Raw genomic sequence first — 72,089 nt, forward strand, 5'->3', positions numbered from 1 at the left:
GAATTTTCTTCTAGACAGAAAGAGGAAAGACCCAACTCCACAGGAACCAATGGAAAGCAGAAAAAGGTCTGCCAACCTGATGAGTCAGAGACAGGGCGCTCCACTGTCCTCCACATCAATAAATGATTCATGTTCTGAAGTCTGAAACTTAAAAGATGAAAAACTTGAAGGATAAGAAGTCGTCATAAAAGTATGAAGATGATACAAGCATTTCATTTTTAAAGATCTGCTAAAAATGATTTCAGTGACTGTATTTCCTCCCATTGCTCAAGAATAGTGCCCACAATGTGTACCTAGGGTTATTAGGATTTAATTATCTCCCATAATTTTCTGGAGAGTGATTGCATCTAGAAGAAACTTTATTTTTCAGGCCATCAAGTGCAACTTGGCAGGAGAGGCATAGGGCAGGGTTAGCACAGAAAGTGTCCAAAGTGAAAAGCTAAATTCTGTTCCTTGTACAGCAGGCAATACTTTGAAAGTTTATTTAGTTTTGGAGAGGAGACACATAGGAAACAAGGTACTTGGACCAGAAAATAACTGTGTACTATTCTGATTAATTAATACAGGTTTATTTAAGTGAAAGGAAAAAAATAAAGCCCTGATTTTCAATTGGAATATGTAAAGGTATAGACCTTTAAATTGCTACAGTTTCCTTAGAATGAAGGTATATGTGTAGTTTATCATAGTTTTTTTCTCAACTCTTTTTCAGGCTGTTTTGAAATGATTAAGAAAATTCTACTGTTTGTGTTTTCAGAATAAGACACATTAATGTTAATCTTGAAAGTAATTGTTCATACTTCTCTAATGAATTATCCTGAGAAAATCCCAAATAAATATTTGTAAAAGAATATAAGTTTGAAAGAAAAAAAAGGAAGGAAAGACAGGATGAGAGAATATTAATAGATATTAGGAAACTTTTAAGGAGTTTGCTTTGATGGATACCTCTCTTACCATTTTTTCATTTCTTTACAATATCTAAAAAGGAATTATTTCTTATTTCATGATAAGGTTATGACTTGAGTACAGATACATTATTCTCATTTCCTTGATTATAATTGAAATAAACATAGAACTCTGGAAACAGAGGTAGACATACACTACCATTATAAAACAGGAAGAAAGGTGTTTTTGGAAGCGAGTGAAAATCAACTTTAAAACTCCATCTGAGAAAATGACAAAGTTACTGGAAATAGGTAAAACGGATCAAACTGGTAGATGCCAATGAAGAGCTCCAACTTGTAAAAGTGAGGATGGAGGAGATCACAGCCCTGTGATTGACAAGGCATGTATCTTTTCTTTTCTTTAAATATTTATTTATTTATTTATTTATACAAGCACTGGGTACTGTCAGAAGCGCGGGGAGAGTGAGAGAATTCACCAGAGCCAGAGCGGGGAGCAGAGCAGGCAGAAGGACCGAAGTACACTGCTGAGGGGAGCAGCGGGCGGCAGGAGAGGTCTGCGCGCCATGTGGGACCCTCCTCTGGTGGCTGGGGAGCAGCCGGGGATCGAACCGGCGCTGCAGAGGCTGCGGGCAGCTTCACAACCCAGCACTCAACCACTGCGCCACGGGGGAGGCCCAAGGCATGTATCTTTTCTATTTGCTTTTATCCAGTTGTCAACAATTCTTGAAAGCACTTCTGTTATGTGACCCTAGGATTCGGTAGCAGTGAGGGGGAAGAAGTGTCAGCCTTGAGGCATATCTTTTCCTTGATGAAGAGATACAGAATTTAGAGAAAAGACTCAATAAAAAGCATGATTTTAAAATGATCACAAAGGAAAAATGTACCTAACTACTGCCTGCAAAAAAATCACAGAATAAAATCTTGTGCTCTTACTGATGAGTAACATTTTTCCTTCTGCTCCAATGTTGCACTTTCTAAATGAGGAAACCTTAGTAGTTTTCAATTAAAAAATAGGATAGAAATCATACATTGTACAAAAATAAAGTATAATGTAATAAATATATTAAAAAAATAGGATAGAACACTTTCTTACCAGAATTAAAAGAACAAAAGAAAATCACTAGTCCTTTGTTTATATGACTCTTCTCCACATTGGATAGGGGCTATTTCCCTAGTGTCCATAATAGCATAATTCCTAATCTTTGAAAAGCAATTCACCATGTAATTGATTAGGATTTCTACATATGAATTTTGGGGAAACACATTACTGCAATAGCTAAAAATGATTTATTTATTGTTATCATATCTCAGTATTTTATAGGTCAAGAATTCAGAACTGCAATATATAGAGAGGATGCCTTGTTTCTAATTCATGATATTAAGAACATAGCGAGGACACTCAAATGATGGCTACAACTCTCAAGACTAGGGTAACACTCTCTCTCTCTCTCTCTCTCTCTCTCTCTCCCCCCCCCCCATGTAGCTGGATACCTTAAGTTTCTTCTTATTATGATGACCTCGGTTTAAATCAGACATTTTTCATGGTAGTTTAAATTTTCAAGAAGAAGAAATGGAAAACTGCATGTTCCCTTAACAGCTATGTCTGTCAACATATATCATCACTTCATCATATACTATAGATCAAAACTATCGGAAGACAGCCTGGATTCAAAGGGATGATGCATAAACCCAGCTTCCAAGAGAAAAAGTGTTATGCAAGTAGCACCAATACAAATTTCACCAGAATCTACCCATTGGCCACAAGTTATTTAACTTTTCTTAAATTAAAAAATAGAACGAAAAAGGAAAAACAAGAGAAAAAAAACCTCACCATAGCATTCAGCTCAATCTCAAGTTCCAGTGTTTCATTTTCTAAATCATATCCAAGTGTGGATAAGTATCTTTGGTTACTTTTCTATTGCTGCAACTCTTCAATTATACAGTCCTCAATCTGAAGACCAGTAATTAGAGAAACGTGGCTACTTTGGATAGTTCTTAGAAACTTGAAGGACTGCTATTGCTTAAAAAAAAAATACATGAGATACATTCTAAAGGAATTTAGAGGTAGTTAAGGAGTATTTTAATAGTTATTGCACAGAATAGCATGAAAATAATGTACAAAAAACATACAGTAAAAAGTGAGTATGTCCTACTATTTTTCAGCAATGTACAAAACAGAAAGAACAGACAATGAACTAAAATACTAAGGATGAATAGCTGATATGAAGTTTCATTCTTATATTTCTTATTTTTTGCCTATTAAAAGGGAATATATGATATCAAATACATCTGCAAGCTTTTTGAAATTTGCTTAATAATAAGAGTCACTTGAAAGATTTATTACACATAAAAATTGCCAATACTTTCTTCAAAGTGATTGGAAAAAACTTGTATAGGGAGATGCTAAGAAAAAAAAAGCATTATTAAATGATTCAGATAATGCTTATCGTCAAAATTTTTCAAACCTGGAGTGGGTATTTTTTTCTTCACTCCTGTTATCTGCAACCAAATTCTACCCAGTTTTTAGCTGTTGATACAATAGGGACATGTGGCCGGTGCGAAATATATATCCGGTGAATGAAGGTTTGGTGACTATGAAAGTTATTCCTGTCCCCATTGGTTTTTTTCTGCATCTAGAGTTTGTTAACATTCCCAGCTCTGATCTCATCTACATTCTTTTTTTATTAGTATTTTTTTTATTTTTTATAGATTTTTTTACACCATGATTCATTTTTTTTTAAAGTTTTATTTATATATGTATATAAGAACTGCGGTACAGGTCAGAGATGCGGGGGGTGAGAGGATTCACCAGAGACAGAGTGGGGAACAGAACAGGCAGACTGACTGAAATACACTACTGAGGGGGGCATTAGGGCAAGGCAGGAGAGGTCTGCTGCGCCATGTGGGTAGCTCCCTGGCCAGGGATAGAACTCATGCTGCAGAGGCTGAGCATAGCTTCATAGTGCAGTGATTAACCCCTTGCACCACCAGGGAGGCCCCATTATTTATTTTTAAACATTTGTTTCCCCCCACCTCAGGCATAGTCCCCATAGAATTTCCTTCACTGATGCACCCGTGCACCATCACTCAGTCCCTTGTGCTCCTCCCTCCCTCCCTCTGATCCCTCTCTCCCTCCTCCTTCCCTGCAGGATGTCTCTGGTTTACAATTGTCTGTTTGTTTTTGTTTTGTTATTATTATTTTCTTCTGATGGGGAACCAAATAAGCCATCTACATTCTTATAGTTCAACCTCTGTTAAGCATTCCTTACTGTAGAAGAGCTGTAGGATTATTCAATTACTTTTTGAAGAGGTTCAGTAAAGAAAAATAAGCCATTAGGCCTCTTTTTCCCAAGATATTCACCGCTAGCAGTATGTTAAGACATCCTTATGGGAAATGTTTATTTACATGTCCTGATACTAAGCAACAATATTTATGCTAGAATTCAAAATCAAATATAAATCCTCAAATCCATTATTTATTTGAAATAAGAAAAACATTTTGTCTTATTCTTTTCTTCCTACTGGCAATAATCTAGTTATGAAAAATCACATTTTCAAAAGGAACAAAGAATTTAATCAAAATAATTATGGCTCACTGGAATATAAATCATTTAATTGCATAGTAGCAAGTATAACACAACTTTATTTTATTTTAAAATCAAGAGAAACGAAACAATCCATTCATCTTGTGACCTTCCCTGAAAGACTTTGAAAAATAAAAAAAAGAAAAGGAGAAACAGTTTCTGCTAAAACTATCATTCTAGTCATGTCAGTCAAACTTCTGATATTATTGTTTTCAAGACAGTTTTACATACAGTCCCAGTCTTAGTAAATTGGGGCTGCTCTATCAAAATACTGTACTATCAGCCTTCAACAACAAATATTCATTTCTCATACTTCTGGAGGCAGTTAACAATCATGAGAGAACAAAGGGAGGTAGGGTTTAATTGCACTTATTCCTAGTTTTCAGTCTAGGAATTTTTTGCCACAAAATGAAGGGGTTATAACATGAGTAACATCCAACTCTGACACATCACATGATTTTTTTTTTTTTTTTTTTTGCCCAAGAAGGTAAAGTTGCAAATCTGAATTATTTTGAGGACTTTTGAAACCCTTTTATCTGAACAGTAGATTATCACCTACCTCTTATGGGAATCACAGCCTCTTTAAAGAATGGAATGTCAACATAGCCTTATCAAATGACTATACATCCTTCAAGTGTTACTCTAAAATGTTCCTCTTGATTTGTCTGCTATTACTTCTTTTACTTACCCACTGCTAATCAGGTCTCTCCTCTTAAAGAAGATCCTGAAAACTTTTTAAATATAACATTTTTATCTCCTCCTTCCAAGACCTTACTAAGCATCTGTCAAGGCAGTGGTTTCAAACTATAATTAGCAATAAGCTTGGTTTTCCTTGAAAAATAGGCTTTCTTCAGTCAGGGGTGCTTCTATACAAGGAAATAACAATCCAGAGGAGATCCACTGAAAACATCTTTGGCATCATAGACTAAGAACTTCACCTTAGAAGCACCACATTTTCTTTGGTTTCAGAGCCTATCACTGAGGAGTGACCCCAATTATAGCAGGGAAGTGACTTGCATTTGGCACTGGTTTCTAATTTATTTTTGCTACATTTTTGAGTGTCATCAACTTGAAGTTCATTTCTATTTCTTGAAATGAGGAATACTTTTTTTAAAGTATTCTTGGATTAGACATATTTGAAATGTTTGATTCTTAGTGGAAATCTACTTCATTACTTAACAATCCTAATTTTGTGCTTATTTGCGCTATTTTTGCTATGAATCTTTAAGAATATGTTCACAGGAAGTAGAATGGGAAGAGGCAAAAAAATTCGTCTTCAACACATTTCCAAGGTTTGTCCAGTGTGTTCAGGAGATCTCATACCAGCGTCTATCACTAATTATTTTCTTCTGATGGGGAACCAAATAAGCCATTTTTCTTTGAATCCACTATCAAAAGCCTATGAGACCATACCTAGATCTTATATTGTTAGGTTGCAGATAGTAAGGTTCTGAGAGGGAACTCTTCTGTAGATTTTACATCTCCTGGGGGTCACAGACTATTTTATTGGGGATTTAAGACAAACTTTCTTTTTTTTTAAGATTTATTTATGTGTATAAGAACTGGAGTACGGGCCAGAGGTGCAGGTGCAGTGTGGGGAACAGAACAAGCAGACTGACTGAAATACACTGCTGAGGGGAGCAGCAGGGGAGACAGGAGATATCTGCTGAGCCATGTGGGTGACTTCCGGCCGGCTGGGGATCAAACTCATGCTACAGAGGCCTCAGATTGCCTCACAGCGCAGTGCTTAACCCCTTGTGCCACCAGGGAGGTTCTTAAGGCAATCTTGAGCAAAACTTTAAAAGTTATCTATTGCCAAACTCTTTGAGGCTTTATTCAGTTGAAATGTACATGACATATTGACTAGACTTGTGTGCATTAAATATATTCACATTATAAATCACATTTGTATGCATCTTCTATATATCATAATTTCATGGAGGATTTTTTTTTATTCTTAGCTGCCACTTTGAGAAATTTTTGATATGATTTTTTGTGTGTGTGTGGGAGCTGAATATCCAATTGTCCCTGTGTCTTGGCATGAGATAGTTTTTTAAAAAATGCATGTTCCATAATTGTTTTCATAAGAGATTCATTACCAAAACAAATTTTAAAAATGTGAAAAACTTATAGCTTTCATTTTGCATTCTTATTTCCCTCTGGTATCATTCTTTATTTTGGCTTGCTTCCATTTCCTCTTGGATGCCCAGAAAACCCCACATCTTAATTATGTGTTGAAGAAAAACCCAGCCAGTAAGGGAAAACTCCATCAGAAATCATTATTAACTCTGGTATTAAATAATAGTCATTGTGAAAGACTTTCTAAAACCTAAGATAGATATTTAGAATATATCTAGAAATATAGTACTAGGTTTATTTGTGTATCGGTGGGGACATCCGATGCAAAGAATAAATGGGAAAGACAAGAACAACAGAACCTGACTATGTATTAAAAAACCTCAAACTGTAGTGTAGAATAAACCAGAAGAGCTTAGAACATGTGCAGATGTCAAACAGTGTTTTCTCAGAGGCTATCCCTGAAGTCTTTTTCTGGGAAACTAGATTAGTCTATAACTTTGTTCAACACATCAGCATCACCAAACATTTCATCTGTGAATTTTCAGATAGTAAATAGTTTAGAATTTGTGGGCCATATGGTCTCTGTAACAACCACTAAATTCTGCTATTGCAGAGAAAGGCAAACACAGACAAAACATAAATGAATGGGCATGATAGTATCCCAATAAAATTTTGTTTACAAAAAAAAAAAAAAAAGACAGCAAGTGTAATTATAAGACCCTTAGGCTAAGCAAACTTGGTACAACTGGAGACTTCAGGGATTGGCTACATAAACAGCTTCAGGAAAATATTATGATGTAGATATGATGTGCTCTCCTATTGTTTTGGACTTTATATACCAACAGGGCATTTAACAGGCAAGAAAGTACTGGAATGAAAACAGCTTCACTGTGGGATTTCCAACCTCTGGCTGAATATTTTGAATAAACCTGAGAAGAGGAAGACTAGATATAAAACAAATTGATGGCCTTACAGAAAAATAATGAGATATTTCTGCTTAGTCTTTGAATACCTGGATAGGGAATATATTGATGAAAAACACTAGATATTGTAAATTTAAAGGATAGTAAAACAGTTATATTAGTCAAAAATAAGAAAAATCGATTTAAAAATGAAAGTGTTCTGAGTAGAAAGAAACCAATTTCCCATTCTACCCACAAACTTACAAAGAACATTTCTTTTCCCCAAATATTTATTTATTAATATTATTATTAATTTTTTACACCATTGCTCATTGTTAAACAATATTTGCTTCCCCCCACTCCCCTCAGGTGTAGTCCCCATAGAGTTTCCTTCACCAATGCACCCATGCACCATCACCTCAGTCCCCTGTGCTCCTCCCTCCTTCCCTCTGATCCTTTTCCCTCCTCCTCCCCTGCAGGATGTCTCTGGTTTATGATTGTCTGTTTTTGCTTTGCTGTGTTTTGTACTGTTATTATTTTTTTACACTGATGTCTTATTTATTTGGTTCCCCTATATTCCTGCTATAAGTGAAACCATGCGATATTTTTCTTTTTTCCTTCTGGCTTATTTCACTGAGCATAATTCCTTCTAGCTCCATGCATGTTGCTGCGAATGGCATGAGTTTATCTTTTTTGATTGCTGAATACCACCTTACACCAGTAAGAAGGGCACATATCAAAAAAAACAAGCAACCACAAATGTTGGCGAGGATGTGGTGAAAAAGGAACTCTCCTACATTGCTGGAGGGAGTGAAAACTGGTCCAACCACTATGGAAAGCTGTCTGGAGGTTCCTCAGTCTACTAAAAATGGAGCTATCATATGACCCAGCAATTCCACTCCAAGGAATCTACCCAAAGGACACAAAAACTTTGATTCAAAAGAACACCTGTACCCCTGTTTATTACAGCGCTATTTACAATAGGTAAAACCTGGAGACAACCCAAATGCCCAAAAATACATGACTGGATCAAGAAGATGTGGCATATACACAATGGAATATTATTCAGCAATATTTTTCCTAAATATTTAAAGACAATCTTGAAAACATTTACTGATGTAGTCACACTTAGTATTATTAATCTTCCACACTGTTAAAACTTCTTGCTTGGAATCAACAAATTAATCCAATCATGAGAATCTCCAAAGATGCAAAGTATTCCTTATCTCCCTGCTCATCTTTCAGACCTTTACCAAAGGACCACTCTTTTTCCTTTGTGACAACACAAGGGCTGATTTATTAAAAAGGAATTTACTAAACAACTGTGCAGAGAAAATTCTTATATTAAATCTCCACTAATAAACTCTTTCTTAAAATCTCTAAGGAATCCATATTCAAAATAAGATCATAGCCAATTGAAATACTGACTTACTGATGCCTCTTTCCTAAATCTTGCTGAAAATAAAGGTTTTAAGAGTTCCTGGTTCATGTCCATAAAAGTTCTAGTGATGTTGGTAGAATTTTGGGAGTTACACCTATAAAGTTTCTGACATTTACAAACATACATGTTATTTTCTTAAATCTCATAGTGTCTATTAGATAAAGGAAATATCAGGACTTGAACGAACTTTGAAATATTCATTTCTTTTCAGTATTTTGTGAGACTACATGTTTTACAGTATTTATATAGCATATATACCTACCCTCTTTTATGTCCCTCAAATCAAATTTACTCAATACTGGCTTATCTTTTCCTGGGAAAACATTAACAATATGTATTTGGATAGTTATGCCTAAAGGGTTAGCTGAGGGACCCTCCTAACTTATATAATCTCCATCATAAATTAAGAACCAAATGATTTGATTTAGGTCAAAAGTGTTGGATTAATCAAGAGATCTGTTTACCTTAAATTATATTTATTGATAAAACCATTCCGATGAGAGCTAGAAAAATTTATTTTTTATAAGCCCCTTTCATTGAGGAGTAGACTAGTATATTCCTGGACACCATATTTCTTGGGAAGCATTATGTCACAATGATGTTGCTTACAGTAAACTGTGAATGCACACAATGTCAGAAAGGATTGAGTTTTGCATGGGCAAAGTGTGGAACCAGTTGGGTGTGTTAGTATTACTAAAGTAGCCATGGAAGATGCCCCACAGTCTAGGGAATTCTGCATCTGAGACACAGAAATCAGACATTAAAGTGGCAGCAGTGGGGGAGAGCAAATTATTTCACCTGAAAAATGATAATTGCCCTTCACCAATGATTCAGACTTCAAAGAGAGATTGGCAGCAGACCTTGGGCTATACAAGGGAGGGGTTTCCTCCTGATTCTGAAATTAAGGCAATTTTGGGCCCTGGCCATTGTTGCTCTGTGGGGTTTAGTGGATCCTTCAGAAGATGAGGTTCTGCAAGAGGCTCTGACCGATATCAGTTGTGGGCAATAGCTCTAATGATAAATTCTTTATTATTCCCTTTAAAAAATGCTTTATATTTCTAGTTTGTTTTGCTTTTTGGCTATTTGTTGATTTTTTTTTTAAATTAGAAACTAGTGCTGTTGGAGTTGTCAGGTTAAGGAATGGGAGAAGTGGTTAATATCTAGACTTGGAGAAAATGTCACAGACGTGAGAACTTAAGGCATAGCCATCTGTGATCGATAGTGTGGAGTAGACAGCTGTGCAGTTCATATGAACCAATAAAGATCATATATTAAATGCATAAACATAAACATCCTTTTAGGAATCCAAGGTATCAATGTAGAAGTAAATGTGACAATAAAACATTTTCCAGAATTGATGGGTTTTTGCTACTCAGTGGTTCCTCAAGCATCCCAAATTTTTATATATGACTTATTATAAATAAAAGAAATGTGATTTAAAAATTCAAAAATATTTGGGAAACATCATTCAGAATTAGTTTTAATAACAAAATTAAGAAATTGGTTTCATTTGAACAGAAGTTATTACCGTTTTTTCCCATCCATTTAGATAATATGAATGTTGAATGGTCCCAAATGGCATAATTATAGGTTTAATTTTTTAATTTTCAGAAAGTTTGGAATTATATGAAGTATATAGTGAAATGTTGAATAATATACATATCAGAGGTATTGTTCAAGGATATCAGTATAACTAATGCATTATGTAATGTATGTCCACTTTCTTTTTGCATGTATATAAACAGATCTACACATTTAAGCAGTTACAATATGGACATTTAAATACAACTACTTAAGTGTGCAAAACAGAATTTCAAACAATGATTAGGACTTTATGGACAGAAATTATTTAAATAGCAATTTTCTCTGAAATACCATGTTAGTGAGCTTCTGTCATAATGAACTGCAGTGATAATGCACATTTCTTGGTTTATTGAATTTTGTTGCAGTTTTCACTGTATTTCAGGACTTTATTTTTCTATGAAGCATTTTATTCTAATTATATTTTGGTACTTGTATTCTCAGATGATTGATTTGGCCTATATTTCAGCGAATCATTTTTCAAATAAGTTTAGGTCTTCTGCATAGAGTAAAATATTTTGACTAAGGAAAAGTAGTCTGTGCCATAATCAAAATGCTTTTACCTAGTTTTTGATATACTTTAATATTGTGAGTTTGCTTTAACTTTTCCTTCAGAACTTTCACTTCACTAGAATTAATATTCCATTAAAGGTACTACAATTTTATAACATTTAACTACATGTGGGTTTTCTCTTACTCCTAAGAGGTGGTCCTTTGTGGTTCAAACTAAAAGCCAGTGATATTTAACAGGATTGTTTTTTCTCTAGGTGTCTGCTTTTCAGTATTTTTACCCCAACTCTTCCAGATGACTAAACTATCTACTTAGTATTTTTATTTTCTCAGCTGTTCCTTTTGATGAGAGTAATTAGTTACATTGAAAATGATGCCAAATATTGAATTCAACTCTCTGGAAATTTCTTCTCTTTTCTTGGTCCTACAGATCTTTGATGCCTTGAGATTTCTCCAATGCTTTCAAAATCAATACCTTGATTTCAGCCTGTGAGGATCCCAGAAACAGAAGACCCAGATAAGCCATACACAGTTTCTTGACACACAGAAACTGGGAGAACATGCAAAAGTGATATTTTTAGGTAATAAACTGCATAGTAATTTGCCAAGCAGCAAAGGAAAAATAATATGCTGATACGCAATGTTTGAAGGGAAATCCAAAGAACTGCAAAATTTCCCTCTCTCTCATAATTGGTTAAATCTAGTTCAAGAGTTTGCTCTCCCCATGTCTGAGTTATTCTGCACTTGAAACTGTTTGCTGATTAGCTAATTATTTAAACACTAGCTAATAATAATAATATGGTTCATGTTTTTATCCCCTTTACTCCAGAATTTTTTGGACATCATTCAGTTGTCTTGGGACTTGAAAACTGCCAAGAATAAATCTAAGGCCACCTTTTTATATGTCTCTTATCAACCATAAATTTACAAAAAAACTTTCATTTTTTTTATCTGTGTTGGGGTAGCTCATTAAGAAGCATGACTGGGTTTCCCTTGTGGTACAAGGGGTAAAGCACAGCACTGTGAAGTGATCAGCAAGCAGCCTCTGCAGCACGAGTTTGATCCCTGGCTGGCCAGGGAACTACCCACATGGTGCAGCAGACCTTTCCTGTCTTGCCTGCTGATCCCCTCAGCAGTGTATTTCAGTCAGTCTGTCCGTTCTGTTTCCCGCTCTGTCTTTGTTGAATCCTCACACTCCCCAAACACACCTCTGGCCTGTACCCCAGTTCTTGTATGCATAAATAAATAAATCTTTACCAAAAAAAAAGAAACATGACTGCCTATTGAATTGTAAACAGGACCCAGGAAATTAGACTCCACATACCCTCTCCTTGGAACATTCATTCTGATTTTCTTCCACATTCTCAGAAGCTGTTCCAAGAATATATAGAATATGTTGGTTCTCTCTGGACAGTATACACAAAGGAACATGGGTAAGACCCCTGTTCCTTTATGATCTTTAATTTACTAAACTTTAAAGATTTGGAGGACTGTGTGAAAAAATACTTAGTTTTCTTGGAGTCAGACAATTTTTGTAATATCATATTTATTATATAATTAAAAATCATTATTATATCATCACATTTCAATAAATTGTGTCATTTAATGTAACTTATACTCTCATTTTGCAGTTTTAGTTTTCTGTTCACATTTATGTAGTCTGAGGGTGATGAGAAACTCAGCTGAATTTGTGTCAATCTTTCCCGAAATATTTTGGAGTATTTTGCTTCTGTTATTTCTCTGATGATTTGATAAATTACCTGCACAAAATTTATTTTTTCCCCCTAGATAATAAAGAAGGGTTTAGATCCTTCCCTTTGGTCTCATATTTTTCCTGACTATGTGAAGTCCTGTTGTTTTTGCTTTTTACTTAGTCAGTCCAGCCAAATATTAACTTGTTCTGGTTTCTGTTTTGGCAGTTGTTTGTTCTACCCATTTATCAAGAGAGGAAAAAGATATAAGAAAATGCTCCCAGCTGTTGACAAGAGATTTAAGCATAGTAGTATAAGCCTGAAAACTTTTCAAGTCAACACTACTTTTAAATTTAATGTCATATGGTTTAGTCTTTGGTAATAGCATTCAGAATTTTTTCTTCTTGTAGTCAGTTTTTTAAATTTTATTTATATGAACTTCTTAGTTGTTTTTTTTCTTTTAAATGTGTTTGCGCTCCTTCATATGACTCTAATTGAAAATACATATATAACTTTTGAGATTAAGAAAAGAAACTAAAATACTACAATATAATTGGAATAAACTACCTACTTTTATGAAAAATACGTAAAAATTTTAGTTCTCATCATTAAGTTTGTCTACCATAAGGACAGAGATTTTATAGAAAAACTAAAATAAAAACATCATTTTTAATTTATTGAAAATTCTGTATACTAGACTTTGTATTTAAAGGTCAATTCTCATCACAGGAACTCTGGAATCAAAAACAGTACATACAAATTGAAATTTTCTAATATCTGCCATTATGAAAATATGCCTATACAATGCATACATAAATCATTAATTTGACATAAAATTGTCATTCCAGAACATAGTTGTAAAATTTCTTTTATTAAAGTTTCATGATTGATTACTATAATTAGATGGGTATTCAAGAAAAGCTACTTGAACAAATTACAGAAGAAAATAATAAGTCAGAGTTAACTTGAGAAAAAATTAAAAAAGAAAACACCTTTTAATTTAAGTTTGGCAATACTGGATCCTTTCCATTAATTATGACAGCACAAATTTATAATAGAAAGATCCAGTGTGCCTTCAAAGATTTACTAACAGTGACTTATTCAAATGACAATTTACAAAGGTATTTCTAGGGCAAAATACATTTTCCATTGATCATTTTCATAATAACTTGAAAAAAGTTTAAGTCCATAATCATACTTCATTATCCTGAATCACAATTGATAGATTAAATAATGATATAATAATTAATGCAATATATCTGCACTTCAAACACTTAATATTAAAATGATATTTGGGCTACAAATACTTTCTCAATTAAAATATTCAATTAATAGAACATATACTTATTGAGGTATTGCAGAGAAAATGAACAGAGAGCAGTTGTAGTTTAGATCCATTACCTACAGACTTTGTAATTGTAGTAGCAAACTGACTCTGACAAATGATTGAATTCTAAGTAACAAACATAAAAGTCAGAAGTTAATAAATGTAGCAGCCATGTATTATACATTTATTATATTCTGAATTGAACATTTATGTGAATTCTAGATGTATGTACATACCTATTCTATAACCATATTCTATTTATGATTTACATTCTCTCAGCAACCCCAAAAGAAGATTTTTATAATCAATGTTTTTTTATTTTTTTAATTAATTTTTTTTAAAAGATTTATTTATTGATTGATTGATTTATACATACATACAAGCACTGGGTACAGTCAGAAGCGCGGGAGGGTGAGAGAATTCACCAGAGCCAGAGCGGGGAGCAGAGCAGGCAGAAGGACCGAAGTACACTGCTGAGGGGAGCAGCGGGCGGCAGGAGAGGTCTGCGTGCCATGTGGGACCCTCCTCTGGTGGCCGGGGAGCAGCCGGGGATCGAACCGGCGCTGCAGAGGCTGCAGGCAGCTTCGCAACCCAGCGCTCAACTGCTGCGCCACCGGGGAGGCCCTTTTTAATTAATTTTTTAAAGATTTTTTATTTATGCATTTTATTTATGCATACAAGAACTGGGGTACAGGCCAGAGGTATGGGGAGGGTAAGAGGACTCACCAGAGACAGAGTGGGGTAAAGAACAGGCAGACTGACGAAATACACTGCTGAGGGGAGCAGCAGGTGAGTCAGGAGAGGTCTGCTGCGCCATGTGGGTCAGCTCCCTGGCCAGGGATCTAACTCATGCTGCAGTGGTTGCAGATAGCTTAATAGCTTCATAATGCTGAGATTTAAATCTTTGCGCCACCAGGGAGGCACCATAATCAATATTTTTAAACAAAGAAACTGAGACACCTGGAACTTAAGTTACTCATATATAATTGCACATTTATACATATCAGAATCAGGACTCTAACTCCTATATCTCTTTGATCTGAAAGAATTTTTATTTTGTCTACTGTTTTGTATTTATTTCCAATTATTTTCTCTTTCTTAGATTATTAATTGAGCTTATTCTTACTACTCACACTTTTTAGTCAATGACACAGTTACTTTTAATTATCTGATAATTATAATAAGGAATCCAATTTCTGATGTAAGTAAAATATAAACACACACACATTGGATATGAAGTGAAATTCAACTTTGTGGTTCCAATCTCAAGTGCAATGCATTTTAGTACAACATGCTATGTTGAAACTGATGTTATTGAATTTTAGGCAACTCATCTTGATGGTATTCACAGTAACTTGCTTGTTATTGAACAAGTGCATACTCATTAAGATTTATATTCAGTTGGAAAAAAAAAAATCTCCCATGCTGGCCATTAGATTCCAATTTATGATTAAATTCTAAAACATTTTAATAGAAAAATAGTTAACAGCGGGGAACAGAACAGGTAGACCAAAGAAATACACTGCTGAGGGGAGCAGTGGGTGCAGCAGGAGAGGTCTGCACGCCATGTGGGATCCTTATCAGCAGCTGGGGATAGAACCGGCGCAGCAGAGGCTGCGGACAGTTTCGCAGCCCAGCGCTCAACTGCTGCACCACCAGGGGAGGCCCAAATAGTACATTTTTTATAATGAATACTTTTGTTATATGGAAGAATTTGATGGAAATTGTTAAATGTCAAATACTGGGGGCTTCCTGTATTTCAGTTCTTCCTATCTGAATTGCCATCTTAGATAATGATTAAAATGTACAGCAAACTTGAACTTCTTGACACTAATTCTGCATTTTTGCATCACCATATAGCTTAACAATTATCATAGGCATAAAAACAATTACAAAGGATTAGATACAATTTCTAAAAATGTATAGTTTGATTAAATAAGAGATATTACTCATATTTTCCTTGTGGTCTGCAGGTGAAGTGAGACAACAAAATGAAATGATATCTTTATCCCATTTCCTACAAACTTTACAAACTTCATTTTCAGCATAACTGAATACATCTGCTTGGACACTGTCCAAAGAAGTATGAGACAGGGTTGAATCCACAGGAAATAAATGAGAGAAAAGAGAGAGAAAGTGAATTTAGTGGACAGGAAAGTGTACACAGCATTCCAAAGCGCTTTTTTTTTTTTTTAAAAAGCTCTCTTTGAAAAACTGGAAGGAAATAAAGCCTTCCACAAAAGAACTGTTTTTGCCCCATATTCCACTCTACATCAAACCCTGATTTCATTCTCTTTGTCCACTGTTACCCAGCCAGCTGCTGCTTTCACTCAGAAGCAGAATTCTAAGTCTGTGACTTTCAGATATCCAGCCAGCTCTATAATATTTTCAGCAGCACATGGATGTCAACTCTTCATTTTATTTGTTCTTCCCCTTTTATCATCAGTACAGCTCAGATGTCGACTTTACTAGCAGAAAAGCACAGACCATGTGTTTAGTCCTGATAATCATTATCAATGTTTAATTATATTTTAAATTCATAATGGAAAGAAATTACTAATGAATTGTGATAAACATACTATATGAAATCTGTAGCAATTTGGTGTTGACAATGTTGTTGAATTTTTGACAAAGTTACCAGATTGAAAATCAGTCATGCATGCCTAGAAAATTTACACAGCTCTTTTCCCAACACACAAAAAAAGGTTAGCATATTTTTAGCATTTGCATATGATTCCTTGCTTTGCTCTGGATTAGCTTACTGACTTTAGGTAAATCACTTATCTCTTTTAAACACATAAGTTTTTTTTTTTCTCTGTTTATAAAATTAACTTGAGAGGACTAGATGGTATGATTTCTAAAATTACTTACGAGTTTATTATCCTAATTCTAAGGCTGGATAAAGACACATTTTTTCAGAAAGGTATTATAAAATAGACATAAAATAGATATGTATATGCATGTTAATATTTGACATGAATATATTTGCTTTACTAGCTAATTATTTAGAGGCAAAGCTTGTAAAATTGAAAATTTTGAGAATTACAGATAATACTCATATGGAATTTTTATGCAAGGCACACCATGTGATAAAATAACCATTTTTATTACCAATAGGTATATTTTCAATAAAGAATGAGAAAATATGTCCTAGCTTATTGTTTCTTCATATTTTTATTTTAATTGAAAAAAAAATAGTCTCAGGAGTTCTCTTATTGTTTTGTCACTAATTAAGTTTTAAGATCTGATTTATCTCTGATAGCAAAGAGTAGAACATTTAATATTCCATACATATTGCTATTTAATTTTTCATATCTGTAATATACTAAATAAAATTAAAAGTTCCCACTCCATGATGATTCCTTCTTTTGTCAAATTGAGGTTTATAAGTTTGTGATGTTATAAGTGTATTATAAGTGTATAATAATGGGGTTTTCCCCTGAAAACTCTGCTTCCATCTTCCACCATAAAATTGAGTCCATTTACCTGATTTATTTATTTATTCCTTCCTGTTTCCATTCGGTAACCAACATTTTATTATTATCTAAAAGTATGTTTTTGTTCAGTTTGGCTTGTTTATATGTATCAATCATCTATCACATATCTATCATTTATCTATCTATAACTTTATCTTCCACATGAATGAAATCATACAGTATTTGAGTTTCACCATCTGACTTATTTCACTTATCCCTCAAGGTGCAACAGGTTCTTTAAAATTTTAACATTTTACCTTTTCATTATATATATTCCACATTTTCTTTATCCATGTTCCTTTGTAGGCATTTAGGTTGTTTCCAAATCTTGGTTATTGTAAATAATGATTCAATAAATATGGGTTCATATATCTTATTAATTTTGTGTTTGTGCAACCTTAGACGAGTACTCAGAAGCAGAGTAGTGGATAATATTCTGCTGGATGTTATGATTTTTTTATTCTTAGTTTTTAAAAGAATTTCCATACTGCTTTCCACAGAGACTGAACTAATTTACAATCTCACCAATAGTGTATAAATGTTCCCTTTTCTCCAAATCCTTTAAAACAAGTTTCTTGTCTTCTGAACAATGGCTATTCCAATGGGTGGGATGTGATATCTCATTGTTATTTTGATTCACATTTTCCTGACTAATAAGTAATAAATATTTTTTAATGTGCCTTTTGCCATCTGTATGTTTTGGTCTTCTGCCCATTTTTATTTCCCCTCTGACATAAATATTTGTTTTTGATTCCCCCATCTATGAACTTAATTCAAATATCCCAATTGTTCTCATTTCAATTCTCATAAATATTTATTGTGTTATTGTACTATTGCATTTCAGTATTATATTTTATGTTTGACTCAATAATGTCTACACATCATCATTATTTCCCCCCACCATAATTGCTTATATCCCTTTGACTCTTCCCTTCCTGTTCCTCCTCAATTCAGAAACCTCAATTCCTTTATCTTTGTCCATATATTTGCGAGTACTCGCTTTGCCAAATTGTCAGCTATATAAACATTTAATATTTGTCTTTGGCATTTGAAGTGGCCTTACTACACATAACTCAAACTCCTTCCATTTCAATATATATGGCATCATTTCATCTTTCCTTATGACTGAATAGTATTTCACTCTGTGGCTAGATAACATCACATCTACTTGAAACAATCCTCAATTAATAGGCACATATGTTACTTCCTTGTCATTGTTATGTAAATAATACTGCACCAAACACTGTAGTGCATATTTTTTTTTTGAGTGGAGGACTTCATGTTTTTAATGTATTATTACACATTCATATCAACTTACCTAAATGCTTTCTAAATATCTCAACAATTTCTTCCATCTATTTTACTCATCTCTATCAGTTCATTTTATGCTACAGTTCATCTTCTTATATATTTCTCTAATAAGATTCCAAGAATTTAACTTTAATTTCAGTAAATTAAAAAATATATATATATATCTTTACCAGAAGAAGAATTTTCAAATTCTCCAGACCTTTAGATTTTAAGTTGAATAACATATTTTTCTATGTTTTCACATTCAATTACTTTTGAATTTTAAATCCCTTTGCATTATATTTATGATTGTTCATTTAGGAATTTCAATATGCCTCTGTAGTTCTCTATTCAAGAGAATTTTATTATTTCATGATTACTTTAAGAACTTGATGATAGTCTAACACTGATTATTGACTTTCTATGCTTTGTGTCTTATTTTTATATATTTTAGCTCTATAAAATGATAAAATGCATATTTCTTTGCTTTAAATAACTAACTGATCTTGAAGATTTATTTATATATAGTTCATGGTTTCTCAATCTCAACACTATTGATGTTCTGCACTGAATGATTTGGGGAGGGGGCAGGGTACCCTGTACATTGTAGAAAATATGGCATCTTTCCTCTAATGGGATTCCAGTAACACCCGCCTTCCCTGCCCAAGCTATGACCAAAAAAAATGTTTTCAGAAATGGCCAAATACTCTTTCATGAGAGGAAAACAAAATTGTCCTCATCCTTTGCTGAAAAAACCACTGATATAGAAGATAGATCATTTACATTTATAACTTATTTACTCCTTTTGGTGTTTACGCTCATGTTTCTATCTATATTTTTAATCTACAGGACTTTGTTAAAGAAGTTTCTATGCTGGTTTACTGGAGATGACTTTGTTCAATTTTTTTTCCTCTCTGAAAATGTCTCTATATATAGGTTATATATTCTAGGTTGACATTTCTTTTTTTGTCACTAACAAAAAATGGGCATAACATATCAAATAAGTGCATATCACATTCCTTATCACTAATGAAGCAGTGATCTGTTATAAATTGGAATATGCAAATAAAACATCTGTTACTTAGAAGAGGAAAGGGGTTTTAAAAGATGCCTAAGAGAATCAGTACGTCTCAGTTTGCATATCAGAGCGCTTTAGGGGAGATTCACTGGAGCTTTTACTAGAAATGGTGAATGGGAATGACAGTGTATGATGAAACTATCTACAAATTTTTAATCTTCATTTTTTTTCCTTTCATTTTCCCCTATCTGTCATAGGGCAGGAGATTTGCTCTCTTATCCTGGTATTGAAAGTATCACTTCATATGACTTAATAATGACACCACTGAATTTGACTGCGTATATTACAAATGGAAACTTGGAAGTGGATCTCCTTTTACCTTGTATTGCCAAATTAAGGGTGACTGTGAAATGGATCCATTACTAAGTGTCAGAGGAATTCTTGTAATTTTTACCTGGTCATTCCTATGACATTATACTGGAAATAATGGGAAAAAAAAGTTTTGGTGTGAGCAGTATATCAAGTCAGCTGTTAGCTCAAAATTTCTAAAACAAGTAGCCCTTTGGGAGAAGAAGGACATGGGTTAAACAGTTAGAATATGACATGGAATTATAACAAAAAATGAAAAAGGACACACATGGATCAAGCTGTGAGGAAAGAAGTAGCACTTTACACAAATTCACCAGAGCCAGAACAGGGAGCAGAGCAGGCAGAAGGACCAAGATACACTGCTGAGGGGAGCAGTGGGCGGCAGGAGAGGTCTGCGCGCCATGTGGGACCCTCCTCTGATGGCCGGGGAGCAGCCGGGGATCAAACTGCCACTGCAGAGTCTGTGGGCAGCTTCGCAGGCCCGTGCTCAACCGCTGCACCACCGGGGAGGCCCCACAAAATATTATTTTAAGAGGGAGATGACAATACTCTCAGGCATTTGTCTCAGATGTAAAACCAACAAATGGAGGCTGCTGGGAGAGGTCACCTGACCTATTCTGTGTGGTGCAAAGGAATTATATACTTGCTAATTTTAGGCTATGCCTAAAGACAGCATCTGGGTATATGGTTAATAGCTGCAAAATATCACCCCTTCATGACTTAACTAACTGGTAAAAATTAGAGTTATCAATTCATTTATTATTAATAACCTTTATTCACTACCTTTGAAACGCATAAGCTGATGTTGCTGAACAGATATAGGGGTAGTGTGAAGAATGGTGTTGTGATACTAATAGTTCTCCAGGTATGATGGGAGCAGATTGCTGCCACCTGCACAATACATGAGAGATCACTTTGCCCTTTTGACTTTGACACATGGGAATGTGAATGCAATGACTCTAAATCCAGGGAACTTAGGTAGACTTAAGGGGTTTGGGCAGGGGGATGTTGAAGTGTCACATATTTCTTGGTGCTTGGAAGGAGCCACTGTGCTGCCTTTTGACACTGTAAGTCTGAACTGCGTTTGGGATAGGAAATATCAGCTAACAGTTTCATGGGCAAAAACAATGTACCCAAATTGTGCTCAAGTTATGAACTTAAGTGGTGTCCTAGTAGTGGCTTGTAGGGTAAGTGAGAAATTGTCAGGATTTTCCACCTTCCTGCCACTAGCATTAATGATAGATCCCTGTGGTCCTACATGCATGCCTGATGAAGGGCACATGGAGTAGGGTGTGGGCATACATAAGAGTGCACAACTGGGATGAGACTGGGCCTATAAGAGCAGCAGAACCAGCAGAACAGCAAAGGAGAAACAGAAGCAGAGACCACGAGAGAATGCCAGAGAGCCCAGGAAGAGTGAAGATTTGCTGACCCATGCCTGAAGATTCTCGGCCCCCTGCTTGCTGTGTACCTGGTTGGTGCACTACAAAAGATGTAAAAACTCAATAAAATCCTAAAAAAGCCACTGAGGACTCCAGGACTCTACCTGTCTGCCTGGATCATAGAGATCTTGCACTGTGCCTTCCTGGCACAACAGGGAGAAATATATATCTTGACTTAATCAGCAGAGACTCTATCATACTATATATAATTTGAATAGATTATTGAATTTATCATATTGAACTCTTTTAATAAATTTCATTATTCAAGTCACATTGGGATTTTCTTATCACGCACATGGGGACATTGATATTCAATGAATCATGTTGATAAATAAATATGGGCCCCTTCTTTGGGAGGACAATTTTGGTATCATTTCCCCACTAATCTCAATAGGACACTTTAGTGGTACTGTTTTATTTTAGAAATATTTTTGTTTTCAAAAGTAATTCCCTTTGTCTAAACCCAAAAGCCACAATAAAGAGAAATCAAGTCCTTGAGGAAATACATTAAGTTCATACTTAAAACACATTTAAAACATTCAGGTTACAGGAACATAACTGTAAGAAACAACCTACATTTTTATTCCTGTCATCGAGTACAAGATTAGAATGCAAGGGAATGGCAAATAGATGATGAAGATGATCTTTAAATAGAAAAATAACTAGAAAGAGCAGAAGATGGCTTTTAAGAGCTGTCAGCTTTATTCTATTGGTAGAATCTGAAAGTGCCTTGGTACTTTCGGGATACTGAAGTTAAGTCACTAGGTATTCATTAGCACTGAATTGGAGGAAACTGCCCTGGGCTAATTACCATGTGCTGTGTTCAAACTAATGGAGTTTTACACTAAGTGCCTTATGAAGCTTGTTTAAGTAATGGATTTTCCTTTAGGCCAGGAGAAATCCCGAGATACTTTTACCTAAATAAGGGAAGGGTGATGAAGGGATGAGGAAAGAGAGAGAATAGGATTGTAAAATTCATGAGTAAGAAACGAAGTAAGAGGTTGGATAAATGGAAGCCGATTGAAAGGTTACTTTGGTTTCCCCTATTAGTAATATAGACTGACTTTACCTATGGTATAAAAGACCAGCTGCATGTGATTTTTTTTAAATTTTAATATTGTGTGATGCTATTTTATAATTTATGCTCCTTTCAAAGAAGCATCTTTTAGAAGCTGACCTTAAAGTTTTCATAAAAATATTACTATTTTTTCCTTTGGATATGTAAGTAATCAATAATAGATACATTTTAAAATATTCCATTTATGAAAGGTATTATAATTATGCAAGCTATATTTATTTCTTATATATATAAATTTAAAGGTGTCTACATTAAAAACATTTTTAATATATCTGATTAAGACATTGAATTACATCCCTATTAATGATTTGATGTTATATTTCAGTTAGAACTTCTTGTTATATAAATGAAAACTCAGGCATGTTTATTAAAAGGACAAATAGGCAATTCAGAGAAATGGTAGATGATATGTTTAATTCATAAATATTCAACAAATGACTCACTTTAAATATATTTAAAGAACTACAAATCCATGAAGGAAAGGTAGAACAAAATACTCGTTTCCCAAAAAAGGGGGCAAAATATTTGAAAATAGAATATCAGAATCATTACTTACTGAAAACATGAAAACATTACTTACTATGAAAACATATCAATGAAATCAAGATGGAAATAGAGATTAATACCGCAAGAATATACTACTATTATATCTGCACAACAATGTGTAAAAATTAAGAAGACTGATACTACTATATCTTATCGAGGAGTTGGACAAAAAAGAAGCCTAATTTGTATTTGAACACTAATTTTGGAAATTGCTTGGTATCATCTAATAAAGCTGTATATATATGCAACATATGATACTACATTTCCTGTACTAGTTATTAACTCAACAGAAATGCATGTGCACATTCACTAAGAAACATGTTAACAAGGTCATTATTCAAAATGCTGAAGCTCACCTGTAAAGGCAGGAACTGGGCACGGTGCAGGTTTTCTGATCCCATGCAGACCGGGTAAAGGAGGAGTCAGAGTCCTCAGTGGTTTTGCAGGGTTTTTATTGGGGATCACCAGGCATATGGCAGGCAGGGGTGCTGGCTGGGGGGCTGGGAGGCTGGCAGGCCTCCCAGCCCCCAGCAAGTCTTCACTCTATTTGGACTCTCTGGCATTCGTTCTGCTGCTTCTCGGCTTCTGCTTCGGCTTCTCCTGGTGTCCCCGTGACGCCGCCCCTAAAAGCATAGTCTTAGCTCAGCTGAATCCCATCTACCTATGCCCACACCCTATTCCAGGTGCCCGCCATCAGGCATGCATTCAGGACAAGGATCCATCATCTATCCTGATGGCGGAAGGGCAGAAAAGCCTGATATTTTCTTTACCCTACATCACCCAAATATCCATCAGTCATAAAAAGAACAAGTCAGTTGTGGTATATTCATACAAGGTAGCTCCGTACAGCCATCAGAAAGAACTATCTGCAAGCAAAGGCAGTAATGTGTGTGAACCTGAAAAACATAGCATTGATTAAAAGAATGTAGAGGAGTTTATATAATATGATTACATTTGTATAAGATTCAAAAGCAGGCGATGAACTGGGGTGTAGATCAGAGGTGGGGGGGTAAGAGGATTCACCAGAGACAGAGTGGGGAGCAGAAGAAGCAGATTGATTGAAATACAATGCTGAGGGGAGCAGCAGGCAAGACAGGAGAGGTTTGCTGTGCCATGTGGATCAGTTCCCTGGCCTAGCATCAACTCAGGGGGCAGTGGCTGGTGATAGCTTGATAGCACTGAGACTTTAATCCTTGCACCATCAGAGAGGCTCAGTAATTACCTTTTCAATGGGTATGGGAATACTGGCTCTAATGGTTTTGTGATATGTCAATTGAGCTGGACTGAACTGTTTCTCAGGATTCCTTTCCCTCTGTGTTTCTGGCTGTGGTGGACGACACAAGATACTTGTTGTCAAAAGTGAAGCAGCAATCATTTCACTTTTAACTCTTAAACATTCAAGTAGGTTCGTTTGCATCTCACAGCTGCTATTGCTTTTATCAGCTTCACCTGATAGCAATGGAGCCACAGTTTGGTTGCATCTGCTCCTGTGTTACTCTTCAGCTTCTGCAACAACTGAGCAAAGTTCCAGGAGGAAGGGCATCAGCTCCTCTGCAAGATGTCTACAGCAGAGGGTGAGGATTGATAATAAGACCTTGTGCAACATTGTGGGTTGCAACCTGCCCTAACTTCATCCTCACCCTAGTTTATATACATTTCCCCTCCCTGACCACCTGCCCTGTGGACTTCAAGTCTTGGCCATAGACAGGATAACCTGGGAGATAAAACGTGACATTTGAGGTGTGACCTAAACTGCTGGAGAAAGTTTCAAGCAGGATGCCAATATTTTACAGAGTCCCTACTATGTGCCAGCTAGTTGATTAACTCTTTAATGCTTCCACTTTTCTCAGAGTGAAGTTCTTTCCCCCTCCTCTAGTGCACATGCACTTCACAGTTAAGGAAGCAGAGGCTCACACATATTGAAAAATCAGTCCAAATGACTCTGGTTCAGTAAATGGAACAAGTTCTTAAATGCAGTTTAAGGGATTCCAACAGTCATGTTCTTTCCATTATAGCAGATAACTTTTGTAACTCCAGGTTAGTTTCAAAGCTAATATCCACAGGGAGTATAAAAAATAAAACTCAGACAAAGTCTGTGCATATGACCTAGATCAGCCGTTTCATTGCTAGAAATAATTGTGCCATGTTCTGGTTCAAAAGCAGAAAATCTCAGCACCTGAAGTTTCTGCTGTCCTTCTTGAACTGCTCATGATTTTGCTGCAAAAGATATCCATGCTGCTGTGGAGCAGGGGAGAACCTCAGAGAGTAGTAGACAGTGCTAGTTACTTTTATTTTACTTTTTTTTGAAATTTTAAAATCTCCATACCTTTCATGATAGTATATAATAAAATGTTTATATTTTCTGTGCTTAAAAATTTATCATTTGGCATTAAATTATGTTCCATAGTTAAAAGCAGATTTTGCACATAGGTTAGGGACAAGAAATCATTGCTTAACTTCTAGTGCTTCAAACTCTCTAAACTATATTGCTTGCATCTTCACATTTCTTCAGAGTATAATTTATGGTATAAAAATTTTTGTTGGAAGACCAAGATTTGTTTTTTTCATAGACTAACATTAATATATTTTTACTTTGCAAATTATTCTTTTTCCTCTGTTATTTTGGAAGTGCCTGAATGAAAATTGAGCTCAGAAAAATAATAAATTGAGTCTTAATGAAGGACTGGAGTTCAGGAATCAGAATAAGTTGAAATTTAAGCTCCACTGATCGATCATTAACTGTGTGACTTGAACACATTACTTACCTGGTATATGTGTTGATATATAACAAAGATTTTTTTCACAGTCCTGTATGAGAATTAAATGAGCAAATATATATGATTAGTCTATGAGTTTGACATATTTCAATGATTAAAAAATATTTTGGTTGGTGATATTTGGTTGTTTATTCATGTTTTTTATTTCCATTATTTTTATGAAGTTTTGACATCTTAGGCATATAGCTGGCCAGGAAATGACCACTCCTTTCAGAACTAGCTCATTCTTAAGATAATAAACAACTTGCCTGGGTATATGCTTTTGATATGCAAACCAATCAATCTGAAGTCCACATCCCCAACTGCACTTTTATCTAGCTTTCACACACCAAGGATCTAATTTCTTGGTACAAGTCAACCCAAGGCACTGTATCAGACAACTAGATACCCTGATAGTCAAAAGTCCCTCAATACTATTCAAAAGAGCATTCGACATCAGTTTCTCCTGCCCTGCCTTGTGTTTTTCCTGGAAAGTACAATCACGACCCTTGACCATCATTCCCACCCTCTCCTGTCTCCTAACCCCAATGGGTGCTTCATGCTGTGGCTCTGCTTGAATGACGTGCCCCCTTCTCTTGCAGAATGTAAGACATTCATTCAATGGCATTGACTTCTCTGTGTCATCACTCAGTCAATCTCATGCATTAAAATGCTGCAGATACACAGAGGGGCTTACCCAGCAGTTATATCTTCTTTTTCTCTGTTGCAATACTCAGTTTTGTTTAAGCAACAAAGTAGAAGTTCTAGAATATGGATGATGATTGGTTCAAGCCCCTTATGATAAATTCATTCTCCTTAATTAGTGTAAAGGTTGGTGTGTGATATAATGTTGGCAGGGGTGTGTAAGAGAAATGATAATAGAGAAATTATAGGAAAAGAATATTCTCCCTGGTAAAAGAGAAGGTGTTTTAATTCCTTTGGCTTTCTTTCCTGCTTGGGCTGCTGTTTAATGAGGACCCAAAGTCTAGAATGACAGCAAATCTTTCACAGTCATGACAGGCAGCACAAAAAGAATGACAGAGATGCATTATAAGAGGTCTGAGCCCTTGATAATATTGTGGACTCATTGAAACAACACCTGGAGCACTTACCTGTGAGTGTCTTGTTAAGTGAATGACACATTACTGCAGCTTAAGGGAGGACGTTATTATATATGCTGTTGCATATCTGGATTACTTGCATCAAGTGCAGCCTGATGAATACAAGTTTCCATTTTGCATTTGTAAAACAGATTTTAAAAGTCTTACTCACTTTTTTAGTGAACAAGATAGAAGCATGACAAAATAACAACAAAAATCAACAAGAACAAATTACACAATCAAAGCTTAGGAGGTGACTATATAATGACATAAGAGGGAGTTTCTTCCTTAATCCGATGAATTTGCAACATCAAAACTACTCATTTCTTGGGACAAAGGATGCATTGACTATCTTGGTTATTAGGTATTTTTACATGGTATTTTGAAATAAAATTGTTCCTATTGATGTGAGATTTCATAGCGTGTGTTTGGCACATCAATACCAATTTTAAAAATATACTGATTTAGCTTTCTCTTAAAAAATTACATCAATTTTCAAGTTCTTGTTTGGTAAAAGTGGCAACTGTCCTTAATGTGACCTCTATTCAACTTATACAAAATGCCAGTCATAGTACTTATTTGGATACACTCTATCATTGAAATTACACATTCGTTTCCATTTTTATAGATGAGGAAACGGAAATCTAAAGATGATTAGTGACTTATCCAAATTTAAAATGCAAGTAAATCAGTAAATCAGGAAGTATAGCTTTCTGTATTGACTACAAAATCTGTGCTTTGAATTAACATAACTTACTGTGGTATTCCTAGGTCAAGTCAATTTCTCTTTTATGCCATGAAGTACATTTGAAAATCAGAGAGTAAAAGAATACATATGGAATAAGCAAAACAAAACCAAACAAAACTCATAGTGACTGAACAGTCATTTCCAAAAGAAGAAATTAAAATAACCAATATATGAGTTAAGACATGTTCATTATGACTAGCAATAAGAAAACTGAATTAATAGGAATTAATAACAATCCAATATCTTATTTGCCCTATCACTTATTTTGATATTTCTAGTGAAGAGCATTAGCAAAACAAGACCTCTACTACACCATTAAAGCAAATGTAAACAGGAATATATATTTTTTGGTGAGAAAATTTGCAATAGCCAAAGAGCTTTAAAGCACGCTATGGGTAATAGTTCTTCTAGAAATGCTTCTTCAAGGAGTAATAGAATATTTGCTCTGAGTTTATCACAAGATTTCCACTAACAAAAGCATAAATAATCATAACATATAGCTTAAAACAATACTTACATATATAATTTATATCAATGATATTGAAAATTAAAGATAATTAGTTCTTAAAATTAATAGCACACAATGTCTTTCCTAGATATTCCGGAAAGTCAGAGAAACAAATCTCATCAAAAAATGTTCCCAAAACAATAAAAAACTTCATTGACCTTCCCTTTTGTCTCTCTGTCATCATCCTGGGTTGTTTGTTTAGTTTTAGTCATATTCTGTATTACTTTGAAGCTGTTTCTCATCAAGGTCTTCTGATGATGCTCAGCTGTGATTCCTGGAAGTCCATTTCAGTTCTCCATATCAATTATGCAACAAAATGAAGAGTTATATAAATATGTATGTGGATGAATTATCACCTCTATCACAGCCCTTGATTGTGAATTTGTTATACACAAGCCCAGTTAAGACTTGTTTCCATAGCAAGAGGGAAATTCAAAAACTGGAAAAGCATGCAATACACTTCTCACTCAAAGACTTACACTACCAAGATAGTAGACAAGTTCATTTCAGATCTTCTTGGGTACTCTTCAAATTATGTTGTAGTTCTGGACTTTGGTTATCTGTCTTGCCTCCTTTCTTGCTTCCATTAATGGGTCACTCTATACTCACAGTCTTCAAACTTAGAATGCCTTTGCTGCTCTATCACTACCCAAGAATGCCCTCTACCTTTTTCACACTTTCTGGTAAGAATAAGTCAACAGCATTGACCTGTGATCAGGCTATCTTTTCCAGTGACTGCTTTTCCAACTCTGAATTGTGGAAAACACAACTTAGAACAGTGTGATTTTGGAGAGCAAGAGAATTACACCCCATAATTACAACGAGATAAAAGGCAAGAAAGAAGCCAAATAATTGCTCAATCTTCCTTCCTTCCCTTCCACCTGCAAGGAACTGTTCTAAATGCATTAGTCCTGAAAAATCTCTAAGTAGATAATCCCAAGTGTGATAGCAGAGTTTTTTTTTTTTTTTTTTTATTTTAAGTTGTCACCATCTTGGTAATACCTCACTTTGCATTTGTTTGCTTTCTTTCCTTATTTCACTCCTTTTACTCCTCATTCTTTTCTTTTCCATTTGACTATATACTCAGCATAATAATGTCAGTACCCACAGGCTCTCTCTGGAAGAGCACAGGGGATTGTGGAGAGGGCTTGCAGATACTATGGTGGTGGGAGAACTATGTGGACCAAATCTGAAGGGAGAAATCAAATATTGTCCAAAAAATAAACAACAATGTGAGAAAATAAATATTATAAAAAAGAAAATATGATTTAATATAGCTTACTTTCCTCAAACTTGTTGAATAGAAACTAGTTTTTGATGTTTTTCTTATAATGAGCATGTTTGTTTATTTATTTATTTAAAAGATTTATTTATAGAAACAAGAACTGGTGAATAGGCCAGATATGTAGAGGATGAGAGGATTCACCAATAGACAGAGTGGGGAGCAGAACAAGTGGATCTAATGAAATACACTGCTGAGGGAGGAACAGGAGAGACAGGAGCGGTCTGCTGTGCCATGAGGGTAGCTCCCTGGCAGGCAGGGGATCGAACTTGTGCTGCAGAGGCTGCAGATAGCATCACAGTGCTGTGCTTAACCCCTTGTGCCACCAGGGAGGCCCATAATGAGCATGTTTAAAAGCAAATTTTGTCCAAATAAATTTAGAGATCTAATTGGTTAATTATTTATGCATCACGCAGTATCCCATCCAGCAAGTAAAGGCTCTGCAAGGACTTGCACACAATGGAAAAAATTTACAGTCAGAAAGAATGTAGGACAAAATTATTAGGAAAAGAAAAGAAAGATTTTTCCCAGCAAAGCTATTTTCCTGCAGGGGAAGGAGGTGGGTCTTATGTAGATCCTCTCATAGCTACACCTCAAAAATCTCCAGGTTGATTGGTTTAAAATTCTGCCTTTGGGGGAGGCTGAAGTTGCAATTAGGTTAGATATGAAATGTTGCTGGGGTCTGACCTGCCTTCATTTTGGGGATGTCATTTAATTTTTTTATCCGGCACTTGTATAAGTAACAACAATAAAAATATCTGTCAATGATAATGCTATATCATTTTGTCATGTTAGAAAAGAGAAGCTGGTCTGGAAAGAAATCAGTCTTAATTGTGAGAAAATTATGAAATGGATGGAACATATAGAATAATACACAAAACTTCAAAGAATGAATAAAGAAAGTTGGGAGGAAAAAGTAAAATTACTGAGGTGTAGTAGTTATCAAGTCTTAAATATATGTGCTCTCCCAAGTAGGTTGTCAGAAAAGTCATGATGAATTTTTGCTTGAAAAACATCATGACTTTTCTGACAACGCAATAGCTTACCTTTAACATTATGTTTTTTAGAATCTCAGGTCTGGCTACTCACTTTCATAACTCCAAACTTGAAAGACAAGGACTAGAGGAAGGAAATCAGGTTTAATCAGGAGCTGACACCCTGAGGAAATGTCAGAGTACTGTTTCAAAGACCATCTCCTGAAATTGGGAAGAAGGGCCTTATCCATGAAGTAGGGGAGAGGCTAAAGCGACTGTCAGCAAGATTTCAAAGAAATAGGCTGAGGTCCCAGGAACAGTGTTCATGACTCTTAATGAATTTGATCTCTCCCTCTTATGGAGATGCCTATTACAAGTATATTTTTCACTGTGATTACCCAGCCTTAACTCTATTCTATTCAATGGATTATAATTTGTTCCATCACTCATCTTTAAAGCTCAAATTTTCTTCAATTTGGCCAGCAGTAACCTTTTTCCAGCTGGTTTCTGTGTCTTTTCAACACATCCTACAGATTTTGTAGCACATCTTTGTTTCCCTGAACAACATACAATATTTTCAGTTGCATATTGTACTTTTCTTGCCCCAGACTCAGAATCAGTCATGTCTTCTGGAGCCTGCCATCTAGTGGAAAATGACATAAAAATGATAAGATGGGGCTGTAGGCAGACTTATTGCTATTACACTGTTGTTGCTCTTGTCCTCAAAAGAGACAGAACTAGTGACCATGTGTGTGTGTTTATGTTCAAATCTATACTGATTTCTCAATTCTACAGTAAGTGCACATGGTATATACCTATTCTGAAGCTGTGTATATGCACTAGCCAAATCCTGCAACCATTTGCCAAAGATTTGTATCAAATTTTAGTTTAGATAGAAAAATGAAAAATACAAAAAAGCATTGTTAAAGCACACCAATTTCAGTATGTAGGTAACCTTAGATTCCATTTTTGAACATTACTCTTAAATATGTGTACAAATATAAATATATATTTTACAATATATGCAAATATATATTTATATATATAAATATATATATTATTGCCTATTTGATTTGTATATATTTGCTCACAAAGAATCAGAAAAGTATATGATGCTTGATTCATTTTGTAATGGGTTCCTGCAATAAGGCTCAAAAACTAAATGTATATTTGTAATGATAGAAAAATTACTGTATCCATTGTTTTTCATGACTTCATCATTGCAAGCCTCTCACACTTTGCTTATTTGAGAGAAAATATATAATTTTATATAATGTTTGTTTCATTTTACATAGATCTTGTGTTCAATGAAGGAACTGATTATTATTGTCTTCCACCAATTTTTTGTAATTCTTTAACAACAAATTCAATGTTCTAAAACTATAATTATATTCTAATTTGATTTAAATAAAGCAATCTCAATGCAGTTTTCATTTATTCCCTTAGGGACAAAGAAAAGACAAAGACATGTTCAGAGATGGTATAATTTCCAGTGCTATTATAGTTGCTTGAGTTTAACATTTTGTCTCATGATTTTGCATACTATGGTATTTTCTGAAATCAGAAACAGTATTGATAATTAGCTTTAAAGACTTTGTTTAAAGAATCTACTCAAAATGTACTTTAAGGAAAAAATGTACAAAACACCAAATCACAATAAAAACCAAATATAAAATAATCATGGAACTTTGCTGTCTATTCTCTAAACTTTAAACATTTGAAAATGACAGCAGTATGACTCTTAAGATTTTTATGAAGTTGTGGTATTACTGATTAAAATGTCTGATTTCTAATTTTTTGCATATATATAGTTTCCTGAATTACTGAAAATATTTTATTGTTCCCATTAAACACACTCTAATATATTTTTTAATTTTGTACATTTACTCACCTCTTCATTTCTTCCTTCTCCTCTTCATTTATTCATCCACTGTACGCTACTTACTGACTCTTTTTCTCCAGACATGCTTTTGCTGTGTATATAAAGGCAAATAATGGTTAGATATCCCTGACAATAACTCATTTCAGTGAAGGAAACTGTAAATAATTAACAACTTCATGATCATCATCAAACATAAAGTAGCTACATCACCTATCAGGCTTTAATTTCAAATATTTGTGCACAATAATGAGCCATAGGACAAGAGGAGACCTTCTAGAGTCAGCATAGAAAAGGAAAAGACTTGGAGGAATAAGGAAGGCTCCAGAGATAAAAGCAACAAATTCCAAAAGGGGACTAATCAAACATCCTAGGATTAGAGGTAACAGGACATTCTGGAACAAAGATGATAAAGGAAAGGGACTTTAAGACAAGGGCTGGGACACAGAGACTTAATTCTGGAGACAGAGACATTTAGGCAGAGTGCTTGAGACCCCCAGGAACTAACCAATCACAAAAAGACTGATGGGGCTTTAGAATAATTAGGGAAAGACGGTAAATATTCCCTAAGGTACGACTCCACGTTGGCTTCCCCACCCCTCCTTCAGCTGGTTCTGTTACAGGTCAGGGAGAGGGACACCCCTAAACCCTCAAACCTGCCTACTGTAAATCAGTTCTGCTGTCTACTACATCAAGACAAAACATACTCTAGTGCATAAAACCTTCAATGGAAAGGAACGTTAATACCATTAATGCGCAATACAAAAAAGAGGAAGAATAGTTTCCAAATCAAGCACCTGAAGTTACCCCTCCCCTCATGGGTAAATATCAGACAAACAGGGATGGCCCAAAGCAGGGTTTCTGAGACCTGAAAACCTGCCACAAGTCTAAGGGAACTTCTGGTGAGGACCCATAGGAAAGGGTCAGAAACAGCCAGACAGGACTGTAAGTAAAAGAACAAAATCAAAATCAAGATAAAAGCTGTCGTTGTTAACCTCCCCACGGGTCTCTCACCCACATCTGTTTCAACTAATACAAATGCTGCTTCTACACATCTCTCTGCTCCATGTGCCTCTGCCAGGTCTCCTTCTTGCTCTCCAACTTTTTTCCCTTTCCAGTCGCCTTTCCAGCTTCTTCTCCTCCCTGCTCAGCTCCACCCGCCCTTGGGTGGGGCAGGGAACCTGGAATCTCCTGTTTTCCTGGAAACCACCCTGTTACAGTTCCACTGGGCTGGGAGTCCCTCTTTATTTCTGTTCCTTTTCTCCTTAATAAACTCCCCTTGTTTCTATTTCTCTAAACAAATTTGCCTCTTTTCCTCACTTGCCTGAGCTGCAGTGGGTTCGTGAGACACCAGCCCATGGTGGTCTAGTGCTGGGACTCAGCGCTGCCTGGATGCATTCTTGGCTGGGAGACTAGACTTGAAAACCTGAAGTTATGGTATCAATAAAACACCTTATTTTAGTCAGGAAGAGAAGTACTGTTTCCTCTTTATGTCATAATCATCCCTACTATATGGACTTTGCTTTTTTATTTCTTAACCTGGTAAACCCATCTTGCTCATTTTGGTAAATCATACTACTTTTTCAATAAGGTCCTTCTTAAATTTTACTTACCTTGGGAATTATTGGTGAGTGCTCATTTTTCCTCTCACTCTCAATAACTCACTCTTTAGCAGAGTTATACTTTAATACGATAAATAATTAGCAAATCATAACCGCCATTTTTGCATTGCACTGGGATTTTCAAATTTATTATTCACTTCTTAAATGGAGTCTTACAACTTGAATTTTCAGAACATTTACTGTATTATGTGATCTTGCTTGATATTAAGGAAAAGAACTGCACTTTAATGGAAGATTTATGAAGATTTGCTAGACTAGAAGTTTAAATAAAGCAAAATGACATTTTTGTAAGTATAATTATTCCACTGGCTTCTCTTTCTACAGAAATCAACTTCCACATGGTAAATAAAATTGCCATTTGAAAATATTTACATTAAGCTCAGATAGTTCAAGAAAGCAAAACGCATTCACAATGTGGTTTAAGTAACCATGCACCACATTCCACTCTAAGTACAGAATTCTCAAACTTCTTTGAGACTGTAGTAAATAGAAAGAAATTAGTCAAAAAACCAACGGGGTTGAATAGAGCATGTAGAAAGGAACTGAATTGTAAAAGAAACTTGCATTTCTACTCTACTTTTGACATTTGAAATAATGAAGGAATAGTAAGTAACAAATGAAAACAACTCTTAATATTCATGGCTTGAAATAGTCTAGAAAGATACAAGATTATAAATGCAGGACACAAGTATTAAAATACATAGAAATAGAGATACAATGTACTCAAAACATATTGTAAATTGAAGTAGCAAAAATTGACAATACAATGGAAACTACATTTCCTTATGTCCCATGAACATAAATATATTATGTAAGTTCAGGGTGTGTGTGTGTGTGTGTGTGTGTGTGTGTGTGTGGTGTGTGTACGTGTAAGTAAGAGAGACAGAGAGAAAAATGAACTTTGTGTAACTTATTTTCCACATGATTTTTGACATTTTCATCCCAAATTCTAGTTTGAATTTAACTTCTGTTATCTGTATGGCAGTTGAAATAGAATTACCATGATTGCCTAAAAATGTGAGCATTCATTTATTTCCCATTTTCTCTTCATCCACTTGGAACTTCAGTGCAAACTAGATGTCATTTTAAAACCCATAATTGTAAAGCAAAATTGACAACCAACACAGTATGATGTTCCAGTATATAGGATGAAAATTTAATTAAGAAATAAGGAATCTGAGAATGGCTTTCCTACAATTCCCATATCTACATATAATTTTCTAATTTTAATATAATATGTTATTGATGTGGTATAATAACCAGTGTAAATTTTCAACATATTTGCATTAATTTCTTCAGTTAAAAATAAATATATAAATGAATATTTTTGTTCATCACTATTTACTCTGCATTCAGAAAATGAAGTACTTAATATCATTAGTAAAATGAATCATTTCAACTCAAATTTAGTGAATAATTTTTAAGTACATTTAAGAATTTTCCAGTTTCACCCTGAGATTTATATAATAGTTAATAAAGAATGTGCTAATTGTGTTTGTATATTTCTCAAGCCTAGAAAAAAGTAAACTATGTGTGTTCCTTGGTTATGATTTGTAAATATTTGAAACTGACAAAGATTTTCAAGGTTCCTGTGGCTAGAAGAAATAAAACATAAAATAAAAGAGACAAGATTAAAGTAAAAGGCTATTATTCAACATTAAGTATTTATTAAAAGCACAATTTTATTTTTTTAAGATTTATTTTTATTTTTGTATACAAGAACTGGGGGGTAGGCCAGAGACAGAGTGGGGAGCAGAACAGGCAGATCTACTGAAATACACTGCTGAGGGGAATTTTGCTCTTTTTTTCTCTCTAAATCTAAAACATTTCCAGATCTCAATAGTTTTCGTAACTTTGAATTTTCAAATGTCCAGAAATAGTTATTTTTTTGAATGCCTCACATTCTGCATTTTTCCAATTAATACATATATTTATGTTGAAGGCAGAGATTTTTTTGGCAGGTATATTACACAGGTGAGATACAATCCTCAGTGTAAAATACCAGACATACACAATGCCATTTTCTAAAGCCAGAATGCCATATTTCCACATTCCTAGTCATACAAAACTCTGTTGTTGTTTAAGTTGGTAATCACTAGTTGTCTCCATTATTAACATAGCAAAAAAAGTACCTAGAAAAATGAAAACTTATGTACCAGAATCCATGTGGAACAGCAAAAGCAGGACTAAGAAGTTTATATAATACACATCTACTTCAGGAAAAAAAGTAGAAACATAAAAAAATCTAAGCTTGCACCTACCGGAACTAGGCAAAAGAAGATAACATGAAGTCAAAATTCAGTAGAAGGAAATAAAAATTAAAGCAGAAATAAATGAAAGATATTTTTTAAAAAGACAATTCAAAAGGTCTATGAAAGAACTGGTTCTTTGAAAAGTTTAATAAAATAAACAGTTCTTTAGTCAGACTCAGAAGGAAGAGAAAGTAGAAAGAAATATATTCAGGGAAAAAAAGTTATAACAGACAGTAGAGAAATACAAAGAACCATTAAAAAAGTACATCTAAATACCTATATGACAAATAAAAAAGGACAGTCTAGAAGAAATGGAGCAATATAGGAAAAAAACCAACATTCCAAGACCAAATCAAGAATGCAGAAAATGTGAACAGACTGATCATAAGTAAAAAAAAAAAAAATTCATATAGTAATAAAGATTTCCAAAAAATAAAAGCCCAGGACCAGATAACTTCTTCAGTGAATTCTCCCAAGCTTTCAAAAAAGAGTTAACTTATCCTTCTTAAGCTATTTGTAATCAATAAATAGTCTGTAGAATTTTGATTTGAGAGCATGTAAATGTTTTCTTCACAACAACTAACAAATGATCTTATTATCTTATAATGTTTTTTTTTTTTTCCTAAAGTGTCAGTTAAATACCTGGAAACAACCCAAATGCCCAAAAATAGATGACTGGATCAAGAAGATGCGGTATATGTACACAATGGAATAATATTCAGCAATCAAAAAAGATAAACTCATCCCATTTGCAGCATCATGGATGGAGCTAGAAGGAATTATGCTCCAAGAAATAAGCCAGAAAGAAAAAGAAAAATATTGGATGGTTTCACTTATAACAGAAATATAGGGGAACCAAATAAGATATCAGTGTAAAAAAAATAACAACAGTACAAAGCACAACAACGCAAAAAAAGACAATTATAAATCAGAGACATACTGCAGGGGAGGAGGCAGGAGAGGGATCAGAGGGAGTGAGGGAGGAGCACAGGGGACTGAGGTGATGGTGCACGGGTGCTTTAGGGAAGGAAACTCTATGGGGACCACACCTGAGCGGGCGGGGGGAAGCCAATATTGTTTAAAAATGAACAATGATGTAAAAAATAAAAAAATAATTAATTAAAAAATAAAGCCTATCTATTTTATAAATTAAAAAATAAATTGGTGATGTAATATGGGTATTGCTCCTCATAACCATTTCCATTTATGCCCTTTACATTGTGGAATCTCATAGAGCTCTCTTCTGAAATCATAGCTTCTGAACTTATTCATTTTCTACAACCTTTCAGATTAGTGATTTCTCTTACTATTTACTCTTAGCTGATTCTGGGTATATTTATACCTTTAAACCAAACTTTGCACTTGAGTTGCATGTACAAGTATCCAGCTGCCAATTCAGTGATACTAAATCAACTTTAAGACATTGAATAAATTAGTGTAAAATGTCATATTAACTGAAGAGAGAAATAATCAGAGCACATAAGTAGATTCGGAAATAGAAAATATTCTAACAAGACAACACTTATTTAGGGTTAAATAGGCGATAGTTGTTTGACTACCTGTGAGACTCAGGGATGTCATCACTGATGCCATTTTCGAAATGCTATTGGGCTCCTGTTATTGGACCCCAAGCTGCCACCATTTACTACTGGGCAAAACACTGCGATGTTATAGCCAGGTCTGGACTGATGTTCAGGTATCATTGTTTCTGGATTTCGAAGGTTAAGACTGGAGACAGAGGGGCCTCTCTGGTGGCACAGTGGTTAAGTCTCAGTGCTGTCAAGCTATTGCCAGCCACTGCAGCATGAGTTCGAGTCCTAGCCAGGAAGCTGACCCACCTGGAGCAGCAGACATCTCCTGTCTCGCCAGCTGCTCCCCTCAGCAGAGTTTGTCAGTAAATCTGCCTTTTCTGCTCCCCACTCTGTCTCTGATGAATCCTCTCACCCCCCTGTGCCTCTGGCCTACATTCCAGTTCTTGTATGAATAAATAAATAAATAAATAAATAAATAAATAAATAAATAAATAAATAAATCGAGGCAGAAATTTAGAGAAACAAGAAATAGGATAGATTCATGGGAAAGGGAAGGCTTACTTTTATATAAAACTTAATTTCAGCTAAAATGCTTATAATGTTGACAATTATTTTGAGAAATAATGTCAATAATTTTGTACACTTTAAATGTGGTAGTAATTAAATTAAGTATTATGAGTTCTTAAAAGTATTGAAAATTGCATACTACTTGCAAGTATAGTGGACATGTGTGCATGCCTATGAAAGATTTAAAGTCTTATTTTAATTTAGCTCAAGCCTATAACAATTTCAATAAAAATATTATTTTTATAATGTTACCAAATAAAATAACTTTAGACTCTTCCATTTTATAGATATTCACTTCTTTTACCTTAAAATAATAGGGCAGACTATTTAATTCTGTCATTTGTGAGTCAAGAAACTGCTGATTAATTAAAAAATGACTTTGCCTGAAATATCTTTGAAATGATATTAAAAAAATCAAATGGCATATGATCTATATGGATTAAATAGATTAGATATAATACTGTTTTATATTGCTAGTAATTCCAGTCTATATATGTGCCAAGTTCATTGTGGTAAAACTTCAAAAAAAATCACAGTGTTATAAATCTAATAGAATTTAAATTTAACAGAATTATTTTTTAATAGAATATAATTTCTAAAACTGGAAACCTTCCACTGAAATCTATAAACCTGACTTACCTAATGTAATATTTATTTCTGTGATACCTCGAACTTCTGAACAGCATTCCATACACTATATGACTTTCATAAACCATGTTTTTTGAAAAGTCTTTGATAAATCAAATTAATGCAGAGGTAGGTGTACAAGTTAATGTCTTACATGTGTATGTGCATGTGCCATGCCAGAATAATATTTAAAATAAATGCTTATATTTTGAATTTAACCATGTACATATATAAATACAGTATAAATATTTAACTATTTTGATATATGGTGCATTTCAGCAATGGAAACTATTATCAGATGAATTGCATTCCCATCCTCACTCCCCTCTCCCCAAAATATGTTAGAATCTTAATCTTCAATATCTCAGAATGTGACCTTATTTGGAGATAGGGTATTTAGAATGCAATTAATTTAAAATGAGATCATTATACATAGAAGAAGTGTGACCGTATACCCCTAAATCATGTACAGTATTTCAAATCAACTTCCTTAATTAAAAAATGCAATTAAAAATAGTCTGATAATAAGTAAACTTGGATTTGTAAACCAGGTGGTTTTAGGCTCACCTTTTGTAGCACAAAAGCAACTATACACAATACATACCTGAATGAGCTTCTCTATGTTCCAATAGCTTCTCCGTGTTCCAATAAACTTTATTAACAAAACAAAACAAGAATCACTGCAAACTTAGCAATTTAAGAAAGCACATATTTATTATTTCAATTTTGGTTTAGTAATCCAAGTATGGCTTACTGGGTTATTTGTTTAAGGTTTTCAGAAGGCTGTACTCAGCTGAAGAGTGAAGTTGTGTCAACTCTTTAAACAGTTTTTTTAATATTATTATTTTTTTTAATTTTCTACATCATTGTTCATTTTTAAACAATGTTTGCTTCCCCCCACACCCTCAGGTGTAGTCCCCATAGAGTTTCCTTTACCAAGGCACCCGTGCACCATCACCTCAGTGCCCTGTGCTCCTCCCTCCCTCCCTCTGATCCCTCTCCCTCCTCCCCTGCAGGATGTCTCTGATTTATAATTGTCTTTTTTTGCTTTGTTGTATTTTGTACTGTTGTTATTTTTTTACACTGATGTCTTATTGGGTTTCCCTATATTCCTGTTATAAGTGAAACCATCCAATATTTTTCTTTTTCCTTCTGGCTTATTTCAGGTGTTCTTTTGAATCAATGTTTTTGTGTCCTTTGGGTAGATCCCTAGGAGTGGAATTGCCTGGTCGTGTGGTAGCTCCATTTTTAGTAGACTGAGGAAACTCCAGGCAGCTTTCCATAGTGGTTGGACCAGTCTGCACTCCCACCAGCAATGTAGGAGAGTTCCTTTTTCACCACATCCTCGCTTGTTGTTGCTTGTTTTTTTGATATGTGCCCTTCTTACTGGTGTAAGGTGGTATCTCAGTGCGGTTTAATTTGCATTTCCCTGATTATCAGGGATATTGAACATTTTTTCATATGCCTATTGGCCATTTGCATTTCCTCTTGGAAGAAACGTCCTTTAAGTTCTTCTGCCCATTTCTTGACTGGATTTAAACAGTTTTTTTTCCCTAGAATATGTACTCTTAAAGATCTGATGTTCATTAGGTCATTATGCAGACAAATCAAGATTCATTAGGTAAATTATGATTATGCTTAAAATGTAAGAACCTATCATATTTTTTCCTTGATATACCCAGCAAAAATTTTCCAAAAATAATTGACTTGAAGCAAAATAATAATCGCTTCTCAGCCTTTTGGCTAAGATCAAGTGAAGCAAAATAAAAACAAGATAATTATTTTCATAAGTAAAAGGTGATTGTTAATTAAGGTAAGTAACTTTCTTGGATGTGATATAGTCTTGAATCTGTAATGAATCGTATCTTTACATTTCTATTACATCTTAGCAAATGGTAAAATCCCTATTGTGTCTGAGTAGGGGTAGAGATCACAGGATCTAAATATTTCAACTAAGTTTATTATATCAAAACTTTAAAAATGTATTAATATATACAACACATGAAAATAATTTAACCAAGTTAAAATTACTCTACAATGATAACTGCATTGCCTAATGTGCTTTAAAAACAAATTACTCAATATTTTCATAATGCTTTTGGGCTGCTTTTTCATTGCTGGCATCATTGACCCAGTGTCTCTAAAAATGAATGCACCAAAGTGAAATTATGTCTCAAATTCTTAATTTTCAACAATTCTTGTCATAAATGTCAACTTATAATATGTAATTATCTATTTTAGCAAATTTCTGAATTTATATAAAATTCAAGCATTCCTATTAAAGGTTCAAAATTTTCATATAGCCTAAAAAAATTACCATTAAAATGTGCACATACACCCATGATATTAAAATTCTTCAAAAATAGGAGAAAGAGAAACTACACATTTAGTCTTCCATTGAGAAATTTCATTGCTCAGAACTATCACTGGTCCTAGGTTAGAGATAACAGGCACTTTCAGTCTTTTGTTTTTTATGTTAATAGCATAAGAGAATCAACTCTCTATTATTGAATTATTAACATTTTTCTTTAACATTTTTGTAATATTTTATTGGTTAGCTGACAATAGCCTGGGTAGAGAACAAGTATGTGTTTACTTTCCTTTTTTAAATCATGGTTATAGATATGTAGTGATCAAAAAGACTGTGAAAATGTTCAAATACAAACAAGAGAGATGAAAAGAGAAAGAGCTGTCAATTACTAATTAATCCTAAGCCAGACTTTTACACGTTCCTTTAATATAGTTGCTGAAATACATTTCTTTTATTTATTTATTTATTTATTTATTTATTTATTTATTTATTTATTTATTTATTTATTTATTTATACAAGCAGTGGGTACAGTCAGAAGTGCAGGAGGGTGAGAGAATTCACCAGAGCCAGAGTGGGGAACAGAAGAGGCAGACTGATGATACACTGCTGAGGGGAGCAGAGGCATGGCAGCAGAGGTCTGCAAGCCATGTGGGACCCTCCCTGGGTGGTGGGGGATCAAACCAGTGCTGCAGAGGCTGCGGGCAGCTTCGCAGCCCAGCTCTCCACCGCTGCGCCACCGGGGAAGCCCTGAAATACATTTCCATCTTAATATTTAAGTAACAAATTCCCATTCACCCGAATGAAAAGAAAAATGTTATCTTTTTAAAATCAATGATGCTGGCTGATTATTTTATTCTTACCACCAGAGGAGAAGATACAAGAAGAACATACACCATAAGTTTGAGAGTCTCTTATTTGGATAGGTTGCTAAGAGTACTAAAGTTTGCTCATACTAGAATAATTTAGGTAGGGAAAGAAAGTTGGTTGCAATCAGAAATCATTTTTATACAAGCATTTCTGGCAGATTGCTGTAATTTGTGATTTTCAATTTTGATTCTAAATAGATATTTTGCTTTCATATCAAAATCTTATTTTATAAATTTTTATCCTTTTTCCATAAAGAAGTTCTCCTGAAGTATGTAAGCATCAGGTTTCACTAATTTGGACCTGTCCCAGATTATCTGTATCTTCATATTTCAAAAAGTAACTTAATTTAAATATTTGGATACTCAAATAACTCAAGTATCAATCAAAATTTAATTCTCCATAATTACATAAATAGCCATACTTTCCATATACTTGATCATCATTGTGAGAATAAATACCCATAGTAATATACTGAAAATGTAATTGTTATAGACATGGGATCTGTGATGACTTTATATAGTCAATAACTTAAAAAATTACATACACACAACAACAAAAATTAATTCAATCTTTCATGGATTGGTATAAATTAAAAATGTGAGATTATCACATACTAAATTATAATCAAAGGAAATTTATATATCGTGGATAAGTAATAATAGGACAATTTGTCCTAATCAGATTAGGAACACTAAGCAAAATTGTGCTGTAACATCATTGAATGTGGCAAAGCTACCTATTTTAAAGAGTTTTAACTATCTAAAAATGAAACAATAATGATTGGATGTGTAGAACCCAAAAATCCATTACTTGGACATCATGTAAAATAAGATCATAATACATAAATAATATCTTAGAAGATTCAGCACATCAGATTCCTTAACAAATAGGGATCTTTTCCCTACTTTTATAGATTCTGTAATTAAGAAAGTATAAATTGCAGGGTTAAGTACATTCTGTGATATACGTATGGTATGTTACATTTAACTACAGGCACTTACCATTTCTTTTTTCTTCATATCCCAGATGTCAAATATAAACAGGAAAACCAGATATTTGGTCATTTATTGGATAATTAAAAGTTAATGAATCAGTGTGTGTTTGTGTTTGTGTGTGTGTGAGCAAGTTGTATACACACTTTCATGTATGCAGATTCCTAGTAAATCACAGAATTTCCCTCTAGCTAACATTTAAAAAGAAGGCATAATCATGAGACTATTACAGTGTGTTTATTTTTAGTTTTCATTTGCCAAGGCAAATTGCTTTGATTATAGCTGTAATAAATTTAAGTGCTGTTCTGTTTCATTATTCTTGTATTTTTTACTTCAAGCATTTTAGCTCAGCAAGAAACTATCCTCGTAGAAGGCAAAGGACGGGTAGATGTGATTTACTCATTAGTTAGAAATGAATTGTGATCACACATGTTTTTTTATATGACAACCAACCCCTTTTCTCAGTGGCAAAATCCATTTTTTTCCATATATCTACACACACATGATTCAAGAGTAAATCCTCACTATTTAAATCAACATTGGTTTCTTGTCTTTAAGGTAACTTGTTCATAAGATGGGCATGTTATCATGTTCCGTCCAATAAGCTGTGATGGAGGTCTGCTAGAGTGTAGTGTATCTTCTAAAAAGTCGTCCTTGCTATGAGAAGCACACAAGGAACACGCAATTCTTTAATCTTTCCCAGTAAATTGCATGTCTTGATGTGGGATCTGACAATTACAATGGAAAACAGTCTGAAGAGCAAGCCAATATACTGAATATGACATCTTGAAAAGAGGAAAAGCATTTCCAATCATGTCATGATATTCACAAGATGCTTAATAAGTCAAGTGAATATTATAAATTTCTCAGTTTCTTCTTATTGTGACAATGAGTACTGTTCTTGTTTAAATCACTTAAATTTATACTTTCTTCTACATGCATGAAGATGAAATGTCTCCTACTGAACTAAGTGTGTTCACGTGTTTTTGTGTGTACCTGAGTAGATAGTTCACATAGTACCTCCCTTACCTTCTGTCTGTCTTAACACATTCTCCATGTTTTCTTGCACAGTGACCATGGTGGAGGACTGTGGGTGTCTTGGTGGTGGGTGTGGTGTGGTAACAACAACTGCAGGGAGTGATCTGATGCCTCTGAATCATACAATGTGGTAAGTCAATGTTTCTGGGGAAAAGAAAAAGGTGATAAAAAATAATTTTAGAAAGTAAAATAACAACTAAAATAATCCAGGGGAAACTTTACTCAAAACAAAATTATGAAAGATGTCCTTTTAAAATAAGAATTTATGACTTTTGGACCCTAAGAACAACTGTAGGGTTATTGACCAGGTTATTAGTACATTCTTTTGAGCTTGTTTCTTACTTGCACCTTAGCGCTAAAGCAAGATCCCCACAATACTATTGTGTAATCAGTCCATATTTCGGAGAATGAAATAACAATTTCTCATTTGCAAACTAAACTTCATTTAGTTTTGTTTCTTGTCAATATCTCATATTACTCTATATTAAAATTCTCCTAATTACTGCAAACACTTTGTGTTTACCTTTTTAATAAACTTTGGCCTTACTTGAAGATAATTTCAAGAATAAAATTCTCAATATTTATTCCCAGGACTTCTACAACTTTACACAGGTAGTGAGTCTACTTTTAAAATCTTAGAATTTTTGAGGAATGACCCAAGATACTAGCTGAAATCTTATATAGATTATTCTCATTGTCAAAAAATCATGCACTTCTTTTTAAATACATTTAGTAATTGGCTATTATTTTCTTATAATTATTCAATTTCTAATATTTTATTCTATGGAAACAACCTATTTTTTATTAGATCTCAAATAGCCTGTTATTTCTGTCCTTTTGTTTTGGCTTTGTCCTTTGGCCTCTGCATAATAATTCAATTTTTTATCTTAAATGACAGTTTTTCTCATGTTCAAAGGCAAGTTTTTTATTTCTCAAGTTTTTCTAAAAGATTTATTTTACTTACTTATGCATACAGGATTTGGGGTGTAGGCCAGAGGTGGGCGTGGTGGGGGGGGGTGACAGGATTCACTAGAGACAGAGTAGAGAGCAGAGCAGGCAGCACTATGAAATACACTGCTGAGGGGAGCATTGGGCAAGACAGGAGAGGTCTGCTGCGCCTTGTGGGTTACCTACCTGGTCAGGGATTGAAATCATGCCGCAATGGTTGGTGATAGCTTGATAGCGCTGATACTTTAACCCCTGTGCCATCAAGGAGGCCCCTTATTTCGCCTTTGATGTTTCCTTTTAAGTTCCCTTTCCAGGGAAAGTATCAACACTATAGAAGACAATTAGTATATAGAAACGAACAGCAAATGCAAACTTAAAAATATTTTTCACAAGCATCACCTCATTTCCAGTTCACACCAACTGTAACAATGTATAGATCTACATCACTGTTCTGTGTCCACAATATAGCTGACTTTCATGTATAAGCCTTCAAATACAAAATTAAAAAAAGTATATAGTACAGTTGACAGTGACAGCCTAAATGCACCATGTCTTAGACTGGATTTCACATTGGTCAGACAGCTTGCATTTCATTTCCTTAGTTTTTGTTACACTTCATAAAGTTTACTTATATTCTTTTTTTTTTTTAATATTTTTATTTATTTATTTATTTGGTTGTTTGTTTATACACGAATTGGGTACAGTCAGAAGCCTGGGAGGGTGAGAGAATTCACCAGAGCCAGAGCGGGGAGCAGAGCAGGCAGAAGGACAGAAGTACACTGCTGAGGGGAGCAGCGGGCGGCAGGAGAGGTCTGTGCGCCATGCGGTACCCTCCTCTGGTGGCCGGGGAGCAGCCGGGGATCGAACCAGTGCTACAGAGGCTGCGGGCAGCTTAGCAACCCAGCGCTCAACCGCTGCACCACCGGGGAGGCCCTACTTATATTCTTAACCAGACAAGAGACTTTATCTTTCCTTTCCTTTTAAGTAAAATTTAGATATCCTTAAACACTGATTACAAGTCAAATTTCTTCGTTACAACACTTACATAAAACTGCCCTAATACTGAAATCTCATTATTCTTAAGTCTGCATTATAGAATTTTAGTTATATGCATTTGATATTTTTCCTTCCTCTCTCACCTCTTTCTCTCTCTCTCCCCCCCTTACCCCCTCCCCAACTCCCTACTTCTACTTCTATCTCAATCCCTTTTCCTTATTTAGTGGATGATTTTCTTAAACAGCGAGCACTCTCATGCTCTTTTACACCTCCATTTTGCACAGTATGCCCTAGATCTCCAGTGTATGCTGAACAATAACAGTACCTCTAATAATAACTAAAAAATCTATTTGCATTAATAGATCAAAGAGAGTGTGATTTAGAAATAAGGAACTTAGAAGAAAAAATATTGTTTCAAGGTCCTACTCTATTAGTGTTAACACCCTGACATTTAAGGAAATCATTTATCAAACAAAAAAGAATTACCTAATGCTTTGCAGCAAAGTAATTAAACGCCAGGGTCCCTCCAAACTGTAAGGTAAGACCTTTCTTCCTGACCTAAATGTAGGGCAATCGATAAACATGATGCCTGAGGACAAAGATCACTAGACTTAAGTACCCTTTCCCATTTATGTCGTCATTTATGCAAGGAAGTCTACTCTAATTTGCTAGATGGACCCAGTTAACTCTATCTCTAAATATAGTTGAAGAGCCAATTTTCCTGACCATGGGGAAAAATCAATTTATATACGTAGAACAGGATCAGCGAATAAAGTATATTCTGCCTGGTAGATGTCATGAGTTAAGTACTGTATTGCATGTACCTCATTAAGTGCCACCACCTCAAATGTCATTTAGGTAAGTAGTGACATTGGAAATTGTCCAAAATGTAAAATAGCTGTATTCAGCTCACAAGCTGAGCCTGGTAAATGGTAACATTTTTGATGAATCTGCAAAAATGCTGATGCATTTGATCTAATTTTAAAGAAAAGATGTGCTAGATCTCTTTTAGGTGTAGTTCTACTAAATAGTGATGAGTTAAATGACTGGAAGAACACTCTTCTTTTGATTTTTGAAATTTGCTCTATTGTTTGTAAAATGCATGTTTATACTATCTTCAGAATCTCCGTTGATAAGGCACTGATGAATGTTTCATCCTCTGAAAGAAGTAAACAAAAACTTCTTGATTATTCATATGTTTCACATATCATATAGAAGCCATGTTATGAATACATTGCCAATACATATATATTGATTCTCCACAGGGAGAAACGAAATAGAAAAGAGCCTGATGTGGTGGGAGGAGCATGGACTCCTGAGTTAGATCAAATCAGTGAGTGATACTCACATACCTAAAGGAGGAGAATTTCTCAAGCTTGAGAGTACTAGGGGAGAAATAAAAATCACCCTTTTAAATATTAATTTACAGGGCCTCCTTGGTGGCTCAAGGGGTTAAGATGCAACCTGTGAAGCTATCCGCAGCCACTGAAGCACAAGTTTGATCCCTGGCCAGGGAGCTACGCACATTGTGTGGCAGACCCCTCCTGACTCGCCTGCTGCTCCCCGCAGCAGTGTATTTCAGTCAATCTGCCTGTTCTGTTCCCTGCTCTGTCCCTGGTGAATCCTCTCACCCGCCACACCTCTGACCTGTACCCCAGTTCTTGTATGCATAAATAAATACATCTTTAAAAATAAAAAATAAATATTAATTTACAAAGGAAATGCCTGAGAAACAAAAGGGAAGAACTGAAGGAAATAAACTTGAGTTCATGCCATAGCATTAAAATTAAAATTAAAATATAAAATGAGCAAGACTTTCAGGTTCCAGATTGATGAACGAAGGTCTACTTGGGTATAGATTAGGAGGAGAAAGTGGGAACTGAATCTGGAAGTTGAAGCCAGAGTCAAGAAGACTATAGGCAGAAACACTATAAGTCCGTTGATCAGAGAGTGCCTTAAAAAATAAGTAATGAGGGCCTCCCCGGTGGCGCAGCGGTTGAGCGCTGGGTTGCGAAGCTGCGCGCGGCCTCTGCGGCGCCGGTTCGATCCCCGGCTGCTCCCCGGCCACCGGAGGAGGGTCCCACATGGCGCGCAGACCTCTCCTGCCGCCCGCTGCTCCCCTCAGCAGTGTACTTCGGTCCTTCTGCCTGCTCTGCTCCCCGCTCTGGCTCTGGTGAATTCTCTCGCCCTCCCGCGCTTCTGACTGTACCCAGTGCATGTATAAACAAAACAAACAAAGAAACCAGCAAACAAATAAATAAAGCATGCCTCTATAAAAAAAAAAAAAAAATAAGTAATGATCTATCATTAGAACCTGTGTTGCTGTCAGGTATGTGCCTTCCATGGGTAATTTCCTGTAATTTGATTTTAAATTTTCTACCAGAAAAATGTCTATCAATGGCCCAGAACCTGGCCAAAACCCATCTGAACTGCCATAAGTAGATTTATGTCTTTAATAACTCAGTCACTCAAATCCTAACACTTACCAAATTAAATACTTAGGCACTTGATGTACAAAAGAGCAAAGGCAGTGTAGAAGGAAATGCTTTGATATCAATTTAATGTTCAGCAGAATTCCATGGTAGCAAATCACTCCCTAATCAAAACATCCCCCTATTATATTTTGCATTGATAATTTTCACCTTAAAATATGTTTATTTTCCATGTACTTAAAAATCTTAAAATCACTTAAAATCTAATTTTATATTGAATACAATAATAAAACATTTCAAAAGGGAAATATTGAGCTTTTTAAATAAAATCATGTATGAGAGTTCACCAGAAAATTAATGTATTACAAATGCTTTATAATTCAGAATGAATTTTATGAGTTCATGCTTTTAATCTTATTCCCATCTCTAAAGACATTGTGATGATCAATAAAATAGAAACATATCTGCCTTGAAATCAAAATTTAACTACTTTAAAAATAAGAAACAGACTGGAGACTTAAAACACTAGTCTGCTGAATTTATAGTTCAGAGATTTTTCTAATATGATATGTTAATTAGTAAGAACTAAAATTGGTCTGGAAGTGGGGTGCATTGTTAAATAAGATTATAAAATTAAATACAGATATAGATGTGTTGTAGGAATACGAATGGTCATTAATAAGAAGAAAGCATTAACAATGACAATGATAAAAGACATCATTAATACGAACCCCAATGTGCAAACAGTAAGAACTGCGCTATTCACAGCACTCCCTGGAAGAACTCCTGAAGAATGCTTATCAACAAGAAACAAATGAACCCAAGGGAAAGGATTAGAAAGCTAGAAAAGTGATAAGCAGAGGAATGGACAAATGAATTGTTAATATTGTTAGTTTATATCTATAAATATATTTGTGGGACTGTATTTTAAGGGTCCTAGAACAAGAATGCCTGATAATGCTGGGGGATGAGAAATTTATCTCTATGGAAGGCAGAAATGGCTGAATAATATTAATTATCTGTCCTGCTTTATTTTTTTTGGTAAAGATTTATTTATTCATGCATACAAGAGCTGGGGGTCTAGGCCAGAGATGTGGGGAGGGGAGTGAGAGGATTCACCAGAGACAGAGTGGAGAACAGAACAGGCAGACTGACTGAAATACACAGCAGAGGGGAGCAGAGGGCAAGACAGTAGAGGTCTGCTGTGCCATGTGTGTAGCTCCCTGGCTGGCCGGGGATTGAACTCGTGTTGCAGAGGCTGTGGATTGCTTCATAGTGCAGTGCTTGACCCCTTGCACCACCAAGGAGGCTCCTGTCCTGCCTTATAAGAAATATGAGGGTAGCAAAGGATTTGTAGGACCCCCTGATATCTTCCCAGCCCTGCTCCCTGCCCATTCGTCACAGTTATTTTGTTTAAGCATTTCCAAATCATTACATGTAACTCTATGCTGATGCACTGTTGTTGAAACTAGTCAGACTTCACAATTCATTAAAGACCTGACATAACAAGGTTCATAACAAGTGTTCAACTTCTGGAAACTTGCCTTACTCTCTATTGTGTGCCAACAGAAAGGTGCATGATCTTTGCAGGTAAATACACAGATGTTATTGTTTTCAGGCTTAACTATTTCTGTCTTCATTCATTCCATTTATTTTCAGAAAAACTGACAGATTCTGGTTGTTCTCCTTCAAACAAATCCTGTGCTTTCTTACTTCTACATCTTAATTATATTTTATTATTTTGAATCGTGCCATATCTTAATTTAATTAAAATTATTAATTTAATTACATTAAATTTAATCAATTTAATTACAATTATTTTAATTCATCAAGTCAACTTTCCTGATGAAAATTTCCTAATTCTTCCTACCATTGTAGCTACATTTGTGTAATATTCAAAAGGCATAAATCACTTCAACATATATCATATTATTATTATTTTATAGTTATTTCTGACTTTCTTTGTGCCTCTCAGCAGATTATAAATTCCTTGGAAATAATGCCAAGCACTGAATTTGGTTATAATTCTTGGAGCTTCTAAGACAAATGATAGTACTAAAATGGATCTAAAATATTTGGGCAGTAAGTTAGAAAAAATATAGCTGTTTAATTTGCAATGCTATTTTAAGCACTACTAGAATATATTAAATTAATATTTCAATATTTAACTGAAAAAATTTCAAGAGCTGACTATCTAAAATTTATTAAATACATTAATTTATAATGAATTCAACCAGGCATTGTAAAAAAAAAATACATGTACACAACAAATCCATAAGTCATACAGTAGGCAAAAGAATGGTTTCTAAACATATCCAGGACCTAATCCCTGGGACTTCAAAATATGTTACACTGCATGCCTAAAGGGACTTCGCAGATGAAATTTAGTTCTGGACCTTAAAATAGGGCGATTATCCTAGATTACTGGGATAGGCCAAATCTAATCCCATGAGCTCTAAAACACAGAGAATTTCCTCTGGTGGAAGTAGGAGCAAGGAAGATGGAGGTGAGGTCAGGGAGATTAGGGTAAAAGCTCCACTAACCGTTGCGGCAATGAAGATGAACATGGCCATGAATCAGAATATGCAGGTGGTTGCTGAAAGTGGACAGTCACCTTCGGATGACAATCAACATGGAAAAAGATATGTAGGGTGATGTGAAGCCAGAATCTGCTACAAGCTGGATGTGTTTGGAAGCCAGCTCACCCCCATGGACTTGAAAATGAAAAGCAACCTGCTGACACCTTAATTGCAACCTTGTAAGACTCTAAGCAAAGGATCCAGCTGAGTTGTGCTGTTCTGGATTTCTGACTTGTAGAAACTGAGGTAATAAATTTGTGTTGTTAATTGTTTTGTTAATTTGTGTTAAGTTGAATAATTGTGTGTTAATTTGTTATGACAGCAATAATAAACAAAATTACCTGGTAGAATTTACATTCTAATAGGAAAGGGGAAAATACACAACCTACAAAAAGAAGCAGATAATACATATTTTAACTTAGATGGGAAGAAGAACTATGAGAAAAAAAAGAAAACAGAGAAAAGAGGAAGTAACGGTGAGAGGAGAGAGGCCGGAGTAAAATAAAGCCTCAAAAAAGAGCCCAGGTAAAAAGTGCAAAAACACACATGGATCTCTCTGGAAGTTTTCCAGAATAAAAAAAAAAAAAAAATTAAAAAAAGCAGCTGGTGTAAACCCCTGATGTTGGAGGACAGCTGTCATATTCAATGACCTATTCTAAGGTCAATGTGACTAAAATAGCACCAGTGATAGAGTCGTAATGATGTATGAGTTCAAGAAATGAGGATCCCAAGTTTGTTTAAACACTTTGGTCCATATTCTCTTTGTTGTGGACAAGAATAACTTCCACTTCAGAAACTCACTGTGGATATGACTTACTGAGGAGGAGAAAGAGAGAGAGAGATGAGCTATCAGTTAATTGCAATAACATAGCCAAGAGATAATTAATATTAGCTTGGAGCAGGCTGGAGGGAAGAGGTAGAGGAGATTCTGGAAAAAACAGTGTGCTGGTCTGCTTGGACTGCCCTAACAGCATATCACCAACTGGGTCACATAAACAGTAGACATTTGTTTACTCACATTTCTGGAGGAAGGTTGTATAAAATCAAGGAATCAGGATTGGTTTTTAGTGAGACCTCTCTTACTAGTTTGTAGACTTCCTGTTGTGTTATCACATTATTACTTCTCCATGTGGAGGGAAGGAGGAGGAGAAAACATTGGCAAGTTCCTAGTCAATACATACTAAAAATTTGTCAATTATATTTCTTATTAATAATTTTGCTAATACTAAAACCAACTATAATGCAAGCCATTCAAGAGCTGAATGTGACTTGGTATTAGAGATTATTTTGAAAACTCTTCAAGAGACAGATAAAATCGTAATTAAAAAGTTATTATTTCGGGCCTCCCCAGTGGCACAGCGGTTGAGCGCTGGGTTGCGAAGCTGCCCGCGGCCTCTGCGGCACCGGTTCGATCCCCGGCTGCTCCCCGGCCACCGGAGGAGGGTCCCACATAGCGCGAAGACCTCTCCTGCCGCCCGCTGCGCCCCTCAGCAGTGTACTTCGGTCCTTCTGCCTGCTCTGCTCCCCGCTCTGGCTCTGGTGAATTCTCTCACCCTCCCGTGCTTCTGACTGTACCCAGTGCATGTATAAACAAAAAAAAAAAAAACAAAAAACCCAAAAAACAAACAAATAAATAAAACATGCCTCTATTAAAAAAAAAGTTGTTATTTCATTATAAAAGATCATATTTTTGAGAGATTTACATATTTCTATGGTACATGAGTATTGTATAGCAAACTTTCTACTAAAAATTTTCCTACTGTGGCCTCCCTTGTGGCGCAAGGGTTTAAGCCCTGCTCTATGAAGCAATCCGCAGCCTCTGCAGTACGAGTTTGATACCAGGGAGCAACCCACATGGGCCAGCAGACCTCTCCTGTCTCGCCTGCTGCTCCCCTCAGCAGTGTATTTCAGTCAGTCTGCCTGTTCTGTTCCCCGCTCTGTCTGTGGGGAGTCCTCTCACCCCCTGCATCTCTGGTCTCTACCCCAGCTTTTATATGCATAAATAAATAAATCTTTAAAAAAATAAATAAGTTTTCCTACTACTTCTCATTTATAAAATTGTATGTTCAAAACAACTTATGTTTTCTGTTTTCCCTCATCCCAAAACTTTTCCCCTCTGCAGGTAAAAGTGTGAAATATGTAGAAAATAGTCACTCATCATACCCTTTTCACTCTTTGACTCCGTGGAGAATACTGGAGCTACTGAATTGTATTCGACTTGGTTATTTGTGAAGCTATAACCATTTCCATGGACAATTGAGGTAGATTTAGCTAGGAAAACAAGACTTGAAGTCTGAGCTAAGAGTGGAAGAAGGAAATGCAACAGTTTTTGAGTTTACCCTCCTTTGTCCTTCACTTCATTGTTATATCCTGCTCTGTATTTCCAGTTATCATGTGAATAGATAAATGATACAGCAAAAAAAGATTTTTCTGCCCTTTATTTCTGGTAAGTAAAAAAACTTTTCCAATAGTTCTCCCAGCTGACTTCCCTTGGCTTGACTGAGAGAGCCATATGGCTGTTTCTTGTGACTCACTGGAAAAGGAGTCACCTTCTTTGAACAAGAATCTCCAGAGACCGGCCACGCCTCTCAACTGAGTATCTACCTTGAGCTGTCTCAGTCTTTGTCAATGAGACCTGTTCTTCTGAGGCCATGTGGAAACCTGCTAATTAATTCTACTTCCACAGATTAGTAGTCTTTGCATTAATTTCTAAATACTGAAAGGACTCTACCTGATTTTTGTAAGTCAAGTATTCAAATACAAATTTAATTTCATTTTTAGATGTGCTTACTTTAAGTAAATAAAGCACATTTTTAACAATGTGTTTCCTTGAGTTTGACTTTAAGAAGATTTAGACTAATTTTATAACCTTTATGGAACAAATTCCCCAATTTTCATGCACTATTCTGAACAGAATTTCAATAGAAAATCATTGGAATTGTTTAACTGAATCAAGCAGTGAATAATATAGACAATCTTTTAATAATAGCTGGATAGCTATGACATTATCAATAGAATCTCTAATCACAGAAGAAGCAGAATAGATAATTGTTCTATTTTTATAACCTCAATATACTTAAATGTCTGTCATCTATTCTACATCTTAGAGTATGGTAAGTAGGAATTGGAAGTTAGAAAATTTTCTATTTGTCAGGAAGGATGATTTTTTTTCTTGCCATATACTTATTCTATTTTTTTTCATATACTTATTCTAAAAAGACATTTGCCTAGTTAGTTTCATTATTCTACTGTTATTGATTCCAAATTAACTTTTATTTTGAATTTCAAAGTATGGGATATTTCATTTTCATAGGAAGCACTTACAATAGAACAAAAGTAAATCTTAGGGAATAGTTAGAATATTAAATCTCTGAAGAAAAAAAGTGTCCTCAGTTTTTCAAAGTGACATTTTTATTCACACAAACACACATACATACACATCATGTTATAATCAAGAACAGAGAGTAGCTTATTTGGAATCAGTATTGTACCTTGATATTTTTATCAGCTTTTGAATAGTTGAGTCACTTTCTGCTTCATTAACCATGGAAGTTATATTACTTTTAAAATAGTGCTACTCTTCATTTAAATGCCCCAATTTTCTAAAACCAAACACACTCAAACATTCCAAAAATCCCATGAGAGATAAAGCAATTGATTTAATGACAGTGAAAGTCTCCCTTTCAAAGTTATTCACTGCTAATGACCTAGCCAGTAGGAACAGCACAAAATAGATAAAACATTCATTTCAGTTTTAAAGCAATCAAACAATGGAAATAAGTAAATTAAGTATCTATAGCAAAATGCTAGATATCAAGGTACACATGCATATGGCACTATCTATGTAAATCTGCACAAGTATTTCTATTAAAACTAATGAATAGAAACAAGACTAGAAGATTGAAAACAACCTGTGCCAAAAGTAATGGCATCAGAATAAACATGGGAGAAAGGAAGAGGACTATTTTCTAAATTTTTGCAATGATCTTAATTCTGTTGATATCTTCTGGAACTTTTTATTTAGAGATGCTTAAAATGCAAATCATGAGGCAGCTCTCCTTGCCCTCCTGTGACTTTTCCAGTGCTGTTCCTTTTCTCCTTTTCTTTTCTTTTCCTTTTTTTTTTAAAGATTTTTTTTTATTTATGTGTGCATACAAGAACTGGGGTATAGGCCAGAGGTACGGAGGGTGAGAGGATTCACCAGAGACTGAGTGGGGAGCAGAACAGGCAGACTGACTGAAACACACTGCTGAGGGGAGCAGTGGGTGAGACAGGAGAGGTCTGCTGCACTATGTGGGTAGCTCCTTGGTGAGTCAGTAATTGAACTTGTGCTGCAGTGACTGCAGATAGCTTCACAGTGCTGTGCTTAACTCCTTGTGCCACCAGGGAAGCCCTACCTGGAATATTTTAAACATTCCCTATCTTGTAGAACAGCAGTTCAACATAAGATCTATGTCGTAGGTACATACTGCATTGGAAAATTTTCAAATATGCTCAAAGATATGTGTTGTTTATAAAGGCATAAAACTAAAAACAGTTCTTATCTCACAAGATGTTAATGACAAAAATAAAAGAGATAAATGCACTATTATACGCTCACCCAACAAATTTAAGTATATTCCTGAATGAATGGAATGAGAAAGCTTTGCATATATCTTAGGATAAAAGCCTTTCAAGGAGAAGGAATAGCAAAAGCATAGATACAAAATTGCAACTGCACTTGGCATACTTGATTACCCACAAAGTAGTCTGAGAATTATCATAGAGTGTAGGGCAAAAAGGTAGAAAGGGCACGTTACGGACAAGAACAAGGGAGGGAATGTTCATATAAATCTCAGCGGCTTTTTTCTGAGACAGCATCCATTATATAATTTTGAGCAGGGATGTGGCATTATCTGGTCTAAATTTTAACATTCACTTATTTATTATAGTTTTTAAAGATTTATTTATTTATGTATACAAGGCCAGAGGCGTGAGGGGTGAGAGGATTCACAGAGTTGGGGAGCCCAACAGGCAGATCTACTGAAACGCACTGCTGAGGGGAGCAGTGGGAGAGACAGGAGCGGTCTGCTGCACCATGTGGGTCACCTCCCTGGCCAGGAATTGGATTCACAGTGCAGTGGCTACAGATAGCTTCATAGTCCTGATGCTTAACCCCTTGCACCACCTGGGAAGGCCCTAAATTTAACATTTAAAACATTAAACATTCAAAACAAAATTATTGTGGTCAAAGATATGTGTATGTTTCCAAGGGAAGTATTTCTGAGTTATTCTACTTCCCTGTTAGGATATAACAGGGCCTTAAAAAAAACATAGTAGCTTATATCAGAGAAGTTGAAAAGACATTTAAATTATGAATAGTTGATAAGTGAAAATGCACAATGAAGAGTTCAGATAATTCAAAACATTTGGGCTTATTATGCTTCTATTTTCTGAAAAAACTTTTGAAATGTTGAGATCTTAGCATTTGAACTTCTCTTGCACACATGTCAATAAGCTATGGCTAGTTGATGACAAAGGAATCAAGACTATACAATGGGAAAGGAAAGTCTCATCTACAAATACTGCCATGCATTTTCTGTTTTTTAGTTTTTTAATTGTTTTTTTAAATTTTTTTAAAAGATTTTATTTAATTAATTAATTTATTTATTTATACAAGCACTGGGTACAGTCAGAAGCTCGAGAGGGAGAGAGAATTCACCAGAGCCAGAGCAGGGAACAGAACAAGCAGACTGACAAAATGCACTGCTGAGGGGAGCAGTGGGCAAGACAGGAGAGGTCTGCGCGCCAATGTGGGACCCTTGTTGGGGGCCAAGGATAGAACCGGCACTGCAGAGGCTGCGGGCAGCTTCTCAGCCCAGCGCTCAACCGCTGTGCCACCAGGAGAGGCCCGCTATGTATTTTCTTGATAAGGAAAATCTCATCAAAGAAGTAAAGGTGGTACGCAGATCCTTCCTTTTGTATGTTGCCTTCTTTTCGTGTGACCTGGGATTATTTACACACCAGTAGTCAGAGCAGAAAGAAGCATGGAGAGCTGTAGGATGATATTTATTTTCAGGTTAGGATTTAAAGAAGTATACATCACTTCTGCACACATTCTAATGACTAGAAATAGCACCATTTGTTAATAAATCTTTCTTTTCCCATTGTAAACCCTTGATTCCTTCATCATAGATTAACTATGTATATAAATATGGGCTTTTTTCCCCTGAACTCTCAATTTTCCTCCATTTGTCTGTATGTATATTTTTATTTCAATTCTATGCTGTTTTGTTTACTATAGTCTTTTAGTATAGTTTGAAGTCTGGGAGTATGACACCAGAGAATTTCTCTTCTTTTTTTGTTGAGATTATGTTAGGCTGTTCTGGGTCTTTTGTGGTTCCATAAAAATTTCAGTAATGTTTTTTATATTTCTATAAAGAATTCTATGGAAACTTTGATAGAAATTTCATTCCTATATATTACTTTTGGTAAGATAGACATTTTAATAATGTTAATTCTTCATGAGAAGGAAATATCTTTCCATTTCCTTCTGATCTTTGCAATTTATTTTAACAAAAGCTTTTAGTTTTCATTTCATGTTATAGTTTACATCTTTTAGTTATTTCATCTCCTTTGCTAATCTTACTAATGCTTTTTGAGTACAAATGGAAATACTTCAGTCTATTTATGGGGTTTTCCCATATAGAGTAGTATGAGGAAGCAGATAGAATGTTTTCAAAATATTCCACTTAAGTATCTGTATGGATTTGAGCTAAAGGCAATTTGGACCCAGCAGACTAAGGAAGGCATTTCTTTACCTCTGTCTTAAATTTTTAAAGATGATTTAGACAGATAACCTGTTCCATGAAGCAAGTAATAAGCAGAATTAACTACAAAATAAAATGAGTAATATGGTGGATAATAGGGAAATCGGCAAGGCTTTTTTTTTTTTTTAATTCCTCTCTGTTTTGTTTTGTCCCTGCATAACATGATAAACATTTGTTAACCAAACATTTGATTTTCCAGCTTTCCTGTAAACTTCTTTCCAGTGTTTGAAGTCAGAGAACATTAAGTCTTTCTACATTGCTCAAATGGCATATATGTCACAATTACCTGATTGTCAGGGGGTTCCTTATGTTTGTTGGGTTCCCATACATACAAAATTAATTTGGTTTTTTCTGTGGTTAATCTGCTTTATATCATTTAAATTTTAGATGAGTCAAAGGAACTAGAAGGATAGAAGAAAAATGTTTATTCCCAATTGTAGCTTTGGGAAATTGGTTGTTTAAAATATCCTTTCAGTAGGGCAAAGTACAAGTATAATATGATGAATGCATACTAAGCAACACATTCAGCAATTATAAGGAATAAACTTACAAGAAGTGCAACATGGTGAGAGTACATCATAGTACATTGCCTAATACTGATCGCCTAATGCTCTATCACATAATGCTGAGTGGGGGAAATAGTGAAAGAAAGATTTTCCAAAACCATAAAAAAAAAAGCACACACACACACACAAAATCTTCCATATATTACACTGTTATACCATAATATGATCCATATCTACATATATATAATATCAAGAGATGACTTATACATGAGTACCTTGATGATATTTTATTTTTGAAAATGTATTGCAATATTAGTTTATTACATTATATATGTTTCAGGTATGCATCATTATATACAGACATCTGTACATCACATATTATTATGTTTACCACAATAAATCTAATTACATCTTTCACCACACAGTCATCATCTTTTATCAGTTTTACCCACCTTCTTCCCCCTTCCCTTCTTGTAACCACTAATTGGTTTTGTAGTTTACCCATTATGCCAATAAATCATTTCCTTTGTATGGCAACTACATTAGATTCCTGTTTTTGTCCTTAGTTACTTTTAAACAAATTAATATAAACAAAATTTAATACTGCAATATCTCAAAAGATTTTCTAATATTCCCTCATTTTAGCTTTCATCTTATTATCTCAAATGTGTTTTCAAAATAAAGTCCTTCCTCTTTGATGTTTCATTTAACTATGAGAAAGGAAGAGTCTGGAACAGAAAGTGATAGAAATGTACTTGTGATTTTATATTTAAATTCAAATTAATTTAAGTTCCTCTCTTCATACTGTAAAAATTGCCTAAAATTCTTTGTATTTATTAATAAGATAAGCTCAACAAATCAGTATCTATGAAAACACCAGTTTAAATTATATGCCTAGTAGATTTAAACTGATCTTACCAAAAGAAATACAGTTTTAATAAAGCACAAATTATATTTTCTTCTACAGAATAAGTTTAACTTCAACAGAAACTCTATCATTAGATTAGAAACTCTATCAGTTAATATTTAGAAATATTGCAGTACATGTTTTCATACAGGGTTACTCTCTACCAATGAAAATTAACAACTACTACTCTTTTCTACTTTCAAATTGTTTTTTTCTCTAGTCTTGAACTTGAATTTAGAAATGGCAGAATCTCAATAGAGGTAGAGGGTAATTTCCCACAAGACCTGGCTAATTTATAGCTTTCAACACACCAATGACCCCTACAATTTGGCAGTTGCTTCATTAATTTCTCTACACCTGCTCCATTTATCTTGGAAAAAAAAGACAGAGAAAAGGCACAATCCTCATTCACTGCGGCTATTGGGAAGAAAAGTCCTTCATGTCTTTCTGAAGTAAATTGTAACCATCATCATGTAGAACAAAAAGACATTCCTGTCAGATGAATGTTTCCAGTTTTGTCACTGGGGTGAAGAAAGTTTGAAGAGTTCCACTTTTTCAGAAGAAGTTTTTTCCTAATCTTCGAAACACTATACCTACTTACAGATGGTTAATTCATGCCAGGTGCTACCATTTCATTAACACAATTTTAGAATTAAATATAAAATCAATCAGAGATTTAAAAATATAATGTGTTCTCATACATAATGAAAAATTACAGTTACCATATCTATCTATATCCTCTCTCTCTCTCTCTCTCTCTCTCTCTCTCTCTCTCTCTCTGTCTCTCTCTCTCTCTCTCTTTCTCTCTCTCTCAATAACCTATCATCTACCAGTCTATTTATTTAGTGAAAAAAAGTAAACTCAGTTTTAGGCTACCTATCTTTTATATGTTGATAATACCAAGCAACTTTTTTCTATGAAATATAAAACGAATTTGTTACTCCAAGCAGCATGGGAAACATTTTCATAAGAACAAAGAATTGCATTAATTAAAAGGGTGGGGAGAGAGAATGATAGGCTAAGGTGGAGGGTCACAGGTGCTTTGGTGTTGGGGTATACTATAGTAAAACACCTGAAGAGAGAGATCCTATACTCCCCAAATAGAAACAACAATGTTAACCAACATCAACTCAATAAAAAGTATCTAAAAAACATTTTGATCTCAAATTTAGGAAATCACAAATTTAGTTGGTTAACCATCCAAGCACTATTTTTTTTTCTGTTAGTTTTTGCAGTTATTTCTATCTTCTCATACTGTTGGCACCATGAAAACAAAGCATGTTGTGCTTTTTGTTTCTTTTATGGCAAACAGCTTAAATCCTTGGCCTCTAGCAGGTAAACAGCACATCTAAAAAATATATCAAAAGAGGGCCTCCCTGTGGTGCAAGGAGTAAAGCACCACACTATGAAGCAATCCACAGCCTCTGCAGCACCAGTTTGATCCCCAGCTGGCCAGGGAGAAACCCACATGGCGAGGCAGATCTCTCCTGTCTTGCCCGCCGTTCCCCTCAGCAGTGTATTTCAGTCAATTTGCCTGTTCTGCTCCCCACTCTGTCTCTGGTGGATCCTCTCACCCCCCGCATCTCTGGCCTATACCCCAGCTCTTGTATGCATAAATAAATAAATCTTAAAAAAATCAAAAGAAATAGTAAAATTGGTACTATAGAAAGAAGAGCTTTTAAGAATTTGTATCACTGGCATATGTTAAAGATGGATATGAACTCTAATTAGATGTTGGTTTCTGCCCCAACATTCCTTTTTTTTAGCATATGCTATTGAAGATTGATGATTATTGCAAAGCCTGTGGGTGTTTAGTTTTTGGGTAAGATTTCCATGCCAGTCTTTCCAAGAGAAAGGTTTAACTTACACAGCAGTTGTTTCCATTCTTGTGTCACCTGAATATACCAAATTCACAAAAACTGAGTGAGAAAATTTCGATAAATCATATTACCCACATAGTCACTTACATAAAACAACTAAAAAATTACATAGTATAGGACTTTTGTACTAAATGAATGCACAGAAGATAATTTCAGCATAAAATATACATTTCTTGATATTGCATCTCTCTTGTTATTCATTCAAAACTATTTCCTAATTAAAATTAAGGTACAATATGAATGATGAGGAATATCAGCAAAAATAGAAATCATATTAAGAAATCTACTTCTTTCATTGCCTAGTGTGGTAACACATCAATACAACTCTTGGCAAGATGTTGCATTTTGTGATTTAGATAAATCATTTTATTACTTAAGGAAATGTGGCTTTTATAAATAGAAAGCAGTTGATGTGAAGTTGTCCTTTCAATGTGAGACAAGAATGCTTTTTCAGAAATAATTATGAGGTGATTTCTTGAGAACTAATTAGCAATGCTGATTATTTATTGCAGAATTCCATTTTCTACTTAAGCTAGTACATAAAAACATTTTGGCCACAATAAAGTATATATTTATGTTAATAAATTCTATCATTACTTATGGAAGTCACTTTAAATGTCACAATTGTATAAAGAGAAATAAAATCTAGAGTGAAACAATTCCAGCAAGATCAGGAGCTAGTGCTGGACTGAGGAGGCTAGCATGTGGCATTCACAAGTCAATGTGTAACTTTTCTATTGCTGTGCAACAAATTATCCTCAAGGTTAGTGCTTTGGTATCTAGAAAACAAAGCCAAATAATACCACTACTCTCTTACTTCTTCATTGTAAAAATTGTCTTTTGCCCTGTTGGCCCTTTACACTTTCAAATGTTTCAAGTCTCTTTTTCTGTCATTTCTCTAAGAGAATGTAGTTTCTTCTTCTTGTTCCACCCTCATGTTATTTGACCTGTTTTATGCTTCTGTTTGTGTGGTGCTTATCTTGCCTGGGTGTTTTGACATTTTTATGTAACATTTCACTTTTTGCTAACATTCTCTTCCAGGGAGGTCCACCATGACATAGTATAAACATTTTCTGTGGGTAGGTTTTTTATTGTTCACAGTGCTTGGGCTGGCCTGACATTAGCAGCTTAGCCCCGGGCTCTAAATTACTAAAACAAACAAAAGAACCTAGAAGAAAATTCCATTTTTATTAGAAAATCTTGCTCCTATCCTGCATATTCAACAATAAATATAGATGGACCTTAAAGAATTATGTAAGTGATAGAAGTCAGATAGAGGGACAAATAATATATAATAACACATATATGTGGAATCTATAAAAACTGAATTCACAGAAACATTAGAATGGTGGTTAATGTCCTTGCAACGCAAAATAATTGTTAATTATGTTAGGTAATGGAGAAGTTAGCTGGTAACCTTTTCATAATGTATGTTTGTTTATCAAATTATATGTTTATCAAATCAAACCTTTTCATCATATATAAGTTTATCAAATCATTACACAGTATACCATAAACTTACCATGTTCTATGTCACCTTTATCTCAATAAAGTTAAAACAAATTACTTTCATTATGGATTTTTCAGTTTTATCTCTCCAGAAGTAATTAATAATATTGCAGTCCATTTTGTATAACAAAATCCATTGAAGAGAGTAGAAATTACTTCATCTTACAGGTTGCTAACTAAGCTATTTTGTTTGTTTTAAAGTTTTATCCCCTTTTTTTCTTTTTCATACAACAGGGCTTTTTTTTTTTTTGCAGTCTTTTTGAAATTTTTTATAATTTTTTTTACATCTGGCTTCATTTTTATACAATGTATGCTTTATCATGTTGGGTGTAGTCCTGTGAAATTCCCATCACCAATTCACCTGTGTACCATTACCATAGTCCCTTGTACTCTTCCCACCCCTGTTTTGACTCCTACTCCCTCCTTCCCCGCTATGGAATGTCTCTGGTTTATAGTTGCCTGTTGATTTTGATTTTCACTTTATTATAATTACTTTTTCTCCTAATTCCTTATTTGGACCCCCTACATTCCTCCTATAAGTGAAACCATGGGGTATTTTTCTTTTTCTTTCTTGGTTGGTTCACAGAGCATAATCCCTTCCAGCTCCATCCATGTTGCTGCAAATGCATGAGTTTATCTTTTTTGATTGTCCAGTAATATTCCATTGTGTATATGTACCACATCTTCTTGATCCAGTCATCTATTTTTGGGCATTTGGGTTGTTTCCATAACTTAATTATAGTAAAAAGAGCGGCAATAAACATAGGAGTGCAGGTATCCTTTTGAGTTAATGTTTATGTGTCCTTTGGGTAGACACCTAGGTGTGGAATTGCTGGATCATATGGAAGTTCCATTTTTAGCAGTTTGAGGAACCTCCACATAGCTTTCCATAGTGGTTGGACCAATTTGCATTCCCACCAGCAATGTGGGAGAGTTCCTTTTTCTCCACAACCTCCCCAATATTTGTCATACAACAGGTTTTAATTAATGGTTAGACTAATCAGAACCTTAATGAAAGTCATTTCAAATAATTTTGAATAAGGATCACTAGAATTTTTTTGTTTGTTTTTTGGGAAATAAAACAATTTTCAAAGGAGCCTACACATTTTTTAGCCTAAAAAATTAATTCTAATGTATTTATTGCATTTTAAATCATAATAATTTATTTGCATCATTTTAACTTTTTCAGTGACAGCTATTATAGTTAGGTGCTAGAATTTTATGGTACTCATTATAAATAACTTAATGATAAAAATGATGGAAGAAAAAGTTGAGTGCATTATATATTAAAGTGCCTCATGGATGGCTGCCAACATTTTCCCATTCCATTTCTATAAAATGTAGTGCAATAATTTAATCAAATCTATAAATGTTACAAACTAATTTTCATGTGAAATGAATATGCTAAAGTCCAAAATAGCAGTGATAAGATAGGAGATTCTAATTTAAGAAATGTTCAGCAAATTCATGAACTTTCATGAATTCATTTGAAATTAAAAATATAGAATGTAAAATAAAAATAGTATGAAATATCTGAGAGATTTTCCTTTGATTATGAGAAAGATTTCTTATATTTTTGTTACTAATTTTAGACCTACTGTTATCAAATACTTACACAGATGTTACAAATTTAAATACCAAAAAGGGCAACATTTTCATTTGTAAAATGACAAAAAACTAATTTGTTTAATTAGCAACAAGATTTAGGTTAGAAATAAATGCCAATAAACCAAATTAAAAAATAAGACAAATCAGAAACAAAATAAATAAAACTTTATTTATTTTTCATAAATAAAGATGGGGCCAATTAGACATACAAATAGATGCCCACATCATTAATAATTTCAAAGTTTGAATTCAAATTACAATGAAATGATAGTAATTAGAGTTTCAAGACCTCAAATAAATAACAATTTTTTCCTCTTGCATTTTCTGAACAGTTGATAAATAGAATAAGTGTGGTTTCCAAAATATTAACTTTACAAGTGTTGAAATAAAGTTGGAATTTGTAAGTGAAAGGAAAAAATCAAATAGACTTGCCACTTTGTGGTTCCTCTCTCAGTGGAATCCTTGTGAAAGGCCCTTCAAGAAAAATATGAGTCAATATTACAGGTAAATCTACCCAAGTCACTTTTTCCTTCTTGGCTTAGCAAAGGAAAACAGAAAGGGGAACCAATGTAGATTAGATCTACCCAAAGTACAGGGGGTAACACCATGAACGCACTTGGGATAAATAGATCCTTGAGGATTTAAATGAAGTAAACATCCCCCTACCATATTGATCCAAAAAAACACAAGTTGATTATGCCTAATGAAACAAAGAAAAAATAAATTTCATCTCATGCATTTCTGACATGTGTTTCCTATTTGGGGGGAATTTTAATAGAATCAAACTCAAGCACAAACATATTCAATGAAACTCAATACACTAGCAACATTTTATAGGTAGTTTTTATTTTTGTGATGCTTTCTTCATTACACATATAGCTTTTAGGTGTAATGAATTTGAACACTGTTTTTAAATAAGTTAAATGCTTAAAATACACTTAATGTAAAAAAAAATTTATCTTTAATATAAGACACTACTTTCTACTGATGATTTGGGATTTACAAACACATTTCAGGGCTTAGTTTGATAAAAGACTTTCATGAAATTATTTATCTATTTAAAAATTTTCTCAATTTTATATATAGCTAAACAGATATGTAAAAGGTTTTACACATTTTGACTATTCGATATGTTAAATGTTCATTCAGATAATTTCAGTGAATTCACATATGTAATTACTTGTGAAAATCAAAACAAAAAATGAAGCCAACAGAATGAGATCCAAAGAATAGTTTAGGAGTTTCAGAATCAAATCAACTTAGTCCATTGAAGTGAAGTGTCAATTCTGAAATTTTAGCATTTTAATCTGTGCTACATTCCTAATTTATAAGTGCCCAACTGAGCTGATTAGAGGATAGACTTTATAAGTAATTGTATATTCAAATAAACTCCACAAGGAACAAAGAAGGATGAAAAGTGATAGCCTGTATGTGAGCTTTGAAGGAGACATACATGTAAATTTATACTCAAAAAATGCTACTAGTGAGAATATAAAAAACATTTTCACCTTTATGAATCTCTTTTCTTACTTATGAAAAATATAATATATGTATGTATATATGCCTACATAAGAAATAAAAACATATTTAACCTCCATATAAAGTGTTTTATTAATTTTCAGAAATTTTTCCTCTTTTGCAAGCAAGCAGAAAATTGTGTGCAGAAGATGCAAAAGAAATATTACCTAAATTAAAATAGATACATAAAAAATTAAAAAGAGATAACTTTTGAACTAGAGGAAAATACCAAAGTGTTCCATTACTCATTTATCTGGGAAAAAAGTTTTTATTATTTAAAACTTACTAATATACAGTTGTTCTCCAAGGTGAGTAATAATGAGAAAACAGTTTTAAACATATAGAATATTTTTTAACTAGAACTCTAACAATATATAAATATTAATCACTTGATATATTACTTATATGAAGAAATCAAAAATCATGGATAAGAAAAGAAACCATAAGGACAGAGCCAAGAATCTATTGATTAAATAAAATGAAAACTCCCTGCTTGTGCTGGATTTTAGTAAAAACATGTTACTGATAATGTTTTTATTAGCTAAAAGTTACTATTATCAATGATAACATAAAGTCAATAACTATGAAATTGAAATTTGTAAATGAATGGATTTGAAAGAGGGGAATGAGACTACTATATTTTGTATGCTATATGTACAAAAAAAAAAGCTTAATGTAGAGTACCTTTATTACCTTATGCAATTTAGTCACATACAGATATGTCTGACTGTAGTATATCTATACCTGAGTAAAGTGGGAGTTAGAGGAGGCAAACATGCAGATTCTATTTACCTTCAAAATTTGCCTTCTTTACATCAAGATATCAGATGTCCTTATCTTTAATTCTACAAACAAACCACTGACAGAAATAGTAGATGACCTTTGTTTCAACAATGTTCTTTATGACTTTCGAATAAAATATCAAAACCAAGGTTAAAAACAAATTGCTCCATGGCCTTGGAAAATTCAGTGGTTTTGATTGTTTCTCAATTTTGCCATTAGAGAATGTATTTATCTGTGTAAGACAAGGTGCAAAAGTGCACATAACGGAGACAAGAAGACAATTTAAGAGTGTGTAAGAGTTTTCTAGATCGCCATTCTAGCTTTGTGATTTCTCCTATGTTTTATCTAAATCTGCTATTATAATATACACTATTTGTTGATGAACATCAAACCTCCAATACCATGGTATGCAATAAACACCACCACAAGCCTAGGGGTGTAGCAGGGTGTGCCATTTAAGGTATAATTCCACTCTGGGATATTTTCATGAGAAAACTGCCTAATGAAACATTTCTCAGACTATATCCCTGTCATTAAGCAAAGTGTGACTGTATTTAATGTTCTTTTTCTAATTTTTGAAATAACCAATAAAATGAACTGATAAAAAATTTGGTAAGTGGGTAGATACGAAAATAATATGTAAAATTGAATCTATTACTTGTCAACAAAATCAAATTTTAGCAAGCAGCAGAAAATTGTGACCACTAAATAGAAATATATAATAGCAATCCCAGTAAGTCAAATAGCCATGTATTTATCATTACCTAAGCATATGCACATTGAATGCAAGCTTGCATTTTTTTACATGCTGTTTCATATTAATAAAAATGCATGAGCACACACACTCACAAACTATCATTCACATTTAAAAATATCAAGATTAGTTTTTCTGAATGCTAAATGACAACAGAGACATTGAAACTGATATTGACTGAACTTCAAGTTTTATAAGATCACAATTTGAACCAAATATATGAAATGGTAGTTTTTTATGAAAATTCTTATATACAGTATCTACAAGCAAGAAGACATGGATGATGATAATGCTAAAATCAGGGACAAATTGCTTATTTAGACACTTTGATATCACAAAACCATATTTCTCAAATATCATCAAAAACTTATGAATGCATCTTGTTTAAATTAATTATTTTTTGTTTAGATCATTTTCTTTGTACTTGATGCATGACTTATTGACATGATTTTCTGTGTCTTTGGACTTCTCTCTCTGAATCTAAACAAACACCAGAGAAGTGAATTTTAATAAAAACAAAATATTTGACTGAAATTTGCTTATTTTCTTGTTCTTTAAAAAGAATCTATTTAAGAAAGATACCCCACATTTGTTTCTTTGATAAATATAAAACATACACATTGTAGACACATTTGAAAACTTTTATTTAAAAAAAAGATATAAAAGGAAATATAAAAGGATATATAAAAAGGAAATCATATTGAAATTAATCATATTGAAATTAATCATATTGAAATTAATCATATTGAAATTAATTTTCATAGCCAATCTAAGCAATCTACTCTTTGTTACTTGAATGGGAGAGGAAAAAATAATCTATAGAGAATCCTTGGATAGCTTTCTACAGTTTTTCTTTCCATCAAAACTTCCCTGATTATAGCAGCTTCTGTTAAGTGCATTTTCACATTTGTTGTAAACCAACCATGTTTCAAATGCTATAAGAATTCTTTTGAGACATAGCCTCTATCTAAGCTCTGTGACTTCTAGGTGAATATTATCCTGACTCAGCAATTTGGTGACCAGGCGGGAAAAGAGGCCATGTGCAGATCATGGCAACATAATGCCACTTACAGCCTTCTGCGTGGAGACTTTGCCCACCAAACATCAACAGACATCGATTTAAGACCAATCCTAGGCCTCCCTGGTGGCGCAGGGGCTAAAGTCTTAGTGCTACCAAGCTATCGCCAGCCACTGCAGCATGAGTTCATTTCCCAGCCAGGAAGCTGACCCATATGGTGCAGTAGACCTCTCCTGTCTCACCCGCTGCTCCCTTCAGCAGTGTGTTTCAGTAAGTCTGTCTGTTATGAAAATGCATATATTGTGAAAAAATGAAAAATGATGTAAAAAATATATAAAAAAAAAATAAAAAAAAAGTCTGTTCTGTTCCCCACTCTGTCTCTGGCGAATCCTCTCACGCCCTCCCACCTCTGGCCTACACCCCAGTTCTTGAATGCATAAATAAATAAAACAATCTTAAAAAAAAGACCAATCCTAAAAGTCTTTCAGCAAATGACCAAGGTTCAGGCTACTTACATGTCTGATTCTTTAGAATCCAACCAGTATGACTCACTACATGATCAGAATAATGGATAAAATCATATAAAATAATTTTAAAAGGAAGTTTAGGATGACTTTCTGATAGTTTCAAATGTAAAACATATATGCTGTAAAATTAAACAACCACTCAAAATTCCAAAACTTAGGAAAGCAAGGACTAGAAGAAATTCAGGAAATTTCTGTAATCTAATATGGAATAGCCATACAAAAGCCCACTAAACCTCAAGCTGAATTATGAATTATTGACAATAATACCTATGTTATCACACTTTTACTCAATATTATATTTTATATTTCACCAAGTTTGATAAAGCAAGGAAGTAAATAAAAATACAAGGGTCAGAAAGGAAGTGCTGAAACTACTGTGATTCAAAACAAGATTATGAATCTTTAAATGCAAAAGCAATTTAAACAGTATGAAACACTTCAATTTTATAAGGTTATCAGCTATAAAATAAATATAGAGATCAATTCTATTTCCGAAAAAGTAAAAAAGCATAAATGTAAGAATAATGCTATTTGAAATTACATAATAATCAATAGACACAAAATTGATGAAAATTGTTTAATTTTCTACAAGAAGATATAAAAATATTCAAAAATTAAACAATAGCAAAATAATTGAGAAACTTCAAATGTTCATTATTGAGCAAACTCAATTTTGTAAGAATATTTTTACAAGTAGATATATAGATTTATTTTACTTTCATTCAAACCTCCAGCTGTCATTTTTATGGAAAAACACAAACTGTTACAAAAATGGACATAGAAAGAAATGCAGAGAGACACAATACCCAAACAATCTTGAAGCATGCAAGAATAAGGTTAGAGATTCATTATACTAGATAATAATGGTACGTAACTATAGCAATTATGGAAGTGTGGTAATGGCTCATGTATAGATTGATCCCTAATGAAATGAAATACAGTTCAGAAATAGAAATAAACATGCATGAGCACTGAAATTATAACAAAACTGGCATTGAAGATCAATGGAGAGGCAACTGAGTAACCCAACTAAGAAATATGTGTGTATACATATACATATATCTGCATGTGTGTGTACACATATATACATACATACATATATATAATTATTACACCATTCACTTGGAGTACAAGTTGTGTAGTCAAGGTTAAAAAGCAGACATTTGGCAGCCAAAGAATAGACCACTGGATGACATGAGGTTCCAAAGAACATGTCACATATACACCAGATGCAAGTTGGTACAGTACTTTCTTACTACAAAAGAGGAAAAAAGAACGCAAAAATCCAGCTCCTTGCAATGCAAACTCCCTGGTTGCACTCCACAGTGGATGTGGGTGATGTAACTGCATACCTTTGTGTAATGCCTTCAGACCCCTCTGCTTGGAGTCTGAAAGCTTGAGTCAAGCCTGCAGGCCACTTGACTCACACATCTAAAGGAGACTAGAGGAATCAATATTAAGTATGAAATAAGGGATAAGAGCCCCACTCAGTGTTGAGCCCAGCACAGGCTACGAAGTCTCCCTGCCCTAGGTAAGGAAGTACTTCAGGTTCAAAACCAATTATCATTGCCTCTGAAGAGCAGAAAGACTGCCCTTGCCAGCAATGATTGTTGTTGGCAACAACAATGACATATTGTAATTCTAAAGAAAACTCATATATAATACTTATTATTTTGGTAAATTTACTATAGACTGTGCTCTTGCCATTAAACATATTTTTTTCCCACAGCTCTCAAAATATTACTATTTTTATAAAGAAAGAAAATTAAATGAATACATTTCAAGAGAAAACTATAAGATGAAAACATCATTTCTTAAATATGAGATGAGACTCTCCCTGGCACAGGACTAATCACATGCATATGACTAACTCAGTCTTTCCCTGGAAGAAGCAACACCTTGTTTAGCACATATGGATGTAAGCAAATTGAGTTAAATAAATCATTAGTACTTAATATCAAGGTGATATCAAATGCTTATATCTCCTTGATAGGATTAGATCTGTTAAGGAGACAAAATTTCTAAGTCTATAGGATAAATTTTCCTTAAAAATTCAATTTATTTGTTTCAGTGTGTTTCTTCTATGGTTTTCTGGTTAGATGAATTATCTTCTCACTGATGCATTTAGATTTTATATATATTATTTGGTTCCAAGAGGTTAGAATTGAGGCTGCTTGAATCAGTGAAGTTTATTTTACAACATAAGTAATGTAACATGATTGCATTGGTTTAAAATTCAACTCTTAGAAGACTTTTTTTTATCATTCTCTAATTCAGAGGAATATAAACTAATCATTTTTTTGGCCAAAAAGAGTAGTCTTAATCTCTACGTTTCTTATTGTGTGTAGGCGCTAAAGAAAATTCAATACCTACTATTTACTGCATAGTAAATAGAACTAATTCACAGAACTAATTCAATATCTACTATTTACTGCATAGTAAAGATTTTGCATGACTTTTGTTTAATTAAAATCATCACACAAAGGTGTATTTATATTTTTCTTTTAGATATCAAAGATCAACTCCAATAAGGCAAAAGTGTCATATAATTGAATTAATAGATGAATTTAGGAAAGTAGGACTTCACTGTAATTCATGCTTGCAGAACTCGAAATAGGATGCAGATTTCATAATAAGCTTAAAAGGATATTTTGGATATCTGTGAGAGCAGTACTGCTATTCAAAGACATCAACAATGGAATTAATTTTCTCTGTTAGTAACAAGCTACCGATTCTCAAAAACACAGTGAAAATGACTTTCTTTTCTTTTTTTTCTTAGGAAATATTTTTATCCATGGCATGGTCTCTGTACATATGAGAGAAATATGATTTTTCTTACTGTAGCACTATATTTTATAGCAATATAATATTATAGAATAAAACAAATATCTTTTAGGTCATGATTTTTTTTTTCAAATTAGTAGTTACCTAACTAAACAGCAGGGATAGATGATGAGCGTAAAAATTCTATGTAATTTAAAATATTAACTCCAGTTTTTAATTGCAATTTATACTGCAATTTG

Source organism: Talpa occidentalis, unplaced genomic scaffold, assembly GCF_014898055.3.
Source record: "Talpa occidentalis isolate TD23 unplaced genomic scaffold, MPIMG_talOcc4v2.1 talOcc4.4, whole genome shotgun sequence".
Lineage (NCBI taxonomy): Eukaryota > Metazoa > Chordata > Mammalia > Eulipotyphla > Talpidae > Talpa > Talpa occidentalis.